The following is a 61,319-nucleotide window of genomic DNA, read 5'->3' on the forward strand; positions in this document are numbered from 1 at the left end:
TTCGCCTCCCCAGTATGGAATAACGATTTGTTATTTTATCAGTAAAATCTTGCTTATAAATATAAATACTGGGTTAATGTGCTTGATGGTGCGCCTCACTTGTTTGACAAGTTTTTTTTTTTTGGCTTATTTAGGACTCAATTCTTGAGGCGCTGGCAAAGGATGATATGCTGAACGCAACAGAGCTAGTCCAATGGGAGAATGGCATGACAGTGAACGACATAGCGGCTAGCCAGGGGATTCGCATCCGCAGGCACTGCCGCCCCACTGCCTCCTTGAAGGAGATAGAGGATGGGCTGGGAGCCCCTCGTAACATCCTAGAGACGATCATTTGGGACAAGGAGATTGAAGTAGCTGAGGTATGCAGTTGCAACTCTGTGCATGTGTAGGACATTTGTGGTTCTGGTAGCAAAGTTGAATGGCCAAAGGTAGAGAGTGATGTTGCGCAGATACAGATAATAAAGCAGTGTGAGCATTAGGTATTATGGACAGTAGGTCCTTTGAGATAACTACTAATTGCTACTAATTATTTGTTCACATGGCTGCAAGAACTGGACGGTGTGCATGTAGAGTCTTAGCCTCTTAGGTTAGTACATAGTATTGGCGTAAGTAATCTGCAAATTAGAACTTGCAGTAGCATTTGGCATACATTCTATTGTCCATAATAGAGAAGATACATACACATGCTGGTAACTTCCCACCTGACCTACCACACCCGAGACCCGAGCACCTGAAAAGAGCTGACGGGCCGAGGAGATGGCCTAGCAAGAGTTGAAAAGCTTGGTATGCCAAACACCATTGCCTAGCTTTTTTTTAGGAATCGTCTTTTGTGAGAAGTGGTGAAAAACTGACTTACCAAAAAAGCTCCTGAAAACTAAGTGCTTCCAAACAGGGTCAATGTCAAAACAAGTACAAAAGAAATAAAACTAACCATGGAAGGGAATCATAGATTTGACATATCAAATGTCAATAGTTTGGCAGGTCTAGATTTGCACATGGGAAATACTTTTGGATAGAAACACCAAGACTTGGCATGAGCTTGACAAAAGAAAAGTTTCAGCAGTCATAATCAATCTGTAGACATAGGCTATGTTTTTTCTTCTCACCGCATATAATTACAATAAGTTAGCAAAGCACGCTTACATTCACGGCAACAGAATTATAAAAACAAGCATTCAGTGGAATAGGCATTCTTAGTTATCATTTAGCTAACCTTGGGAAGCACTTACATTACTAAATCCCAAATGTCCACTGCCCAGGGCCTCAAAATATAACAACCAGAAAATGTGTAGCACTGCTGAACACAACCTGCAGTAGCTATAATGAAGTGAGGTATGGCAAAAAAAAAAAAGGTATGAAATATTAAATCATGAGACAGTTGCCTGAAAGTAAATTCACTTCTACAAGAGGAAACCTGCCATTAACCGTAAATCCAAAATTACCAAATTATCAAATTGGAATAAATTCCTCATATTCACAATGAGGAAGTTGGTTTGGCCATTAACATTTCAGAAGTAGTCTATTTACTTCAGATATGCTGCTGTGATAACTTTTGAGCAAGAAATATAATGTTATCAATAACTATTAATTAAGACATGGTGATTCTAGGGACAAGCACCATCGCCAACTCTTGTTATTGTATCTTTTGTAAGTACAACCCTTGCAAGTGGTTCCTATTCTTCGGCAAGATATACCTGAATACAGTTCAATAGAAAGTACAAAACACACACAAAGACTTCAGTCATACTAGCATACATGTATTTTCAGAACCTCCTATGAGCAGACTGTGTTTAACCTGTAACAAAATTGTTTGATAATGTGGTATAAGTATATCTTCAAGAACCATGACAAAAATTGAGATTGAATGCAAGTGCAATAAATCACATGTCCTAGCAAATCACACATCCACCTTGCTGAGATCTAACTCACTGTCATCCTAAAAACAAGAACTGATACAATTTTCTAATTCATGGCCAGAGGTGTGTGTATGTGTTTGACTCTCTTGTATTAATTCAATGATACGTTTCGGTCAAAAAAAATCTGTTTTCGTTCAAAAGATTAATTCAATGATACACAACTCTCATGCGTGTCCGAGAAAAAAAATTGGACTTCGCAAATTGAGAGAGTAACTGGCCTTCCAATTCTAGTAATTTAGTGTTGTGTTTCACTCAACTTGAGTGCCCTGTTTCACCGTTACTTGTCCTTCCTGGATTACGGCGGTGGAGGGAGATGCAGCTAGGGCAGGGCAGGGTGGGAGTGGAGATGGTGGCAATGGCATGAGGAGGAGGCTTTTCAATTGTTCGGAGACGGGTGAGTTGTGGAGTTGAGGGCTTTTATATATATATATATATATATATATATATATATATATATATATATATTAACCAAGGAAAGACCATTTCCATTACGGAAACAGAAATACAAGAATTTGAAGTGACACAAACAGGGTGAACAGAAGGGGAGCACTAGAGGAGAAGCAACCCCTATCACTTTATCTTAGAGCTGGAGAGCCTGCATCAGATACCTGACTCCAGACTAAGGGATAGGACAGCAGAAAACAGACTCCAGGTCTCTACAACTCAATGTTTTCAAGTCGTCCAGTCGAACCTAGTCGCCATGGGACCGACTAGGACGATTAATCATGATTAATCGCGATTAATCGGACGACTTGTACAAGTCGACGGCACCCCTAATCAGTCAGCAGGGACCGATTAGGACGATTAATCGTGATTAATCGGACGACTTGAAAACATTGCTACAACTACCAAAACTACAGACCCCAATCACAGAACTTATTACATCATCCAAAAAGAAGACAGCAACATTTAGAACACCAACAGGGAACTCTGCTGCGCACCATCATCTTAGCAGCCATCAGTTATCTCACCTTCTTTGCCCTCCTAAGCTTCAGGATTGTTGGAGTAGCTAGGGGGCCTTCAGCAACAAGTCTAGTAGCCACCTGCAGCATGACCATCATCTCATGCATATCATTTGGGTATAGACCTGTCCAATATCGCATAAGAAAACAAGCATAACATATATTTTCTGCAGGGCTTTCCACTAACTTCCCTTCAAAGCAAGTTTTGTTTCTAGTTGTCCAGTTCGCGAAGTATGGAATTTATTTCCATTCAGAAGCCATTTCTTAGTCCACTTCCAGATTGAGCGAGGCATTTTGGCCTGTCACTAGCACCAATGCTCGACCAAACCACTTTGGCTACACGGTGAGGTGGGAGATATTTTCATCCTGCTCACAGAAGTAGTAGCTAGGATTTCCAATCTAATTCCTTCTTTAGTGAGAACATCGTTATTTTCCATCAACCACATAAAGATTCTAATTTTGGGATGGATTTTCCTTTCCAAATGTGTTTGCATAATGGCCCTGCATCATTGATAGTCAGGGCATTGTAGAGAGATTTAACAGAGAATTTCTTGTTCTTTTCCAGTTTCCAATAGTAAATCATCCTCATCTCGGAAGTGGAAACTTTGATGTCTCAAAACAGCATAGAGCTATCTCCTAATTGAAAGCTGTAAATTGAGTTCCATGCATTTGGCAACCGTTATATCTTGTTGCTCACATAGTTGAAACAGAGTATGGAATTTGCCACATAAAGGCTCTTCATAGAGCCAAGGATCTTTCCAGAATCTAGTTTTCTTCCCATTTCCAGAATCCTTGAAGGTCGATGTTTTTTATCTTGAGCAAGTCTGCTCAAATGGATGAATTATCATGTTTATGACTCACAGTGTGTATTGATTGTTCCTTAATCTACATGGCTTTAACAATTCCCTGCCAAATTCCATCCTGTTGTTCAAGTTTCCACCATCACTTTCTCCGGTCTTTAATACCTAATCCACCAGTCTTGCTTTTATAGATTCTAGTCCACTTTATCAGGTGGTATTTTCTCTTTGTACTTCCCCCTTGCCAGAAGAAAGTTCTCACTTTGTCCATATTGTTGACTACAGTTCTGTGCCACAAATAGATGCTTGATCCCTTGCGAGGGCTGTTATATAATCTTTGTAATTTAAATCAAAGGTGCTTGATCCCATGCTTCTACTGTTTTTTCCTGTGTTAGGTGATTCCTTTCTGTATACTTCCTCTCACTAAAGATAGGTTATTGATTTTGCTCATGTTCTGCAGTCTAAATTTTTTACTGTCTTTATAAAAATGTACCATCAATACATGAAACTTAGCAGTGTTAAAGTATATTTCGTGAAAGAGCTAATTAAGCTATTTTCATATGGTTGACCTGCATACTCTTACATAATGGTCACTATTTCATATGCTTTCACACAGCTCTTTATGATGGTTAACAGATTTTTTTAAAGGGATGGTTGACAGGTTGTACTGGTCTTGTGCAGGGGCATGCTAAGAAGCCTCTGGAGGAGGTGATTCAGGCTGCACAGAAGGCCCCTCCTTCAAGAGACTTCTATGGTGCTTTAGAAGCTGCCTATAAGCGTAATGGGGTGCCTGCATTGATTGCTGAGGTCAAGAAAGCATCCCCGAGTAGGGGCGTGCTCAGGGAGAACTTTAATCCTGTATGTTCTGGGCTCATTAGCTGTGAAACCTAGAGTCAGTTTCAGTGGTTGGTTATGTAACTAAAAAGTAATTTTCTATTGCAGGTTGAAATTGCTCAAGCTTATGAAAAGAATGGTGCTGCATGTTTGAGCATTTTGACAGATGAGAAGTACTTTCAGGTATATTTCAATTGATTTTAATTGATTGTGTCTGCGGGGATCATAGATGTTATGCTTACCTGGTTTCCCTTAATTTGCTTCGATTGTACAGGGAAGCTTTGAGAATCTTGAGAAGGTGCGCACCTCAGGAGTGAAGGTACTGATGCATTTAAGTGTTATTTTTTTTTTATGAGAATGATTATGAGTTACCAATAGCTCTCAAGATGTAAAAATTTCTCTTGTGAATGCAGTGCCCCCTTCTCTGCAAAGAGTTTGTCATTGATAAGTGGCAAATCTATAATGCTCGCTCTAAGGGTGCTGATGCAATTCTATTAATTGCTGCTGTGCTACCAGATGTTGACATAACGTACTTTGTTAAGATTTGCGCAGAGTTGGGAATGACAGCTCTTATTGAGGTTCGACATGTTATGCATTTCATTTTGTTGTACCCACCCATTAATTAGAAACTGGTGATTTTTCCATTGTTGGATGGCAGAATGAACCATAGTAATTTACTTTGCATGATGAAAAAGTTTAACGTTCTCCTTTTTAGTAAAAATGCATAGTTTACTTCACATGATAGAATGAACCATAGTAGTTTGCTTATGCTTCTATATCATGCTAAAGACTTGTTCCCTAACCATCATTCTGTGTGTGTTTTATTCAAATACTCAACAAGTAATTTGATAAAAGAAATGTTATGAATTTTTTCATTTGTGTCTTCATATGGAAATAGTGTGGAGTAAATTGTAATTTCTTGCTGATCTGTATGCTGGTCTCATAATATTTTTCTGAATAGAAGACAAGTGTGATAAACTCAAATTGTCCCCAATAAGCTAAGCTTGATTTTGGTATTCTGGTGGGATTTATATTTTAGGTTCACGATGAAAGAGAGATGGAGCGTGTGCTGAAGATAAATGGAGTTAAGCTTATTGGTATCAATAACCGAAGCCTTGGTATGGGATTCCTCTTGTGCTCGTTTTTCTTTTTTCTATCGAAGACATCTTGTCATCTTTAAGTTTGAACTTTTCTATTTCATCGAGTACTAATGCTTCCCACTTGTTTTTTCTCTAAACCTTTTTTCTGATGAATGCTTATATTATTTTATTTTCTGAAAATTACTTTCACTGCAGAGACATTTGTTGTTGATACTTCAAACACCAAGATGTTGCTCGAGAAGCATGGCGATAGCATCAGGGAGAAGGGAATTTTGGTAATATCATTGTCTTGGGTGTATATTTGATTCATTCAAATAACCTTGTCAGGTTCTACTTCCATATTTGATTCGTTAGAATAACCTAGTGTGTACACTCTGTGGGCTCAGACACAGAACACAAATAGGAACTTCCATATTTCAATGCCAAATATGTGTGGTATTCTCTAAACACAAATGGAAGCCATGATAAATATCCAGTTTTAACCTGTATGTCTTACGAGCTACATGCATGCATTGAATGAATCCTGGTGTTGGCCTTTGGGGGCGTTTGAAGCATACTGAATGTATTTGTGTTCTACACGTTATCTTATTTTTGAGGGAGGGGGTTTATTGGAGAACTTATTCAGAAATGTGAAAAGGCACTGGAAGAGCCTGTTTTCCAATTTGTTGATCGTATTACTCCAATTACTGTATGAACATATGTGAAAATAAGTTTCTTTACAGCCAAAGGGAAATAGGGAAGAGATTATGAAGCTGAAACTGACAATTTACTTTAAGCAGATATGTCAACTTATATTCGATATTGCAGTTGTAGTGTATTGCATATTGCTAGGGCATTTTTCTAGCTTGCTATTAATTCCCTTGTTTCTGGAGTAGGACTATTAGGTGTCATAATCGGGTCCTTCCTAATTGTTTCTCTTTTCCCTTTATATACTTTTCAGGTTGTTGGTGAATCAGGTCTGTTCACGCCAGATGATGTTGCTTATGTGCAGAATGCTGGTGTTTCTGCTGTAAGTTCCCCCTGGTTCCTTGTCAATTTAGATTCTGCCCCACATGATTTGAGAAACCTTTTTGGCAACATCTCTTGAACCACTTATTACTTTATATTGGTTCGCCTTATTTTCTCTTTCTGTACTGATTACACATTTGTCAGTTTATCTTTAATTCACTTCAGTTTTTGTTCCAAAATGTAGACTATTGGAATACACACAACCTGCTTGAATTCGATCAGGCCACAAATACTTATAACTATATAAAATATAAATTAATACAGTACATTCCTTGTACTGAAGGCTGACATGCCTTGTTCATGATGTTTTCTCCATTTACGGGTCCTCCGTTCTTTGAACTGAAGCTAATTGAAGTGCGCCTGTTGCTATAGGTTTTGGTGGGGGAATCCCTGGTGAAGCAAGAGTGCCCTGGACGAGCCATTGTTGGGTTGTTTGGCAAAGAACTGCTGCACTGAATGAAACGACAAAGATTGTAGGTACTTGGTTTGGTGGTGATGAGGTATTAGTAGCTGTTAGCCATAGCCTGGTTTGCAGTAATAACATGTGAGCATTAGTTTTATTAATAAATGCCGTATGTCACATGCAGAATAAAAATAATGTTCACTTGTAAGAGCCATTCAGTGTTTTTTTAGTTCAGTGATGACACAAATGTGATCTGTTCATGACAAAGGGGATTTCCCAAGTAAGTTAGCACTATGTTTTTTTTTAATCTGACCAACTGGATATTACAGATCTAAATAGCACGAAACAACAAAATCCATTGTTCGTTGATGTAATCTGTTTTTTTTTCAAACAAGCATGAGAACTGTGTATCTTTATATTAATTAGAAAAGGGGGGCAATAACTCTTACAACATAAACAATACGCACACAGTTTCTAACAATACACACAGTTTCTAAGAATACCTGTTAGTTACTGGCGGGCTCTACGGCAAGTAGGAAAGCCCCAAGCCCCCGCCAAACTCCAGTAACAAGAAGGCTTCCAGCCAGGTTGGGAGACATGGCATTGAACACTAGAATTTTCATCAGTGAAAATTCATTAGTCCCTAGTACTTCCTCTGTTCTAAATTGTAAATTATTCTATTTTTTAGATACATAACTATTCCTATGTGTCTATGTATCTATCTAGACATAATGTGTATCTTATGCATAGCAAAAGCTATGTATTTATAAACGCCAGAACGACTTATAATTTGGAACGAAGGGAGTAAATTTTTGTTGTTCTTGTACTGTTTCTTGTGTATTTTTGGATTATTCTGTGAGTGAAAATTTGCTATTCTATGGTATATTTTGATGTGCAGTAGGGGAACTCCATTATTTCGTGATATATTCTGTATTCTTCATTCAAGGTAAATTCATTAAGCAGTGGTATATGTTTATTGTTCCGGTATGAAAAATGCATTGTTTGGTGGTATGTTTATATTATTCCAGTAGGGAAAATTAATTGTTCTTCGGTATGGTTTGGATTGTTCCGCTAGTGAAAAACTGTTTTGCTAGCATAATTTAACCTCAATTCTTAGGTATATGTTTAGTTTCTCCCCTGTATTACTTGGATTTGTTATTTAAAGTTTCACTGGCCTCCCGTGAAGACCGCACCAGGTGGTGCTTTCCAAAAAAAAAAAAAAATGAATCGATGAACGCAATGCAGCCGTATAGGCACTAGCACTATGCCGAGGCATTATATCTCTGCTTGACTGCTTCTGTTTGATGTGGACGCTGCGAGCTGCATGCCGCCGATAATCTGAGATGGACTGAACAGGTGGACGACGACGAGGAGGCTGATCGTCGGCGGTGTACCTGTGTGCTGCTTGACGTTATGCCCTGACCATTCACCTCTGCCGTGCGCTGCTGAGACGCAGTAGCCGACGAACGCAACGGTGATGGGATGCAGAAGTGGAACATGGTGTCTTCGTCGTCGGTCTTGCCGGTGCCGGTGTAGCTGGCAACGAAAGAGTTGGTGTTGACCAGATCGATGACCATCACTTGTCCGCGCGGGTACCAGAACTGCCTCGGCTTGCTGTAGGGGTACGTACTCGGATCCTCGTTAGGGAGCATTTGGAGCCCGGACGCTGAGGCCACCAACACGCAAACGAGGATGAACACCGGCAGAGTTTCTGCTGGGGCGGCGATCGCCAGCAGCCATTGCGACAAGAGAATCTCTAGGACTCTTCAGTTTCGTTCCCAGCCCTTAATTTTTGCCTCGGTTATTAACATCCGGGTTAGGCCGTCGCCGAGTGCAACAAAGCTAGTTTTTCTTCCTTTTTTGATCAAATCACGCCGAGTCTATTTATTCATAAACATGAGGTTCAACAGAATCGCGAACCAAAATATGAGATACAAAGCTAGGGAGGGGATCAATCCAAACATGAGGTTGATCTGGGTCCCAACACTCAAACGAGGAGCACTCCTATTACATGATCTAGGAATATGAGACACTTGTACTGAATCGAAACATAAAGACATGAGCTCCTTCGCTTCTTTGTATAGGACAGCTGCAGGGCTAAGATCCCGCACACTCGATTGATAACACAAGATCGTGTGGCCCTCGGTCAGATCGGATATGGTCTGTTACATATAATACTCCCATACGTAGACGACTCTGACCACCTAGCGTAAAATCGTGAAGTCAAAATCTTATACATCTTACTAATGATGGAAGGCTGAGGTAAGACTGCGTATCGAACGGGTATTATATAATGATGGAAGGCTGAGGTAAGACTGCGTATCGAACGGGTATTATAGATGGAATGCCCCTTAAAAAACTCGCTCTTTTATAGTGATGATAGATAAATAAATATTCATACCACCAAATTGTTGGTGTAGTTTAATTTCCTCCGCGTCCTTGTGTGATCAAATCAGTGTCATGATTTGTCGCTATTGGTGGAACCAACAGGAAGGCAAACACAAGATTCATTGGTTGAGTTGGGAGATGATGATCAAACCGAAGGAGGGGGGCTTGGGTTCAGAGACATCCATGCTTTTAACATGGCAATGCTCAGCAAGCAAGCCTGGCGACTACTGCAAACACTAGTTTCCTTGTGTGCTCGGGTGCTGCAGGCGAAGTACTACCCTGGACAGTTGTGTTTACAGTCTCGGCCGGGGAGGGGCATCTCATATTCTTCATGGAGGAGTATCGTGAGGGGCATTGAGCTGATGAAGAAGGGTCTCACTTGGAGGGTAGGAGATGGTGAGAATTTAAATGTATGGCAGGACGACGCTTGGCTCCCTCGAGACATGTCGAGAAGACCGATCACCCCAAGAGGAGCTGACCTCATTCTTGACGTGGCTGAGCTAATAGATCCGGTTAACCGGGAGCTGGGATACACAGTTAGTTCATGACATTTTTTTGGGAGAAGGACGCGAGAATTATTTTGGCAATTCCGGTTCATGGGGGAATGGAGAACTTGGCTGCATGGCACTTTGAAAAAAAAAAGAGAGGAGTTTTCTCAATCAAAAGCGCATACAAGTTATATAGGAACGATCAGCTAAGCAGGAGCAGGGGCTCGGCCTCAAACCCAGACGCAAGCTATGTATCCTTGTGGAGCAAGTTATGGAGACTGGATTGTGCAAGCAAGGTCAAGCACTTCCTTTGGAGATTTTGCTACAATAGCCATCCTATCCATATGAATCTGAGAAGGCATTGTATGGATATTGATACACGATGCGTGTTCTGCCAAAGTTCAATGAAGACGGAGCTCATTTGTTTTTCAAGTGCAAACTCACGGAGAGGGTGTGGAACTTGCTCGGTCTGAATCGGGAGAGGGAGCAGCTAGCTCTTAAGTCGTCAGCCAACGATGTGATCGAAACCGTGCTGACTATGAATGAAGAGCAAAAACTGAAATGTTGCTATGCGCTATGGTTCTGCTGGTCAGAGAGAAATAGAGTCAGGGATGGTGAAATGGTAATGCTACCATTAAGAAGGCCGGAAGGCCGGACGCCTCGCTCTACTCACTGCCGTATGCGCCGCTCGTCTAATAAAAAAAAACAAATCCCCACGGAAGCTCGTTTCTCCCACTCCGTGCTCGTGCGTCGCGGCGCCGTGCGGCCGTCCAACCATCCCAATCCGTTGCGCCGCTGCCCACTCTGGCACACCGCTCCCCATGGCACCTCCGTCTCCCGCGGAGAGGCGGAATCCTCCGCGTGAGGTACGCTGCCAGCCGCCACACCGACTGCAACTGCCGCCGGACCCGGTCACCGGCGCCTCGCCCTCCGCCTCCAAGCTCCATGCGCGTGCTCGGCGAGTGCAGCAACGCCTCCATCCCCCGCCGTGCTCCGTCCTTCGCCGCGCCCAGGCCAGGCGACCAGGAGAGGAGGCGTCGCTGGCCAGGCCCAGGCCAGGCGTAGGCGCAACTGGCCGCTATCAGGCCGCGACACCGTCCTCGACTACCGACTGGCCAGAACCGACTATCCCCTGCTCTGCGTTGTGTCGTACGGAAAAAAGGTGAAAAACACATGTTACAAGCGTCTGTTTCAAGTGTTTCAAATGTCTTAGAGTTATGTTGCAAATGTTTCATACAGATGTTGCAAAAGTAGATCGGGATGTTGCACATGTCGCAATGGTTGTAAACGTATGTTGCAAGCTCTTGTTCTCAATGTTTCATATGTTTTTTTTCGACGTATGTTGCAAGCGTGTTTATCTTGATGTTGCATATATTTTTACACACATGATGCAAGTGTTTTATCTGGATGTTGTGTATGGGAGAAAGGGGATGCCCTATGCCCGTATCTCATGTTCATGATTGAGAGGGTCACCAGTTACAGGTCTGATAAAGATGGTCTCCACACCGTCTAGAAGATTGAGAAGACCCAAGCCTCAGGTGCTAGCAGGCAGTGAGACGCTCTCCATCAGTTGAGGACATGCCTGAGTCCTCTCGCTCTAGGCCTTGCAAGAACAGGAAGATGGAGAAGTTTGGGAGATGAATTAAGGCCATTTTCACTACTTACACCTATGCAGCGTGGACAGCATATGAGGACCGGTCGAAAAACTGTGAAGCCAACCGAGAGGCTAGAGAGCGTGCAGGGCTGCCACCTCTTTCTCCGGTACAGTCATCGCCGAGGTTTGACAACCTCCCTAGCCTCTCCGACACAGATTCAGAGGCTGATGAGGAGGAGGAGCAGGAGCAGCCAGAGCTTGACCCTCACACGAGGTTGAGCTCCACCTTGCAGTCCATGAGAAGGAGAACTAGGCATGAGCACCACACTTCGACCACCCATCGCCAAGGGAGGGCAGTGGTGTCCTCTTCCTCCTCCGACGACGATGATGATGGTGGTGAGGCGGATGTTGCAGGTGCTAGTGGAGCTACCAGTGGGAATGATGTCGATTGGGACACCATCCAAGAAGATGAGGAGTGAGTGTTGATCTTTCTTCTTTTCTTCTCTTTTTGGTGCTTTATGCCAAAGCGGGAGAAATTAAAGAGGGGTCAACTTTTTCGACGCCATGGAGAGGAGATTGTTGCAGCTAGAGCTTTATATTCTTATCCGTTTAGAGTAGACTTTGTTAGGTTGAGAGTTTAAGAGACAATTCAAAACTCTATTTATGTAATAATGCTACCTAAGTACTTTATATGTGTGGGATATGAAGATAAATTAATTTGTGATGTAGCTTGTGATAATATTGTGCTAGAATGTATATCTTTATATGTGTTACATGCTGTGTGGTGCTTGTTCTTATCTATGTTGTTACAACAAGTGTGGCAGTGCCGCACCCAGCTGTTATAGTAAAACTTGTTGTACATGAACTGTCATTCGCATCACGTCTATATACCTGACACAGTATACAGCACCCCACATGAGCATGGATGTAGGGGGAGCCCCATCACTTTCACTAAAATGTGAATCTTGTCTTTTTATGCCAATTTGATAATTTAATTCTCTATTCACATTTAAGAGGAGGCTCTACACCCATGGCTTGAAAATCTCAGTATTCATTCATATCTTTTGTAAGCTCTAATTGGGTTGTCATCAATCACCAAAAAGGAAAGATTGAAAGTGCAATCAAAGCCCTAGTTATGGGTTTTGGTGATAATGACCACGCAATTAGAGAACTAATAAAATGTATCAAGATGATAAGCAGGAAATCGATATTCGAGGATGTTATACGAAACAGAGGAGCCCACAATTACAAATCATAAAATCATGCACAACATTGTCGATATCGTACTGCTATCAGCATACACAAATCATAAAACTTAGTGACCAAGGAGGTCAAATTGTGACTATCTCATATTTCTCAGCATTCTAGTCTTGTGCTTAAAGCTATGAGTCCATCATAGCATTGTGTAAAAAAAGTAGACAACATGTATTTTTAGACATATTAGTATAGAGTATAGGACTAAGTATGACACACATGATAGTTCTCAATTAATTCGTTTTATACTGGGCTACTCATCCCTAGATTAAAATTATAATGAGCTGCTCTGGCAAATGCAGATAAGATATTGTAATAATTTAATAAGAAACACTGGTGGACAGCAGGTCCATACATAGAAGTTGTTTATTTTCCTAGTGAAGTTGTTTACTATTGTAAGGAAAATGGACCCTAGGCTCATTTACTTTGGATTTTGGTGTTTGATGACCAACACAACCAAATTAGACTAATGAATTTGCAAGTGTTTGTTTTGTAGTCCAATAGGGTGCAAGACATGACTTGAACGGAGGCGACGTGATGATCCGATGATCAACACCTTAAGCAAGACCTTAGGAGCACAAGAAAAGACCCAAGATATCAAGCAAAGTCCAAGCATGAAGATAGGAACCAAGCCGTACGCAAGATCGTGAAGAAACGAGCTCGCAGAGGCAACTGGACGCTGGACCGGACGCTGGAAGCGCGACCGGACGCTGGACTGGTGGCTCGGTAGACAGGTGACCGGACGCAAGGACCGGACGCTGGCGACAACTGACCGAACGCAGGAACGCGGCGTCCGATCGAGTACAGAAAGGTTCCAGAGCGGCATATCTACGACCGGACGCTGGCCAGCGTCCAATCAGTGTATTGCCGGCTCAACGGTCGGGACGACCGGACACGTCCGGTCCGAACGATTCAGCGTCCGGTTAGTAGCATAATTCCGGGAGTTCGACCCCAACGGCTGCTTTCTCAGTGGTGCTTATAAATACAACCCCAACCGGCCATTTGAGAGGTGTGGAGCTGAGGAAACATATCAAGGGTGTTGATACACCATTTTAGTGATCTCCACATGCATAGTGCTTAGTGTTTTATTAGGTGATTAGCATAAGTGCTTTGCGAAGTGCTTAGGTTGATTAGACCACGCTTATGTGCTTGCTCTAGGTTTATGCCTAGTGTGTAGTGAGGTTTGCATACCTCTTGCCACCCCGTGCTTGAGAGCACAAGTGTTGTACATCGGAGGGGCTTGAAGTCTTGCAAGATCACACCAACCGCGTTTGTGGTGTGGCCGCCACCGTGTACCGGAGGGAACAAGGCCCACGACGTTTCGGCCGGAAGCTTGATAGTGAAGACGGCGGGGAGCATCCGAGAGAGGCTTGCCGAGATGCACATCAGAGACCCACTTGCGCGTGGGGAAGGCCCGAGGCTATCTACGGAGTTACCCGACCGGGAGCTTGGCCCTTGCGAGGGATTCCTTGCGAGGGGCTCCAACGAGGACTAGGGGGAAGCTTGCGCGCTTCTCGATACCTCGGTAAAAATACCAGAGTCGTCGATGGGAGTTTGCATATCTCTACCTTGCTCTTTAGCTTCCGCATTTACATTGATTACCTTACTACGTTTACGGTAGAGATAGCAACACACTAGCAAAACCATAGTTGCACATCTAAATAGTTTATCTATTACATAGGTTTTGCTAGGGTTAGAAAAAGAGGCCATAGTTTAGAGTTAGAATTTTTAAGTTGCCTAATTCACCCCCCCTCTTAGGCGTCACGGTCCCTTCAATTGGTATCAGAGCCGGTTGGCTCATTTTCGGATCCTTGGCTTAAACGCTGTTGAGCCGACACTATTGTAGAGTGGTTGGGATGGATACCGCTAGGCCTCCACAATTTAATGGCACTAACTTCATCTACTATAAGGCTAGAATGGCTTGCCACCTTGAGGCAGTTGATTTAGGTGTATGGAGAGTCACTCGTGACGGGATGAAACCCATTAAGAATCCCAAAAAGCCCATAAAGAGTGACGAAAAAGAAATGCATTTTAATACTAGAGCTAAGAATTGCTTGTTTGAATCATTTAGCATGGATGTGTTTAACCAAGTGTTCACCTTAAATACTACACATGAAATTTGGTTAAAACTCCAAGAGCTCCATGACGGCACAAGTAATGTTCGTGAGCAAAAACATTGTCTAGCTAAGCAAAATTATGATTCCTTTGCTATGAATGATGATGAGCTTGTTCGTGATATGTATTCTCGATTGAATCTAATTATCAATGAGCTCTATTCAATAGGATTATTAAAGCTAGATGATGCGGACATCACGAGGAAGATCATCTCTGTTCTACCACAAAGGAAATATACAAGCATCATCACCATCCTTCATAACATGGAGAACTTGAGCACCATGACCCCGGGCATTGTCATTGGCAAGCTAGTGGCATTTGAAATGTCACGTAAGATGGGTCAAGGAGAAGCATCTTCATCAAGCAAAGGCAAAGCTCTCGCTTGTAGCGAGAAGAAAAAGATGAAGGGCAAGAAAGTTGAGTCAAGCTCAAGCTCAAGCTCCTCAAGTGAAGAAGAAGAAGATGAGGATGATGATGATGATAAACAAGAATCAAGTGATGATGATCAATATTCCTCCTCCACCTCCGACTTTGATGAAGAATCAATCAAACTTATCAAAAAGGTGGAGAAGATGATTGTAAGGCTCAATGTCAAGGGTGTGCCCATCCAAATTCAAGACCTCGTTTTCACTAATCAAAGAAATGAGCAAAGAAAGAGAGGATGCTATGGATGCGGCGAGTTGGGGCACTTTGTGGAAGTTTATCCAAATAAGCCCACACCCAAGGCAAAGAAGAAGGCGTGCAAGAACAAAGCCCTCACATCAATAAGGTCATGGGATGATTCTTCAAGTGAAGAAGATCATCACAAGAGGCAAGGGCGCAAGCACTCATCATCAAGCTCTTCTCGTGTGTGCCTTATGGCATGAGGTAATGAAAGCTCATCCTCTAGTGAGAGCGATAGTGATGATGATTTGCCTTCTTATAATACAATTGTGCAACGAAATCTTAAATATGCTAAAGTTTGCATTAGTCAACAAAAGAAGCTCAAAAATTTAAAAGAAGAGCTAGGTAGTTCACAAGAAGCATACAAAAATTTTCTTGAACAATATGAAAACTTTGCAAATCTCAATGTTGAACTATCCACTAAAATTGAGCAACTTGAGGCTAGTGCAACAACAAATGCATGCACAATCAATGATGAACAACTTTTAAAGAAAAATGAAAAATTAAAAGAAAAGTTAGCTAGCTCACAAGAAGCATATAATAGTGTGCTTGCTAAAATGGAAACCATGTGCAAACATTGTGATGAGCTAACTAATAAAGTTGCTAATCTTGAAGCCGTTAGCACAAACCCTAACAAGGCATCTAAAAAGAAAAGTTCTATCTTTAACATGTCAAAAAGGGATGCCTCTACTTCTTGTAATGATTTATGTTTAGACTCACCTTTGTGCAACCAAGTTTGTGTTGAGAAAGTTATTGTAGATACATGCACACAAGAGGTTGCAAAGGAGAATGAGCAACTCAAGCAAGAAGTAGCTCGCCTCACCAAGGACTTGACTCAAGTAAAAGGCAAGGCGAAGCAAACCCAACTTCATCAAGATAACACCGTCAAGGGAGTGAAGAAGCTTGATGAAGGACAAATCGTGGTTTGTTACGTGTGCCACAAGGAAGGTCACAAGTCCTATGAGTGCAAGGTGAAGAATGGGGGAGGAGCAAAGAAGAAGGAGAAAAAGCAAACAAGCAAGCTCTCCAACACCTACACCAACAAGGTGGACAAGAAGGCCTCCACACCTTATCTCTTGAAGAAGAAGAAAAAAGACAAGGTGGTGGCCATAAAGGTGAACAAGCAAGCTAACAATGGGGTCAAACGCTTTTGGGTGCCAAAGGAAATCATTTCCAACATGAAGAGCACCAAGAAGGTTTGGATCCCGAAAGGGAAGTGAGAAGTTCGTCGGACGTCGGGGAATTTGGAGACTTGGCAAAGTGTGGGTGCATTTCATGGGGTGCATCATGATGGACAAAATCATTGTCAAGTGGGTGAGTGAATACTATGGACCCAAATTCCCCTTCCCATGTTAGGTAACTAGATGTCATTACTTTCAATTAGTATTCATTTCAATTGGTATTGTTTTTCAATTGATATACTCTTAAAGCATCTAGTTATCTTTCATACCTATGTTTGCATTTACATATTTAAATCTTTTGCCATACATTCAATAGGTATATCATATGGTAGGCTTGCTCGGTTTGTTTATCAACCCTTGGAGCAAACCTACATGGTTTAAAATTGTTTAGGAGCACGGCACATATCTTGTTTTACAATTTTTTATCTAATATGTGCCAAAGTCCAAATTGTAGATAATCTCTCCCAAATACCATCTTTCAAGTGGTATTTTGATACTTTAAATCAATGTGCACAAATTCTACAAGTATTCAACACCTGTGTGCACAAATTTAGGGGGAGCTTATTCTACAACTTGGATGCTTTGAGACTAACACTTTTTTAAATGGTATCAATTTTTCAAACCTATCACATGTGTAGCAGTCTCATTGTAAGGAAATTGGAGTCCCCGGAGTTAAGCATCATTCTTCAATTGGCATCATCATGTTGATTTCATTTCATATTTATATGCTTTCTCCATGCATTATATAGATTAAACTCTCGTGTACAATAAATTGCTAATTATGCATTCGCTTTGCTTTCTACCATATGTATGCATATTTTTAGGGGGAGCTTAGTCTATATAATGTGAGAGTCAAATTTTGTGATCCATTTCACTCTATACACAAAGGATCATGAAATTTGACCCTCCCTTGTGCTACTAATGTCTTCTTTTTTGGTGTTTGATGCCAAAGGGGGAGAATTTGAAGGACCAAAGGCAAGCATCAAGTTGATGTCTACAAGTGGTAATGGTCTGAGAAAGGGAGGAAAATGGATTATGGATTAGTCTAAGTAATGGTAAAATTTGTAGGAATCTATAATGCCACATGGGGACATTTGCAAGGGCAAGCTGGTCTTCAATTGATATCTAAGTAGAATTTTTTTAGCATCATATAACCTTGCCCCTTGCATTGCATCCTAGCAAGTAGGTAATTTTTATCTTTCAAATTCTTATCATTTGCTTGCTTTGGTCGTGTTGTCATCAATCACCAAAAAGGGGGAGATTGTAAGGAAAATGGACCCTAGGCCCATTTACTTTGGATTTTGGTGTTTGATGACCAACACAACCAAATTGGACTAATGAATTTGCAAGTGTTTGTTTTGTAGTCCAATAGGGTGCAAGACATGACTTGGACGAAGGCGACATGATGATCCGATGATCAACACCTTAAGCCAGACCTTAGGAGCACAAGAAAAGACCCAAGATATCAAGCAAAGTCAAAGCATGAAGATAGGAACCAAGCCGTACGCAAGATCGTGAAGAAATGAGCTCGCAGAGGCAACCGGACGCTGGAAGCGCGACCGGACGCTAGACTGGTGGCTCGGTAGATAGGCGACTGGACACAAGGACCGGATGCTGGCGGCAACCGACCGGACGTAGGAATGCGGCGTCCGATCGAGTACAGAAAGGTTCTAGAGTGGCATATCTACGACCGGACGCGTCCGGTGGCAGGCGACCGGACGCTGGCCAACGTCTGATCAGTGTATTGCCGGCTCAACGGTTGGGATGACCGGACGCGTCCAGTTAGGACGATTCAGCGTCCGGTCAGTAGCATAATTCCGAGAGTTCGACCCCAATGGCTACTTTCTCAGTGGTGCTTATAAATACAACCCCCAACCGGCCATTTGAGAGGTGTGGAGCTGAGGAAACATATCAAGGGTGTTGATACACCATTTTAGTGATCTCCACATGCATAGTGCTTAGTGTTTTATTAGGTGATTAGCATAAGTGCTTTGCAAAGTGCTTAGGTTGATTAGACCACGCTTATACGCTTGCTCTAGATTTATGCCTAGTGTGTAGTGAGGTTTGCATACCTCTTGCCACCCCATGCTTGAGAGCACAAGTGTTGTACATCGGAGGGGCTTGAAGTCTTGCGAGATCACACCAACCGCGTTTGTGGTGTGGCCGCCACTGTGTACCGGAGGGAACAAGGCCCATGGCGTTTCGGCCGAAAGCTTGATAGTGAAGACGGCAGGGAGCATCTAGGAGAGGCTTGCTGAGACGCACATCGAAGACCCACTTGCACGTGGGGAAGGCCCGAGGCTATCCACGGAGTTACCCGACCAGGAGCTTGGCCCTTGCGAGGGATTCCTCACGAGGGGCTCCAACGAGGATTAGGGGGAAGCTTGCACGCTTCTCGATACCTCGGTAAAAATACCGGAGTCATCGATGGGAGTTTGCATATCTCTACCTTGCTCTTTAGCTTTTGCATTTACATTGATTACCTTACTACGTTTGCGGTAGAGATAGCAACACACTAGCAAAACCATAGTTGCATATCTAGATAGTTTATCTGTTGCATAGGTTTTGCTAGGGTTAGAAAAAGAGGCCATAGTTTAGAGTTAGAATTTTTAAGTTGCCTAATTCCCCCCCTCTTAGGCATCATGGTCCCTTCAACTATATCTGTTAATGTTACTTTGAATATATACATGTGCTTTCATATTGTGTTCCTATTGCATAACAAGTAGTTCAAATTTGCAATGCTACATAATGTTAATTTGAATATTGTTAATTTGAATACTCTAACCCTTTGTTTATCAATTTATAACAGGATGGCCCCTCCCATACAGCACCCTTTGTACCCTCTTCTTGAGGTGGAGTACGACGAGCCGCAGCGAGCACACATCTTGAGTGACACTGATGCAGAAGGTGGCCTTGCCTCCTTTGAGGCCCCGCACGCACACCCGAGCACACCAGTGGGACGAGCGTTACGTGCCATACATACGGCATGCCGGCTTCCTCGAGCTTGTCTGTGATGTCAACTATGGTCTTCCGCCCCTTGACCTAGCACTACTTACTGTAGCTGTAGACATATGCGAGTGCCTTCATTATACATAAACATTCTTATAACAAATTTGAGGCAATTAACAGTTGTTCTATTCTTATAACAGGTGGAGGCCTGAGACCCACATGTTCCACATACCTTATGGCGAGATGACCTTGACCATGCAGGACGTGAAGGCTATCTTTGGCCTTCGGTTGGGGGACTTCCAGTGACAGGTATAGTTGATAATGATCCCTCGAGGGAGCTGGTGGCTCAGTTCACTGGCTTTCTTCCACCAGATGATGAGGTTGCCAAGAAAAATAAGTGAGCAATTCAAGCCTATTTAATACTTGCATTGCTTTCCTACAGCCACCGGGTCTCATTTTCTTTGGTGAATTTTAGGAAAAGTTCTGGTGTTTCGTCGTCATGGATCACAAAGCGCTTTGATTACTTGGATCCACATGCTGATGAGGTTCAGATCAACAGGTTCACTAGAGTGTGGCTCTAGCACTTCCTTGATACTTTCCTCTTCCCAGACGCCTCGGGCAACACCATCAGTTGGATCTTCCTTGACATACTACGCCAGTCGTGGGAAAATATAGTGACGTACAGCTGGGGCAGCATAGTGTGACATGGACGTATCGATAGCTATGCGTTGGATGCCGTCGCACCTTAGGGTATGTGAACCTTGGGGATTGCTCCTACCTACTCCAGGTTTGGTATTGGGAATGATGACCCGTTGGGAGGCCCCTTGCTATTGGTTTACCGGTAAGTACTTCGGTTCACTATATTCTTCGATGCAGTTACATATGATTAAATTATTAATGGCTAATTCATTATCGTGTTCAATGCAGCATTGGAACGGCATGGATACACTCCCTACAACTCTATATATCTAGACACAAGCAGAGTTAGTTAGAGGGAATGCGAGGCGCAAGTACAGGGAGTACACGGATGGTCTCGATATCCTGACACAACACCAGGTTACGCTCTCTTTACTATCATACATGTGTCTTGTTCAATGTACACTATATCACAACTTAACTCAATTACAAAATGTTCAAGTGCATTGATGTCTTTAGGATGCTCCGGAGCTCGAGTACTATATGAGTCCTGTCACTAGGGATGAGTCAGATGAGTATCGCTGCAACATCCCTCTTATTTTCTTCCACGTGGTCGAGATTCACTTGCCCATTAGGGTTTGCAGGCAGTTTGGAAGAATGACAGGCTACCCACCACCGCTTTACTCCACCAACCAAGAATTGCATGGGTGCGTTATCGATTAATAACAAAGCTACAATTCAGAGGTGTGTATGGTACAACTAACAATCATTTTGTTGCAGGGGTTCGAATCCCTCTCTTTCCGCCCCCTCGGATCATTTGGGACTTTCGAATTGTAAGGAATTCTGACCCCCGGATTTTCTCATAAATAAATGTACGAAATAAATCCAATTTTAATTTATAAGAAAAAATTCCAAAAAATTTTGGCAGTCGGTCGATGTGGGTCCCCACATGATTAGCACACCTTCAATGAGTAACTGCGGTGGCTTCACAGGTCTATGAGGACACATATTAAGCCCACGTACACTGAGGAGGTGATTGACGAGGACAACGAGGAAGATGTGATCGAAGATGTGTACGACGTTGCCACTAGAGCCAACACACAACTACAGAGAGCCCCACTTTAAAGATACGTGGTAAGATACTCGAATGGTACAATTTGTTATCCATTTGGTATTAAGTATGTTTACTAAAACTGTCCAACCGCATTTCTGTACCCAGGCGACACAATTGTCAAGGATGTCCAACGAAGCAGCGTTTCGGCTTCACGAGTCTAGAGGGCAGGGTCCAGACATTCTCGAGGCTTTTATAGAGGTAAACATAAACTTATCTGTTCCAAAAATGTTTCTTTAGTGTATATGCGTTTGGGAAATGCACTAACTTTAACGTCTATTTATGCAGAAGGTGAAGCAGAGCTGTAGGAAGCTAGCTCAGAAGCGGAGCTGCATGGACACTCCTTGGGTGGAACCGGCAGTCCCGACACAGTCGGGTGGCACGTCTTCTGGCTCTTTGAGGACACCAGCCAGCTCTTCTCAGCCGGTGATAGGTGCCACTTCCGTAGTGCGTACACCACCACATCATAGCGCTAGGAAGGACCCTGCAACCGAGGACGATGAGGACGATGATGACGACGACGACGATAACCCCTCGGGCTTCCGCAGACAGCACCACCAGTGGGACGATTGGTCGTAGGACGAGATCAGCATGCCTCAGCTAGGTGGTGCCCCGCTTGGTACCCAAGGAGTCTCACATGTACTAACAAATGTAGTTTCTTTAAATACATTGGCTCTATGAACTAACGATCATAAAGATTATAAGTAATCCTGCATATCATATAATTGTAGGGTACGAGCCGTACGCACCGGCAATGTGACCACACCGACGTTGGCTACACTCCCAATGTGTTGCCTACAAATCTAAAGAGACAGAGGCATCCGAGGGATCCTTACACTCCTGGGACTTAGTTGGTTATGTCGAACTTATGTCGAACAAATATTGTCATCCAAAACTTATGTTGAACAAATGTTATGTCCGAAACTTATGTCGTCCGAAACTTAGTTGGTTATGTCGAACAAATGTCGAACTTATGTCCGAAACTTGTCAACTTGCGCACGGACTCTATTTATTTGCTTCATATTCGTTTGAATGCGTCGCGGCAGCACTGCCGGCGAGATTAACTAGCAACTAGTTCGGGAACCGGAAGTCCCGGCGTATCTCGTCGCCGGTGGCCGGTGTGTTGACCCCGAATCTCCCGAGCTTGGTCATCGCCGCCACGAAATCGTCGAAGACGGCACCCTGGTTGGACGCATAGTAGTCGACCGTGCTGTGCGACCTCATGTCGGAGTAGAGCACATGGTAGAAGGCATTGTGGAAGCCCACCGACAAGGGGTCGAGGAAGGCAAAGGCGTTGGGGTCGGAGCTACAGGTGCCGTTTAGCTACGACACGAAGCTAGGGTCCATGGTCGCGTCGTTGTCGATCCTCATCGACAACAGCTCCCGTGGCTGGTCTTCTGTCTGCGTCCAGGTTTTGCCGCGCCATGCGCCATGGCACGTCAGTGCCGCACCAAGATCGATGGCGCGACAGACCCTGTCACATCACCGGTCAGCGGCCCGGTCGTCGTCACGCAACCCCTCTCGCGCGCGCCACCATGCATGGCGCAGCACAGGCTTTTCGCCGCGCCATGGCAATAGGCGCGGCCAAAAGTGTTAGTTTGGAAAAAAAATTAAACAGTGTTAGATTTTAAATTAGTTTACAAAAAATGTTAAAAATAAAAAAATCCCAATGGAAGAAGGGGTGAAACCTATATAAAATCTATGCATGGTCGTTATTCACATGTACTCCCTCCGTTCTCAATTATAAGTCGCTTTTAATTTTTTTTCATCCATTTTGCTATATATCTAAATATAATATTATATCTAGATGTATAGCAAAATTGATGTATAAAAAAAGCCAAGGCAACTTATAGTTTAGAACGAAGAGAGTAGTAATGTAAAGTATTATTATCGTCCTGTAACCGTATCAGGTTCTAAGGATTTGTACGTTAGCTAATATGCAGAATTTTCCATATTAAAAAATACATACTTGTATTGGCCCATAAGTACATAAAAACAAAATATTTTTATATTATCTATTTTTACTAGAAACATGAGACATCTAATAAAACATATAAAGTGATTATGCAATAAAATGTAAACAAACAGACAATTGGGTGAGGTTTGTCTATCGAGGTCTACCAAATACAAAGGCACTGTACACGTTAATGCTTCCTTAGATTATACCGTATAAGGTCTAATGTAGGCTAAGTCTAATATAAGCAACCAATCAGACCCAAGTTATTTATGACCATGTATTCCTTCCTTTACCGTGTGTTTGGATTGAGGGTTGAGGTGGGATATCCCGAGTTGGACCCAGATGGCCTACTGTTTGGTTTGAGGGTCGGGTTGAACTAGATCGGACCCAGATGGAATATTGTCCTCAAGATGTGGGTTCATCTGATTCCTCCGAATCGAGGGGAGCATGCGGGTTCTACTGGGTTGGACGAATCGAGCTCGGACGGGGAGCCGCGGTAGTGCGTGGCCGTGATGGCGCACGGACGCTCGAGATGCAGAGGAGCGGTCGCTGGTGCAGGGCGAGCGCGCAGCCATGGCGGCGCAGAGCAGCATGGCGGGGTGAGCTCCACTGCCTTGTGCCCGCCTATGGCGGCCCATGCGGTTGCCGGCGCGGGGAGGACTCGCCGGTGCGGGGCAAGCGCACAACCATGGTGGCGCGGGGCGAGCTCCACCCCCACGCGCCCAGCCATGGTGGCCCATGCGCTCACCGGCGTGGGGGAGGACTCATGGGCGCGGCGGCCGGTGCTAGGCGCAGTCGCCGGATGCGAGAGCAACGAGAGGAGAGAGAACATGACAAGGAAGAAGAAAACCTAGACAATGACATGTGTTAGTGGCTCAATAATGGAAATGGGGATCCCGATCTTCCGTCAGGTAGAGGTAACTATCGTTGTGGCGGAGAATGACACACCGATCCGGCTTCAGATTGAAAGATCAAATCCTGCAATCTTAGCACCACAACTCCTCTGGTTATCAACCGAGACACGGATCCGGTTGACCTCACCAAGAAGGCTAATCCCTACCTGCGCAACGAAGAACACAAGCAAAAACAAGAAAGAAAACAACCAAATTACAGATGATTGATTAATCTCACGAAGTTGGGGTCTCACAAACCGATGAACGGCGAAACTGTTCTTGACAGATTAATCTAAGCAAAACCCAAGACCTAATGACGGCGGTGGCATATAATTATAAAGGTCTTAGAGTCATCGTCTACCCTAGACACGCCCCCTAAGGGCATGTACAACGCGTCTCTTCCCCTCGTCTCCGTGTTGCTATTTTTGCGAAAAACACCCTCATTTGGCTTGGAGACGGTCGCGCCATCGCCTCACGAGGCGACGATGAGGGCCCGTGCTCCGAGGCTCAGTCACCGGCTGGAGCAGCGTTGTACGAGTCGTCTTCTTGACTCGACGATGCACATGGATCCCACGCGGGTGCACGCGTAGCTTGGTATTGGCGCGCACGGGAGCACGTTGCGCGCCCTGGCTGCCGCGAGCTGCACAGTGGAGCTCTGCCGCACTGTGGGCTGCGCACGGGTGAGGTAGAAGTTGCACGCCAGATTCGATCCCCGTCTTGCCGTCGTCGGAACCTAGGCCGCCAGGCTCGGAGGTCTCGTCAACGAGGGAGGTGGAGGATGCAGCTGCAGATCTCGCCTGTCCGTGCCGCGTGCTGCTGGCGGCGATAATCCAAGCTAAGCCACGGAAGGGATCACCGGCACCCCACGCCGAAGGGGATGACGGCCACAACATCCCAGCCATTTACACCACCATTTACAGCCTCGGCAGCACCCATCACCACCACCTCCAATATCAGACTCGACGCCAACGTCCATAGCGCACAGGAGGTGTTTGCCAGAATGTCCATGAGGTAAACAACGCATCCTTTGGACTCCATGTGTATGCCATGAATCGCTAGTGATTTGCGCATGGAATCTGAATCCTGTGAATGGCCTTGCCTGCATAGAATGTGGCTCTATATACATGGGAGCAGGTACAATTCTGCACACAAATATGGTCAGTCTATACGTGCTTAACTATGCTTGATTCCATAAGCTCAGTATGGAGTTCAAATGCTAGCACAGTTGTAAAATCCAAAAATGGCCTGTCCCGGTGACACGAAATTTTACCATGTATAATTTTAGCATACAGATTTATGTTTCAGTATGGAGCTTCAGCAAAAGTGCATTGTGCTGAAATTCTGTCTTTTGTTAGTTTGCCTGTCCTGCTGTTTTTCATCATAAGGATAACTTTTGACACCATGATGTATGGTGATTGCTGTTCTGTTTTAGTTCTGAAAATAGATGTTTCAGTTCTGGAAAGAGATTATTTTTTGTTCTGAAAATAGCTTATTTCTGTTTAAGCTTGTTACCAACTTACCATGCTGTATGGTGATTGCACTTATGTTTGAGTTCAGAAATTATCTGCTGTGAAGATCACAGCGATGTTTAAGTTTCTGAATTTTTAGTTAGTGTGACCTGGACATTTTGATGGCAATTGTATGAACCTTGAGCAGTTTAGCATGTGAACTCATATATGTTAAGTTTCTGAATTTTCAAGTATATGTGAATTTTCAGTTAAGTGGAAAGAGCTATCTATTAAGTTTCTGTACTGTTAAGTGGAAACGGCAATACAATGGTATACAAATTGATATTCATAATTGATCTTGCCTACATGAAAAAAAATTAAACTGCTTGGAGATGACCATCCGTCTGTGGGTTGTACGACCTGTCTTTTTAATTGTCTGTATATTAGATTCCAGTCTCTTAGAGACGACCCCCTGTCTGTGGGTTGTACATGCCCTAATGGGCCCAAACACGATATACGTTCCAACAGACCAAAAGACGGTGTCGCAGCACCCTGGCAGATTCTGGACGCTGACTTGTTTCGACGATTCCCGTTGATTATGAAAGCCTTTTGATGTGAGACCACTTGGATTGGCTTCGATATCAAATTAGCTTTCCAACCATATATGGATCGTCGAAAACGGAGTCCGGATGTGTTCTGGGTGACCAGTTTAAGACAGACTGGTCCTGGAGGCCGAGGCAGACTCGAACTTGAGTTGCTTTGGGCCTCCACCTCGGGGACTCAAACCAAATTAGCCTCGGGCCTCCTTCTTGACTTGGACACCCTTACTGGCCTCCTATCCCTCCATACCATATGCCAAACATGGTCATATGCATGGGTGTCATGTCCTCATCATCCTCCCCTTCTTGACGAAAAGCCGTCCTCAGCGTCGATTGTGCTTGAAACTGATCCTGCACAACATAAAAGAGAATGGGGTTGCGAAGACAAAGGGAACTGAAATAAGTATGAGAAGGAACATGACTATGTTTCCAAGAAATTTCAGCAAGCATGTAAACTCTATGATCCGAATGCACACGATGTATGTCAATACTATCCTGCAAAAGATTAGAACTAACCAAAGACAATGTAGGAATAGATGATCTAGCAGACATAGGTAGCAACCAACAATGCTCTCCTTCTTAGAAGTGAACTTGTTTCTTTGAGGAACATGAGAAAATGTTTGTATTATTATGGCTGCCCTCTAAACGATCATAATCTTATACAACAAAAGGAAAATTCATATTACTACAAATGTATACTCAATGTATCATATATTGTCCCTTGTTGTTATATTTGCCAATAACATGATATGTGTGTTTAGAAAACCAAGGCAAATCAGCATATTTGAAAAGGCTCTCCTCTAAACAATCTAGGTTACACAAAACATCAAATTCAATGTAACCTAAAGTATATAAAGAAGACAACAGTTTGAACTCATCATTTTTATTAGCAATATGAATAACATGTTTATTTTCAGCACAAGTGACTGGTTCCAAAACATGTAAAACTAAAGCATCATCAACCAATTCAGCTTTATCATAAGGAACTTCAAGCAGATTATCATGGGACAAAGATAAATCAAGAGCGGGTTCTACTAACAATTGCTCTATGATAGCATGGTTTGTGGAAAAATTTAGTACATTAAAACATTTCTCACCTTCTGTGAGTGTAGCATCAAGAGCATTACATGTGTTCTCAGTAGGAGTAATAGGTGCATTGTGAAGTGATGGTTCTAAATTTGCATATGAGGTTATGAGCTTCTCATTTTCTTTCATGTCATCCTCTCGCTTATGAACATTATCCTGTAGAAGGTTAGTCATAGCAAGAAGAATAACAATAGACTCTTCCTCTAAACGGTGCACCTCAGCATATGAAGTCAAAATAGGAGGTGGATTAATAAAGGTTTCTCGCATAAGGAGTTTCATATCATTCCAAGTTTGAGGTTTATCAGAAGGATCTAAAGACTCCCACCAAGATAAAGCAGAATGTCGCAAAACACTAGCTGTATTTTTTACCTTCCTCCTTAGACACATAAAGCAAGTAGCAAATACGTTATCTATGGCAATTTCCCACTCCATGTACTCATCAGCACCAATATCATCATAAGTCAGTGGATACGAACAACCTGTCATTGTTAGAAGACAACAAAAGACAACACAAAAGTATTATCCCTATCAAATGACTACATGGTTGCAGTGGTGTCACTTTTCACAGCAAGTGGAAGTGTCTTACCAAACTCTTACAAAGTTCTTACCAACACAAGCAGTGGGTGGTACAACCGGTGGCTGGTTCGTGATACCTGTGAGGCAGTGGTACCGAGATTACAAGACCCTTTTTCTATACTGATCTGAAGAGTTTGTGGAGCTTAGAAGACACATAAAGAATAATATGTATATCTAGCACATAAGTTAGTAACAGAAAGTAATGCTGAATTATAGTCCAAAGTACTTGTTCTCGTTGCTGGTCTAAAATGCTTTAAGTACCAGGTGTGTGACAAATAAGTATGGTGGATAGCAAGGTGACAGGTGTGTGAAAAACAAGTATGGTGGATAGCAATAGCAACACAAAAAGGAATAAGACAGCACACGCTAACACAGCTCACTTTGGCCTTCTCTATGTGCTCCTCTAGATATTGTTCCTCTTTTGTCCCTCTCTTTTTTTTCTATTTTTTGGGTTGTCGTTGTTTTTTTGGGAAATTTTGACTTTTTCTTTTTATTTTTTGATATTTTTCCTTCACTTAGGAGCACAAAAGAAGTAACCATAGAAAAATATGAGCTTAAACAAAGTGAAAAACATGGCCTGTGGAAATTTCAGAAGACGTGCTCAAAATCGACAAAAAGCTTGTGACTACGAAAAGAGGATCTTGTGACCAGTTTTTTATCAAAATAAAAATTTATAACCCCGGCAACGCCAGGGATTGATAGATCCAAAAAAAATTTCCGATCGATTTTGATATATGAAACGTCGAAATCGGAGTTCGTATGCGAAAACTAGACCATTTTTAAGAACAGACTCCGAATTAGAAGACAAAACGGGAATAATGCGTGCAAAATTGGTCATGGAAGCAAAGATTTGATAGAAACAATGGGGGAAAACACATGAACTAGACTCTAACATGACCTAACCAACAACAAGATCTCGACCAGGACACAAACTCAACACGACAGACTCTGGAACTGAAATATGCAAAGGCTATGGCGTGGAAGGTTCTAGGACAGGAAAAAAATATGGCACTGGACTATAGGAAGAATGCGAAACACTCCAAACTAGGGGATAAATATGAACCTGGTGGTATACCTTAGCTCTGATTACCACTTAATAGGAACAAGGATCCCGATATTCCGTCAGGCAGAGGTAACTATCGTTGTGGCGGAGAATGACACACCGATCCGGCTTCAGATCGAAAGATCGAACCCTACAATCTTAGCACCACAACTCCTCTGGTTATCAACCGAGACATGAATCTGGTTGACCTTGCCAAGAAGGCTAATCACTGCCTACGCAACAAAGAACACAAGCAAGAACAAGAAAGAAAGCAACCAAATTATAGATGATTGATTAATCTCACCAAGTTGGGGTCTCAGAAACCGATGAATGGTGAAACTGTTCTTGATAGATTAATCTAAGCAAAACCCAAGACCTAATAACAGTGGTGGTATATGATTATAAATGTCTTAGGGTCATCGCCTACCCTGGACACGCCCCCTAATGGGCTCAAACACGATACACGTTCCAACGGACCAAAAGACGCTGTCGCAGCACCCTGGCAGATTCTGAATGCTGACTTGTTTCAACGATTCCTGTTGATTCTGAAGGCCTTTTGATGTGATACCACTTGAATTGGCTTCATTATCAAATTAGCTTTCCAACCATATGTGGATCGTCGAAAACAGAGTCCGGATGCGTTCTGGGTGACCAGTTTAAGACAGACTGGTCCTAGAGGCCGAGACAGACTCGAACTTGAGTTGCTTTGGGCCTCCACCTCGGGGACTCAAACCGAATTAGCCTCGGGCCTCCTTCTTGACTTGAACACCCTTGATGGCCTCCTAGCCCTCCATACTATGTGCCAAACATGGTCATATGCATGGGTGTCATGTCCTCATCACTCAACCCTTCACAACCCAGCACTCTAACCAAACAAAAAACGGGTTCGACCCATCCCTAAAACGACCCCCCTAACCAAACAACAAATGGGTCCGACCTATCCCTAGAAAGTGGGTTGGGTCGGACCCATCCCTTCTCATCCCAAAACCAAACAAATGGTTATATTCCTTGAACCCACCACTACATGACTGGCGGTTGACAAGATCCTTTGTAGTTTTCTATGCCAACAATCTCATATCTAGGAGCTCATAATCAAGCTACTATTTCAAGGTCTAGAACTGAAGCAGAATACAAATAACTAGACAACGTAACTTATAGAATAGTTTAATTTCATACATTACTCAAAGAAATCTCCTACAACTAAAAAGAACAAAGTGTGGACATTATTTTGGTGTGACAATTGCTTTGGTTCGTCCGTCTGCCACCCCATGCGATCGATCCCACCTCCGTGCGACAATCACGATAGTTGTTGATTTTCCTTGCATGAGACCCACGTACGGTGGCAATCATGGCAGTTTCCTTCCATGCAAAAGGAAGTGCTCCCTCGCGCGACCATCACGCCTGTTGTGATATAACTTTCTTGCATGCAAAAGGAAACTACTATCAATCAATCAAATCAAATCAAATAAGAAATTATTCTCATCAAGAGATTATGATTTTCCTTCATGCAAAACAACTGAACATGATTATCTACCACGTTGCGGTGGCGGTCGATCCCTAGGGTGGCGATCACGCCGCCGGCTAATGGGAGGTGGCTGTTCACTGGCCTTAGCTAGCAAGAGGACAATCTCGCGGGGTCGATTGTGCCTAGGCCAGGCACTTCACTGATCGCTGCTGATTCCTCCTACTTTTTGCAGGAACGGGCATACATAATGCTACTAGTGGTGAGTACATGACCTCGAGGCCTTTGCGTGCCCCTTGTAGGACACCGAGGAGCTCAACGTTGCCGACAGGGCTGATGGCGCTCATTGAAATCGGTGATTGTGAGTGTACAGATCAGTGTCAAAATTCAGTCAACCTTGATAATCGTTTTTTCCTATTTTTGTATGGTGCTTAATCTATCGCTGTATCATGGAACAGGATGATGCTAGGGACGATGATGAGGAAGAAGATGATGGGGTTCATACACCGTTGATATTTTCTATCTAATCTTTGCATGACTCGATTGTCACGTGTAATTTTGTACCTTTGGATAGTTTCATAAAAAATAATAAGATTATTGCTGGTAATAATACAAATAGGAACTGTTTAAGGTAGTGAAATATCTTACCACATTATTTCTCTGAGCTCTAGAATTAATAAGGTGGTAGTATGTACTACTAAATCATAATCTTGAGCTGGTAGCCATAATTGGCTTCTTGCTAGAAAGAGATAGAATGCTAATCGAATTTACATAATCTTGTGATGATGTTCCCACCTCTATGAACAAGCAGGCATGAACAAGCAAGCATGACAGTTTGGAAGAAACTAGCAGTGACTTGATATTTATCTTCTGTTGGTGAAGTGAAAGTAGCAGCAACTGTTGGATTATTCAGATAAGCAAGGGAAATGGTTGTTTTTGTCTCCCTGTTTTCTTTAGCTCAACAGACTTAATTTATGACTATGGTGCTGGTTATTTATGCATTCCATTAGACATCAATGATTCATTCGTGATTTGTAGCCTGTAGATGTAAAATAACAATCATACTAATATCCATTGCTTTAATATTTGTCTGATCTTTTCATGTTTAAATGGTGTAAGTTTTGTTCCTTTTTTTCTTTGAGATGAATTTTTTTTACTAATAATCCACAGATGATAAAGCAGTTGAGGGCAAAATCAAGGATGATAGCATTGTTGAAGGCAGAGCCACCGATGACAAAGTTGTTGAGACAGAGCAAAGAATGATGAGGACATTGAGGACGGAATAAAGGATGATAAGGCCGTTGAATGTCAAGTCACTAATGATAAACCTATTTAGAGCAAAGTAACTAATGGTAATGCCATTGAGGACAGAGAGATTGAAGGTAAAGCCACTGAAGAGGCAAAGGAGATAGATATTTAGATGAAACTATGTGATTAGATTTGGGGCACTGACTATGGAATTGCTAATACTGAAGAAAACCTAGCTGATAATGGCAACTAAGTTTCGTATGAAAATAATGAGGCTGCTCTTGAGGTTTCTCTCTACTCTATGGTGCTAGAGCATGGTTGTTCATCACATAAGTTTCATATGCTAGCTCCCCATTTATCTAGGATTTACATTCATGTATCAAAATTTTAGTCCTCAGATAGGAAAGCTTCAGTTGCAAAAAATTCAGTTTCTAGGCTTCTGCTTGTTTCAAAATCTCATGGCAATGATGTTTCAAGGTAAATTATGACTACGCTCTACCGCTTGTTTCCCTTATTGTTGTTAGCATCAATTCTTCCAGATCAAAATTTAAGAAGTAAGAACCTAATTTTGATGTAGGCTAACATTTTGGCTATCGAACACATTTGTCCTAAGAGATCGTTGCACAAACATTTGGTACTTCACGACAATCAAGTCCATTTAAGATTTTCAGCACAAATGGTGCAAAGAAGCCTGAGGGGAGTTTCACTGCAACACGATGGAAAAGTAACTACAATGGCAAGTATACCTAATATCATGAAGCAGCTAGATGATTGCCACGAAACCAGCACATTGTAGATGCATTGGAGAAGATGTGGTGGCATATAAAGGTTAACCCTATTACTGTCTTGGCACTTTCCAAAAAGCTGAGTATGGCTCCTATAAAACAGTGATGAGTAAAACCTACTGCAAACTAATTCATTTTTTAGTTTTCTGAAGGATTTTCATTTCACATGCAATGACACCCCAGATGCAAACCCCTATAGAAGATTTGTCAACTCCAAAGATTGGGAGGTTGTTAGGGCTTTCTAGGTGATCAGCAACATATGAGTTTTTCTATTGATCTTTGGAAAACTGCATTTGATGATGCATTCAGCAGAAGTTGTCCTCTTCGTGCTGGTGGACATGAGTGTGGATGTTTACCAGTGTTAGCAAAATTGGTATGCTTTCAGATGCTGATTTTTGTTTCTTTGGTAATGGTATCTTTTATGTGAAGTCATGGATTTTTTTATGTTTCTATCAGGTGATGGAGCATTGCGTAGCTCATTTAGATATTGCTATGTTTTATGCCATCCTTCGTGAATCAGAGATTGAGATACCCACGGATGCTATATCTGACCCAATTATGGACTCAAGAGTTCTGCCGATTCTAGCTGACGACTTAAGCTTTGGATCAGGCACACAACTTAAGAACTCTATATGTGCTTAAATTATGAAATGCTTACAATTGCATGATGAACAAACAAACAACCTAGAATAGGGACTATACATGATACCTCCCTTGCACTATTGATTGTTAACACATGATATATACTTCTGTGGGTTGGGAATTGGTCCAGATAGTTGTCTAATACGTTTATAGTTACCTGTCCAAATCTAATTATCTTATTCTGAAAGATATTATCTTTGTCTTTTTTCATGCATGCTAGGGCCCTTAAACTGATGGTTTATAGTCAAGTAGAAGGTAAAATACTAATGATTTCTTGAACTTTATAATGGTCTATACAACATGAAGACTTATGTAATATTGGTATTTTGTACATCATACTTATAGGTAATAGTACAACACATATCCATACATATGTTATCGTAACATTGTTTTTTCCCGTTGCATTGTACGAGCAGTTACCTATATTTACACATATACTCGAACCTATGTACATGAAGGTATGGAGATGCGGTGGAACTTATTCGTGGATCTATTGGCGCACGAAAGAAATGAATATCAGAGATTTTCTCCTACCAATATAAAACATTATCTTAGCCGCATCACGGAAAAATCTATATAGTAGAGCCTTTGAGCCTACGACGTCATGCTCTCTGGGACTGTGTTAAATTTATAAACTTTATTTTTTAGATTAAATATCACTTTAACGTTGGTATTTAATTTTTATAGTATTATTATCTTATCGTACGATCCATATATTTTTTTTTTATAAAATATTAACTATCCTGTATCAACGCACGACACACTGCCATAACTGAAAGTAGGATCACGTGTGTTTCACACTCGCACTAAATATATATGACCTTTTTGTTTGGGCCACCCAGCCAGGCACCAGCCAGGCTTGGCTATGCCAGTCTCAAGACCGCCCGGAATCGGCTCCTCATCCGACGCTCGCCCCACCCCGCAGCTAGGTTCGCCGGCGCGTTGGCTCCTCCTCTGGCGCTCCTCCCACCGCATATGGTCCTCCTCCGGCGGCAGTGAGCTCGCGCATCGCGTGGCGCGGCGGATGACCCTGTGACTCGCGCCGGGGAGCTCGCGGATCCTGGATGCTGGGTCGCTGGGGAGCTCGCGGATGGAGCTCGGCCGCGCCGCTCGGCCACTGCGCCATGGCTTGGATGCGCCGCTGAGATCTGTTTGAGCATCGACGGCGGTGGCGGCGATGCGCGGGTCCACCAGGTCCTCCACGCGCCGGCTTCCGACCATGCCCCTGAAGCTCGAAGCTCCTACCGCCGGCGCCGCCACTCCATTGTGCGCTCCAGGTCTCGGGTCCCAGACGTTGCCGTGGGGCAGCTGGGTCACCCTGCAAGAGCGCCGCGCATCAGGCCGAAGAGACCTACCAGCTGCAGCTCGCGCTCGCGCTCCGCCTCTGCGCCATCACTGCGTGTGCCACCGACCTGGCCTTCCTCAACCCAGGCGATTCAGGAGCAGCAGGTGCAACAGCAACGGGAGGGCCTTCCCTCTCGCGCAGCCCGCGCCCTCTGCAACCTTGCTGCCGATGTGGTGGTCCGACTCGCTGGCTTCCCACGATCGACGTCCTCTCCTCAGCTCGAAGCTCCACTCCACACCGCCCTGCTCTGCTGTAGCCTGCGTCGTCGCGGGCTCGCGGCCGCGCCCGGCCCGTCACGTCGCGCCCTCGCCTGGAAGCAGCAGGCGAGCCGCATGCAGCATTGCAGTGCAGGTGCAGCCCCTCTCTCTCTCTCTCTCTCTCTTTGGTGTTGCCGTGCGGCGGCGGCCAGCTCCTTACTCGAGCAGCGGCGGCCTGCTGTTGCCATGCGCGACCTGGTGTTGCCAAGGTGCTCGTCGATGTGCTCGCTGAGGTGCTTGCCAAGGTGCTCGCCGGCGAGGTGCTCGCTAGTGCCTCCTTCGCACCCACCACCTGTTCGACGAAATCCCTCGAAAAGGGGTAAACTTACCACGTTGAAGAAGGGGTGACTCTATGCAAAGTAAATTAGGCAACCAAACACATCATTTGCTAGTTAGGCTCAGATAACGCAAATAACTAACCAACTAGTGATTAGCTTGGTGGGAGCAAGCTAAGGCTGCTCAGACCAAGATTATAGCCAAGCTAGAAATAGACCAGGAAACCAAACACACCCGTAGTTAATTATTACTTTGTTTGAGAACAAGCAGTTAACAAGCTGTTGAATATAAGACATTTATCTTAATTATTGAAATAAAATGGAAGATGGTTTTACGAAGATCTATTAATTAGCAGTTCAACACATTCTAACAAATTCAAGAACGATCTTAACTTAGAGAGTTTAGATCAATAGCGAGCGTTAGGATGTTGCTAATGTTTGGATGTATAGTACGGTTGACATGGAAACCCTATTTTTAACTGAGTCAAATTCTTGTTAAAAAAACATGCAAAGGCATAAAATTGTACATGAGCTACCAGTACAATGAAAGGTGCGCGGTAGCCTTAGGGGCTTAACGTCCCACAAGTTCTCGTGGTTACTTTACTGATAACATACTGTCGGATCTAGCAATGAAGCCAGTTTAGAACTGACATTGAAGCAGGGTTAGAACAGGATGATCTTTCATCATCTCACTCTTCAAACTAAACAACCTATAATGACATGGCAAACCATATATATGGGTGGATGATGTACACACATATCTATATCTATATAACCTATATGGATAGAGGCAACTAGCAATCATTGATTTTGCTATAAAGCTGCAACCATGTTAAGCCATGTCACTTAGATTTCTATTACCGTCAAATCATACGTATCCTCTCAAATCTATCGTCCATGTATTATCCCCTCATCTTCCACTGGCCCACCCCGTCGGCTTCCTATTCCATATAACGGCCTGTTCCCAGCCATCGTGGCCGCCTACACAAACTGAAAGTTGCTCATCCACCAGACCACCACGGCTCATTCATGAATGTGAAACTGATGACGCAACCAACGGACTCTCCTCCACCGATATAAAATGGAACACATGCTTTCTTGAGGAATGGCCATCGTCACGTGGCAACCAGAGAGACCTTTTTTTTTTTGAATCAGGCAACCAGCGAGAGCTTAGTATATCTGAAAGTATCCTTTCATTTTTATGTATTTTTTTAAAAAAAATCTTCATAGAGAGTTGTTGACACTAAAAAAATGTCCTAAGGTGATTTTGGGCATCATGAATAAATTATAAACATCTTAGGCATGTTGGAGGTGCCTGGCGAAGATGGATCACCTCCGCCGCGCCTAGCCCTGCACGGTGATCAGCTGCTCCTGGACGACTGAAAAGGAGACAAGAAAACGATACAATTGAAGACACGACGTCACACGAAGTGAAAGAGCAAGATCATATCCAAATGCCTTACCAGCGAGGCGCGCCTGGGCCTCGGTGGCGGCAAGCTCTGCCGTTTCCGTTTCCCGCTTCGCAGCGGCAACGGAGAGGCGCAGCAGCAGGACCCTGCGGAACTGATGAACTAGCAGCAGCAGGGCTGCGCAGGGCAGAAAGGTGGCGACTGTACATACAAACATAACCTTCCTAGCAGCCCTGTGCTCATCGGAGCCATCATAGGGGCCATCACCGGCATCCCAGCAGCCCCAATGACGAAGCCCAGCAATGCCAAACCATGGATACCAAAGTGCATTCAGTACCCTGGCTTGCCCAAATAAGCAACCCTCCATAATCGCAACACTTCCACTAGCACCTAGATCGAGCAGCCCCGCTGTGCCTTGATGCAAGTTGTACCCAATCTTGAAGGCCTTCTTCCAATGCCGCCGTTGCCGCCGGAGGAATTGGACAAGGAGCGCCATGGCGATGAAGAAAAAAAGATGGTTGGCTCAAGAGCTTTATCGATTTGTATCTATTCCAAAAGAGATTGAAGGAGGAAGAGTATGTGGAATGAGGCCAAGAGGTGCACCCAGACCCAGCTTAAATAGGCCAACCTTCAAGATGGAGAAGCAAAAAGAAGCAATTAAGATGCGTGATCTAGGCATACGCATCAGGGAAGACGAGGTATATGATGGTTCCCGGCGGAAGTGCTGAGATGGTGTTGGAAGTTGGGACATTCAACACTCACACTGAATTTACCGTCGGTAGATCAAACGGTCGTGGAGAGCCGGCAGTCAAAACGCGTATCTCAGTCGGCTCAGCCTTCTAAACGATGGTGAAATTCAACCCCACTAGCACCGCCGCATCTATCGTTAACCCATCGGTGGTAGAAGTTTTAACTGCCAGTTTGATTCCTTACGAGACCTTGAAATCGATCCATCCAATGGTGTAAGTATCACACTATTGCTTATGTCTTCTACGACAGTGAAAGTGGCGACAGTGATAACTCAATTTGTAGTAGTGATTGTTTTGCATGGAATTGCACTAAGATGCTTGGATTGAGCCGAGAGCTTGTTGAGCATCAGCTCCCCATTAAGAATGGATTCAGACCTTTCAAGCAACACCCCCTCTGCTTTAACTCTATAATATATGACCCGATTAAAGAGGAGATTAATCGGTTGTTGCAAGCGGAAGTTTATTCAGCCATGCAGGTATGCGGAGTGGGTCTCTAATATTGTGCCTATTGAGAAGAAAGATTCTGGGAAAATCAGAGTTTGTATTGATTTTAGAGATATGAATAGAGCTACTCTGAAAGATGAATATCCTATGCCTATAGCCGTATATGCTTATCAATGATGCTTTAGGACATCGGGTTATTAGCTTTCTTGATGATAATGCCCGGTTATAATCAGATTTTTATGGCCGAAGAAGATATGTCCATTACGGCCTTCATATGTCCTAGGTTTGTTGGTCTCTTTGAGTGGGTTGTGTTGACATTTGGATTAAAGAACGTAGGTGCTACTTATCAAAGAACAATGAATTTGATCTTCCATGATCTAATTGGGGTGATCATGGAAGTGTATATTGATGATATTGTGATTAAACGGCCGCCCATGCATCTCATTTGACTGATTTATGTCTTGCTTTTGAGAGGATGCGCCGCTATGGTTTGAAGATGAACCCACTCAAATGTGCTTTTGGAGTATTGGCTTGGAAGTTCTTGGACTTCATTATTCATGATAAATGCACAGAGATTGATCCTAAGAGGATAAAGAAGATCAAGGGAGTTCAGGCACCTACATGCAAGAATGGCATGCAAAAGTTCATGGGGAAAGTGAACTACTTGAGGAGATTTATTGCTAACTTGTCCGGGAAAATTATTCCTTTCACCCCATATGAAAGTTGAAGGATGAATCTGAATTCACTTGGGGGGCAAAGCAGTAAGAAGCCTTTGAGAAGATAAAGGAATATTTGTCAACACCGCCAGTTCTTCGTGCACCTAGAAGGGGAGTTCCTTTCAAATTATATATTGTTGACGAAGAGAAAGTTATTGGGGCTGTTTTGACTCAAGAAGACGAAGCTAAAGAATATGTGATTGCTTATCTCGATCACCGTCTTCTTGATCCTGAGACAAGGTATGCCCATATTGAAAAATTATGCTTATCACTGTGCTATACTTGTGCTAAGATGAGACATTATCATTTGTCTAGTACATGTGTTGTTGCTTGCCAAGCCGATGTGATAAAGCACATGTTATATCGGCAAATCCTCAGTGGAAGGATAGGCAAATCGGCATACACACTAATTGGATATGATTTGACTTTTGAACATTTGAAAACATTAAAAGGTCAAGTTCTTGCTGATTTTATTGTTGAGCATGGTATTGATTTACATGATGACATCAATTACCTTACTTTTCCTCCATGAAAACTTTACTTTGATGGATCGGTTTGTAAAGATGGCCAAGGTGTTGGCATTGTTATTATTTCTCCCAATGGTGCTGAAATTGGGATGTCAAGCCGATTAAATTTCTATTGCACCAACAATCAAACCAAATATGAAGCTCTTTTATTCAGATTGACTATGCTGCGTTATATGGAGGTCAAACATGTTGAAGCCTATGGTGATTCTTTGCTAGTGGTATAGCAAGTTATTGGTGAATTCCAATGTTTAGAAGGATCACTAAGAATTTTCTTGATGCTTGTATTGATATCATTGATTCTTTTGCCAAATTCTGAATTCGGCATATCCAAGGCATGAAAATCAAAAGACCAACATATTAGCTCAACAAGTATCTGGCTATGACGTTGGTGGGCGTAATTTTCATATTCGAGAACAGTCGATGCATGAAAATCTGAGTTTTTTTTCCGTGCAGGTACAGACCAGTCAGCTCAGCCGACTCCCTTGTGACCAGCCCAGTCACCTCGCCTGAGTAGCTCCCAAATCAGCCTGGTATGACCTCCAATGATGTTGGGGCCGATTTAGAAGATTGGAGGACTCCCTTGTTGAGATATTTACGTGATCCAAGTGCTAAAGTTGATAAAAGCGTTCCGCGGAGTGCATTTAAATATACGTTGCATAATGATGAGCTTTACCGAAGAACCGTCGAAGATTTGTTGCTTAAGTGCCTGGGATTTGATCAAGCAAGAGTGGCTACGGGAGAAGTGCATGAAGGTATTTGTGGTACGCATCAATCGACCCCTAAGATGAAGTGGTTATTGCGTAGAGCCAGTTTTTATTGGCCTACTATGATGGATGATTGTTTTCGTTACTACAATGGTTGTGAAGAGTGCCAAAGGTTTGGAAATATTTTAGCTTGTGCCTGCTACTATACTTCATCCTATCATCAAACCATGACCTTTTCATGGGGGTGGGGGGCTAGACTTCATTGGCCAAATTCATCCCCTATCTTCAAAGGGACACTGTTTTGTCTTGGTTGCTACGGATTGTTTCACAAAGTAGACATAAGCAGTTCCTTTGAAGAATATGACACACAAGTAGGTAATTGAGTTCATCACAGATCATATTATTCATAGATTCGGCATCCCTCAAATATTAACTACAGATCAAGGGACATTGTTTGTGTCCAAGGAGATGAGGGAATTTGCCGAATCATTTAAAATCAAGTTGCTCAATTCATCTCCATACTATGCTTAAGCTAATGGCTAGGCTGAGTGTAGTAACAAGACTTTGATCAATCTTATCAAGAAGAAAATTGAGGAAAACCCAAGAAGGTGACATGAAGTTTTGTCTAAAGCTATGTGGGCACATTGCATATCAAGGCATGGTGCTACAAAAGTTACTCCTTTTGAGATAGTATATGGTCAAGAGGCTGTGTTACCTGTCAAAGTGAATTTGGATGGATATAGGCTTGCTAAACAAAATGATCTATCTACTATTATGTATCATGATATGATGATGGACAATGTCGATGAGGTGACCAATAAAAGATTAAAGGGGAGATGGAGAAAGACAAAGCTTGAGTTGCCAAAGCATATAACAAGAAAGTCAAGAGCAAATCGTTCCAAGTGGAAGATTTAGTGTGGAAAACCATACTACCAATTGGATCGAAAAGCAACAAGTTTGGCAAGTGGTCACCAAATTGGGAGGGTCCTTATAAAGTGATCAAAGTGATATTCAGTAATTCATATATGCTAGAGACATTGCAAGGTGAACGTTTCACAAAAGCAATAAATGGGAGTACATGAAAAGTATTTTCCAAGTGTTTGGCAAGAAGCCTAAGTGCTCTACCAAGCAATGGCCGATACATGTACCACCCTTAGAACAAAAATGGCTAATCTATACATCGCCCTTAGTCACTAAGCAGCCGATGAGATGGGTATCGCCGCTGTTTGGTTTTGTTTGATTAAGTGTTTCAGGTTCATTCATCATTCGCCTGAAAACAGGGGGCATATGTTGACACTCAAAAATGTCCTAAGATGATTTCAGGCACCATGAATAAGTTATAAACATCTTAGGCATGTTGGAGGTTGAATGGCGCATCAAAAAATTAAAGAATCACGTGGAGAAAGTCGGCTTAGCTGACTCCTGTAGTCGGCTTAGCTAATTTAGCTGGTCCAGTCGGCTAACCGACTCCCCCCTGATGGCTGGCCAAGCCAACACCTGAGCCCACAAAAGTCGGCTAAGCCAACTCGTCCTGGAAACCGAGTTGGAGACTTCCTAAAATTGGTTTTTGTTACATTTTTTACATTAGAAACTTGGAGAACACATTTTGAAGATGTTTCCTACTGGGATAAGACAACCCCCTCTATATATATGAGATGATCATGGCTGATTGAGTTCCCATCTATCCAGGTGAACCAAAACACATCTATCATGTAATTTTGCCCCGTTGCTCCTCTCTCGACCCCTCCTGGTATTCGGCACATCTCTCAGTGATATTTATCGGCATCCTACAAGGCCTTGCTGGTTCTAGGAGATCCTCCATGTGCTCCTCCCTAATAGGTCTCCCTAGGAGAAGTTCGGGAGCGTTTTCGGCCAAGAACGGGCTCTACATCGTTCTTACCGGTCTCTAGGTCAGTTTGATCGATTACGCTATGTTCTTGCTACATTGTAGGTTGTGTGCAACCTCTTTGGGTGTCCAAGGCCCTACTGGTGTGTCGACTTGAGGTCATCTTCAATGTCAACAAGAGTATATCTGAAAGTATTCTTTAAATCTCTACAACAATGCGGGGGAATCACCTAGTATATAAATATGGTACTGACCTGTTCCCTTGTATCCATCTAGGGAAGGGGTCCCTTAAGGTGTTTTTGATGACACTCGGCCAGATAATGACCACCGGTATCTCTCCTCGCATGTTGTTGATGACCATCTCCCCCATGGCCTTGGTGAACACATAAGTACCATGCCAGCCATGCAGTTTTGCCCTACAAATTAATGAAATGACAAACAACACAGACCAAACATACTTCATGTAATGCAATCCTACATTATTCGTGCATGCATATGTGTTCGGTACCATGCCACTGCATTTTGAGGTGAATCGACAACTCAATATATAAGCGCATGAGTAAATTGCACGGCTGGTCCTTAAAGTATTAGGTTGATTTCGTCTGGGTCCCCAAACTATGAAATCACACTCTTGGCTCCCCAATCTACTTAATTCGGTTCATCTAGGTCCTAAACAGCCCAGGCGGTGTCAAGCAGTCGACATGGAGCACGTGAGGAACATGTGACCCTCGGCAGCTATTGGCTTTTTAGCCAAAAAGCCCTCGCACGATTTCACCTTCTCCACCTCACTCCTTTCCAGAACTCTCAGACCTTGACGAAGGGGACAAGGGGCAGAGGGTGGCGATGCCGTTGACTAGAGCTATTCGTGGAGGCGGCGTAGGCATAGAGCATGGACGACTCAATGGCCGCGCCTAGAGGGCCCGCTAGGCGCAGGCATTGGGGGAGATGGCCGCCAGATTGCATCAGAAAGGAGAGCTAGTGGCTAAATACGGTGAGTTGAAGAAACCCTATCTTGATCTAGACTCTCTATTGAGTTTTTGCTATGGATTTGCAGACATTACTATAGATTTAGGCCATTTTCATTTGAAAGTAGTTGATTTGTAGACATGAATGGCGGTGTTCTAGGGTTCTTGGTACAGATGAGAAAATTTTTGAACTGAATGTTGAAAATTGGTTGAAATATAGGTCCAGGGTCTAACCAGTTCAGTCTAAAGGTGCATCATGGTGTTTTTTTGTTGGTGTTCGGGAGAGCCATGCTTACCTCGGTGGTAAAATTGACTAGTTTGATCGATGTGATGCTGATACTTGGTCACCCCTATGGATAAAGGACTTTGTGGAAGAGTTAGGTTATGATAAGGAATCACGTACACTGAAGGTGCATTGGTTATTGCCAGGGAAGACAATAACAGATGGTTTGAGACTTATAGAGACTGATAGTGACATAATGGTCATGATGTTTGTGATTGATAGGGTGAGGAACCTAGTCATTTATCTTGATCATTATGATATGATTTGTTCTAGTATCAACTGGGATGACATTGTAGCAAATCATGTCTGTAGTTTGCCCAAGGTCTTTAGTCCTATTAAGGTTGTGACAGCTGAAAGGAAGGAAGGGGAGAAATTGCCAGTGTTTTACACAAACCTAAGGAAGGCCATTGAGTGGAACCAAGATCCAGTACATGATGGCATTGAGGCAGATGACAGTAATTCAGATGACTCAGACTTTAATTATAGTGATTATGAGATTAGATTTTCTGATGATGACCTATTTGCTGACAATGTCGATGCTGGTGTGTTTGATGAAGGGGCAACTAAGGGTTGTAAAATGTTCAAATGGAAGAAGGCTACGGGCAGCAAACTCAAGAGGAAGCAATCTATGACTATGTCAGTTGGAGATGAGGATGAATCAATAGAAGAGGAAGAGATTGACTTGGTAGATTCTGATGAAGGTAGCAATAGGAACATGTTCAGGGAATTTCGGCATGGAGATTTGTTGAATCCATCATTTAGGGTAGGGCAAGTATTTGGTACAGTTGAGCTTGTGAGGAAGGCCATCACAGAGTGCAACCTTAGGAATAGGGTAGAGATCAAAATGCCTAGAAATGATAGGAAGAGAGTCAAGGCTCATTATGCTGAAGGGTGTCCATGGAACTTCTATGCATCCATGGATAGTAGGGCAAATTGTTTTCAAGTGAAGACAAACAATGGCCATCACATCTGCTAGAAAAAGTGAATGATCAAGACTTGTACCTCCAAATGGCTTGCAGAGAAGTACATGGAAACATTTAGGGCAGACAACAAGATGACCCTCCTAACTTTGCAAGAACTGTTTAAAAGGAATGGAACCTTACTCCATCTAGAACCAAGCTATGGAGAGCAAGAAAATTTGCATTGTAGACTATATATGGTGATGAGTTGAAGCAGTACTCTCAGTTGTGGGATTATTGGCAAGAGTTGAAAAGGTCCAATCCTAGTAGCAGCTTCTACCTTAATCTAACAGAAGGGGCATTTAGTAGTTGTTACTTATCACTTGATGCTTGCAAAAGAGGTTTCTTAAGGGGATGTAGACCAATCATCTTTTTGGATGGATGCCACCTGAAGACAAAGTTTGGAGGGCAGTTGCTTACTGCTATAGGGATGGATCCAAATGACTGCATCTTCCCAATTGCTTTTGAAGTGGTGGAAGTTGAATCTCTCTTGTCCTGGAAATGGTTTCTACAAAGCTTGAAAGATGACCTCCGCATTGACAACACATTCCCATGGACTATCATGGCAGACAAGCAAAAGGTATAATAACATTTGCACAAAGTTTTCTGCATAATCATTGACTAATAACATTTGCATGTTTGTTCACTAATAAATTACCACTGTATTTTTGTAGGGCCTTATCCCAGTTGTTCCTTGAGGCTGAGCACAGATTTTGTGTGAGGCATCTGTACCAAAATTTCCAAGTCCATTTCAAAGGTGACAACCTCAAAAACCAGCTGCGGACATGTGCTAGGTCCACCTGTGTGAGGCATTGGGAGAAGAACATGCAGAAAATGAAGGAAATAGATGCAGCTGCCCACCAATGGTTGGAGCAAATGACACCAAATACCTGGGTCAGAGCCTTTTTTAGCAGTTCCCAAAATATGATATGTTGCTCAATAACATCTGTGAGGTCTTTAACAAGTACATCTTAGAGGCTAGGGAGCTACCCATCCTAAGTATGTTGGAGAGGATCAAAAACCAAATAATGATTAGACACTACAACAAACAATAGGAAGCAGAAAACTTTGTTGGAACTGTTTGCCCAAAGATAAGGAAAAAATTGCTAAGAATGCTGAATTTACTAATATTTGTTATGCCATGCCTGCTGGCCAGAGAATATTCCAAGTGCAGTCCAAGGAAAACACATACATTATTGATATTATCAACAAGCAATGTGAGTGTAGGAGGTGGGATCTCACAGGTATTCCATGTTCCCATGCCATTTCCTGCTTGAGACATGAGAGGATACCTCCAAAGATAGTGATCCCTACCTATTACTCTATTGAAGCTTTTGCAACTGCATATGCCAACAACATTTGGCCATGTAAGGACATGGCTGACTGGGAGAAGACTACTGGACCTCCAGGTGCTCCACCAGTTTATGAGAAAAAGGATTGGGAGGCCACCAAAGGCAAGGAAGAAACAAGCATATGAGGTTCAAGGCAGAAATAGACCTAAGCTAACAAAGCATGGGTCCAAAATGCACTGTAGTTGGTGCAAATCACCGGATCACAATGTGAGGACATGTGAATTGAAGAAGGCAGGCATCAGTCCAAGTGGCATTGAAGAAATACCTCCAATAGTTACTGATGACCATGGTGTATGTACTATGTTATGTTTTGTTACACTAGACAGTCATCCCTTCAGTTGTTAACATTACTATTCTTGTAGGATGACATAGAGGCCGAGGCACCACCACCTTTTGATTACCCAAGCAAGAAGAGATGACACAGGAAACAATGCTTTCACAGATGCTTTCTTAGGTTTGTGTGATTTCAATTCTACTCTACTATTTGCATGACCAATTTTACTCTACTAATCTCAATCTTCATTTTTCTTGCCGCCTGTAGCTCACTCAATGCAGCAGCCTAAATCAGCAGTTGGGACCCTTGCTAGACTCTACCTTCATTCAGTCCAATCAGCCAACTACAAGACCAGTAGTTATCACTTTTGCAACTAAAGTAGGCAGGGCAAGAGTGAACAAGAAGAAAGTAACTACTACTAGCAAGAGCAAAGAAGCTGGACAAGGTGGAGGGAAGAAGGGCAAGAAGACTGGAGAAGTTCAAGGGAGGAAGACCATAGCTGAAAATGCTGCATGAAACTGTGGACATGCCAACCTGACTTTTGTGACTAGAATAGGAAAGCGATATAGTTGCCTTTTGTTGATAGCAACATGGAATAGGGTAGCAGTATAGTTGCTTTTGTGGATAGCAACATCTTTTGTAATGCATAAACACTAGTATGCATGCTAAAAGTCTAGACATCTTGTATAGGGATGCCTACACTGAATTGCAGCTATCCAAGTTTAGATGGTTGTATGCATGTGATGCAATGCCATTGTCTTAGTCTACAAACTTCATGACTGGATGTACAACTTTGGTTGCTAAGCATCACAATGCAGTTTGCATAAGTGAAATGTGTTCTTCTGAAATTGCAGTCACAAATACCACAAATTGCAGTCAGATGACATACATGATCAATACCATAAAGCATTACCAGTTCTTACATGGAAATATTACAAGTTCACACATAAACAAAAGCATTCCTACTCCCCAAACCTACTTCACATTCACCATTCACTTCTTCATCTGAACAAACACCAGTAGCAGTTGCACAACTACAATTACCAAGCACATACAGGGAATACATTTCAAGAGCCCTGCAATATCATATCCTATATTGATCAAAGTTCTAAGCTCTACTTCAACAACTGTGGCATGCTCTACTTCAATAGCTGTGGCATCTTCATTTCCTAGGTCGACATTCTTCTCCAAAAGGCTCTCAGTAACTTCATCAGATTGCATCCCAGCTGCCTTTTCTTTTGCTGCTTCTATCTCCAAGTGGTTGATGTATCCTGCCTCCCAAAGGAAAAATGGGCAACTAGTTCCATCCTTCTGCAGATTCATCAAACAAACAAAGCACACATACTGAAAACTTGGACTCTAATACTCAGATTTGGAATGAACTCAAAATGGCAAACCTAACTTACACTGTGATCTGGGCAGGTGTAGAAGATCTGATCCAACGACCACAGATGCTTCGAACGGCACTTTACTACCATATGATGATGGCACTTTGGGCATGTAATCAGTCGCGGCTCATCACCGCGCCTCCTGGTCGCCGCCACCGAGCTCGATTTGGCGGCCATCTCCCCCACTGCCCGCACCTAGAGGGCCCTCAAGGGGCGGCCATCGTGTCGTACTCGCTCTCTGCCAACGCCGCCTCTGTGAACGGCACCAATCGTTGTTGAGGTCCGAGAGAAAGGAAAGGAGTGAGTGGAAGGAGATGAGATCATCCGGGGGGCTTCTTGCTAAAAAGCTAGCAGCTGCCGAGGGTCACGTGTGCCTCACGTGCCTCCCCTACGTATGTGGACAGCCACGTGGGCTGCTTAATGCCGCCTGGGCTATTTAGGACCTAGATGGACCGAATTAAAGAGATTGGGGAGCAAGAGTGCGATTTCATAGTTTGGGTACCCAGACAAAATCAGCCCAATACTTTAAGGACCAGCCATGTAATTTACTCTAAGTGCACTGTGCACTATAGCAGTACGTACCTTTTTAGGCCTAAATCTTTCATTTCTTGAGTACAAGAAGCTGAATCATCTAATTTTCTTCTGTGGTCAAATGCCAGCTTGATCTCTACCTCAGTATCCAGAGCGGCACCCTTCGTCGTAGCTTGCTCTAACGAAGAGCATTCTGCGGAGCTTAATAATAATAGCCACTGCTGCCCACGCTTCGCTGCGGGTGATGTGCTTGGTATAGGTGGCTCATATGTTTAATATGCTCCTCATCGCGTTGGTACGAAATGTTGATCTATTTGGTACATTAAACGGGTAAATATGGGAAGGAAATGTAACATAGCTTCTTTCATTACAATGTTGTAAACGAATATAGAGGTTGATTCTCACTACATGGTGCCTATTGTAGGCCAGCAAATCAATGACATGTTAGTGGGAAAAAGTATTTGATGGAGTTGGGCTCAAGCAACTAAGACACTTAGATTCAAAGCACAACCTTGGCTAGGATTTCATTATAGGTGGAAAGAGCAAAAACTACAACACAAGTATGCCTCTTAACGTGAGGATTTGCCAGCAATGCGGCACTATAATGCACAAACAACATATGCATGAATGCACGTCCTATACGTCCTTTCACTGTTGCCAACATATAGGAAAACCGTTCTCAACTAAAAGCACAAATATTTCCCCTAACGGGAGGGTTTACAAAAAGTGAATTAGGATTCACTCTTCTTAGGTGAATCTACAACACGCATCCAATAACTACGGATGACAACAACGACAAGAGGAGCATCCCAAGGCAACTAATCCATCATGAAATCACGCAGCTTGATTCCTGTGCTCGGTGGAGTTGGAGACTTAAGGAGGCATGGGCGCCTCTGCCACCACTGAGTGCAAGGAGCTCATTAATGGCAATGGGGCCCAACCTAAGCAACCTGCACGCATGGATGCATGTGAGAGTACAAATGACCATGCATGTTCCTCGAAGTGGGAGCTATTTTTCATCTAGGAGAGACACTAAATGCGTCCACCTACTTTTGCCCTACGCGGCGCATGTGAAGTTTTTTAATCGAGTTCTTGTCTAAAGCAACACTTTGGAAGTTTTTTATGTGCAAGTACAAATGTCCACCGTCCATGCATGGTCCTGGAAGTGGCGAATTGTTTTTGGATAGAGAAATGTGCACCGTCCATACATGGAGAGAGTAGTAAGGACGAGAGGCATTAAATGTGCTCACTTGCTCAACTTGTTTTGATGTGATGATAGTAAGGAGGAGAGGCATTAAATGTGCTCACCTGCTTTCGAGCTAGCAGGTTTCAAATTTACTGAGTGAATTTTTGCATGTAAATACCTTTTGTTCATTTATCTGTCCACTTGCTTACTGATAGTAAACTCTTGTATATAAAGAGAATAAGGCATTACATGTGTTGCTAATACTATGGTTCTGCATGTGGCGTCATGTCTCCAAATTTACTGGTAGTGAATTTCTGTATGTAAATACCTGTTGTCCATTGATCTATCCACATGTGTTGTTAATACTATGGTCCTAGACGTGGCGATATGTTTTCAAATTTACTGAGTGAAGTTCTGGATGTGAATACCTTCTGTTCATTTATGTATGCACTTATTTACTGATAGTAAATTCTTGTATGTAAAGAGAAAAGGCTGATAGTCAATTCTTGTATGTAATGGGAAAAGGGCATTGCATGTTCTGGACGTGGCGGCCTATTTTCAAATTTACTGGTAGTAAATTTCTGCATGTAAATACCTATTGTTCATTTGTCTATCCACTTGCTCCATTCAATGTCAGTGGCCCGTGGATGGTGGACGGTGGGGGTAGAAATTAGTGACATGACTGCTTACAGCCTAGTAGATGGCTTCAGTACACAAATCGACAAGTGATGCATGCATGCAAAGCGAGGACGGACCAGCAGCATGCATGTACGCGTTAGGCACCGGCCATGCATGTCACCTGCTAACGCACCAAATAAAAAAGACTTACGTGGACACAGAGTCAAATAACCATCACAGTGCTGCTGGACATTCATCAATCGAGTGCCGTTCTACACCAGTTCAGTACCAACTCTGTCACATCCGGTGTTGCTGCATCATCGACACAATCAACACAAACAGCTCAATGTTTTACAGTTCTCCGAGATTCAGAAACTAAGAGGAGGAAGCCCTCCATCATGTCTATTGTTGGTAGTTCAGGCTAAGCAAGAGCCTTCTAAGTACTAATTAAGTTCTTGGCTAATATCAGTTTACTGCTCACTTGGTTGCCAGAAATTACAATATCTCACCATGGCAATACTGTTGTATGCACTTACAGTCAGAGAACAACCGCTGAGCAGTAGCATGTCTTGCCAATCGACTTCAACCCCATAGTCACCTAACCACACCCTTCCTTGTAGCGTTCTACCTGACAAAGCGCCATCACAACAATGCTTAACTGTTAGCCATGGCGCGTACTTGACAAGTATTGTATGTAGGAAAAACGACAACGACCAAAACAACGTACTTAAGGAAACCAAAGAATTCATGTTCACTTGTTCAGATAAAATGCACTAGACAGTGACATGACAACAAAATGGTATATGCAGTAGGGACAGAAAAGCAAAATAATAAAAACAAGTGCCTAAGGACCCTAGAATATGTGCTCATCTCAAATGCAGTACACTTTCATGCCGAGACTGGTATGATAACAAACAACATATGCAGTTGATGTAGGCCGACCCTTGACAAATACCAGTTCAGTGACTGCCTCACTATCAAGCCCTGGCAACTAAACGCAAGATTTTGGATGTATGATTTTTGGTTCCAGCTCAGATGAATTATTAACAGCCAAATGAACACGATAAGAAATCTGTCATTTGGTGTTGCTACTTACCACATCCAAGATTGTATCTGCTTCACCTTTCACCCCACCAAAGGTGAATATTGAGCCACCGAGCACAGCTGAAGAATGATATCCTCTGGTGTAGTTCATGGGTTCAACCATCATCCATGACGGCATCCTTGGCTCGCACACCTCAACAGTAGCCACCATTGCTTTAGGCCAGTGTCGTATCCACCAATCGAGAATCTGGAAGAAAATACAAAGGCAAACTATGTCAACAAAGGAAAGTATACACCCTGATGCCCCCCTCCCCTCATTTGCTGGGCACGCATTATATATATAGCATTTTTTCAGAAGGCACATCCTACATATCTTCAGTTCATTGTTTCAACATAAAAAGAAAGAGTTACATGACTTACATCTTCTCATCAAGCACTGTAAGTGTATGACAGCCCCTTCCTGCACTCATCCTTGGTAGCATTTTCCAGTTAGGCTCCCGAGGATCAAGTCTTTCAGCAGTGCTGCCAATACACATCACAAAGTTAGCAGAATAGTTTTCTTGTTGTTCCTCTCACTTCAAATACCACTGCCATTATAGCAACAGAGAATATGCTAATGAACATTTACGAAATAATTCAGTTTATTTAGGTTTGCACTAAACCATAGGCCAGCGCATGAGGTTTAACTAACTGTTTTGAGATGTCTGGAGGTTTTATGAGCTGTTGTATTTCCACCAGATCAAAACTAAACCAATCAAGTACTAAGTACAGGCAGGAAAGTACATCACCTCAGATATTCAACACCATTGAAGCCACCAACAGCATAAATCACACCATTTAGTGCTACACCAGCTAGAGCTAAGCGCTGAAGAACAGTGTGACAAAGACAGTCAAGCTAGAGAGTTTATCATATTATGTGGAGATCTGTGTCAGAAGCAAATATTTTCCCAAAAAGGACAGTACATCAAATTGAAATGGAACCAAGAACTGTTTTTCTTCACTACAGAATTACACAGTTTTTATGAGTAAATGGTTATTATTTCCCAAGCTGTTTGTGTCTTAGGAAGATTTATGCATGTTCCACCAAGTCTAAGGGCTTCGGTAATGTATGAGAAAAAAAGTTTTCACATTCTAGAACAAATGAACGGTAGAAACTGGTACCTTTTCTAGCATAGGTTGATTTTTTATCCACTTGCCATGAGTAGGATCAAACATCTCAACATCAGAGAAACACTCAGTTCCATCTCCACCACCAAGTGCATAGATTCTCCCATTGACACTAACCCCAGCAAGGCTCCACTTGTCACGAGCCAACGATGGGCATGTGGACCAATCACCACGGCTTCGGTCATAACAGTCAACTTCATCCAAAAGATAAATGCAGAATCAGGACAGAGATTGAAATACGAGAGCTCAAGAGGGAACTAAACTTAGAAGCCAAGTAGTAACCTGTATCAAACCAGCAAACACCACCACCACCACCGAGAACAAATATCTTGCCCTCCAGTGCAACAGTTGAGGTATATGACTTGCCAACAGCCATTGGTTTGAGGGGTGTTACTACGTCCAATGAAGGGGAAAAAGAGTCTAGTGATGGCACAAATGAGAAGCCATCAAAACCACCAACTAGATAAATGACATCTTCTGAACCCAAGCATTGTTCTACAAATTGGTTAAGCGAATCGTCTAGGGTCAAAGGATCTATTTTAGAATTCAATGTTTTAACTGTTCCCTTTAGTACAACAATTCTTTTCAGTAATCTCTCATTCACCCCTTGTAAATGTTTGACTTCTTTGTTGGACCAAGCCTGCATTTTGAACATAAATTAGGTTTAACCACCAAAACTTTTTGCCAACAAATGAGATGTTTTTCCTATACTTTGGGCTTGCATCCTTTTTCTCTACTTCCATATTGAAAGAGTGAGGTTGAACAATCGATCATAGAGGATCCTAGCTGAAAGATTGATTAGAAACTAAGCAGATGCGAGACTGATTTAGAAGCATAATGGGAAAATCTTTTCATTTCATCCTGCCTTGCTTCTTCCATGTCTTTAGGTAGCCATGAACCAAAGACACTACAAGCATCTTATGGATTCTCCCTGTTAGTGCCGCATAACAAATTTAGCCACTCTAGAGTGCAAAATTTAGCTATTCCAATCCTACACGCATGCAGTCTACTATCATCAGTATAATAATATACAAAAAATTACTCAACATAATGTCGCCTGCTTTATTCTCCTGGTTCCTACATTGCCATGCTAAGTTATCAACACATCTATTCAAAGTGCAATTTCTGGTTTATTTTTTTGCATATAACATTCCCACAAATTTAAGATTGCATGGTTTGGTATAACAGATGCAAGGCTTCTCATGAGGTTATAGCATAAAGAAGAGACCTGCTTCTTCTCCATCACCTCTATTCGTCCAGATAACTACAACAATCATCTGCAACCAGAATTAGTGTGAGAAACAACGAGGACACAAATTGACCAACATAGGAAAAAAACACAAAACAAGGCTCATAGATCCGCTGCCACAAACAGAAGGTCCATCGACGCACACACAGCTAGCATCGAGGATACGGAGGACCCCAAATCAGATGGAAAAACAAATCAATACTCCACCTGATCTAGAACCAAGAGGAGAGAAAAAGAACATTCCCGTCAGGAGAGGAGAAAAGTGAAAGGGTCCAGACCTTCTCGGAGCTTGCGGCTCCTCAGCACTGACCCTCGGATCTAGCCCACTCTGCCTTGCCCTGGTAGGAGGCAAGGCTGTGCGAGGCGGCGCCACAACAGTGGAGGACGGCATCGAGTAGGTGCGGCCAGCCGACGCGGATAGCTCGGTGGAAAGCCTCGACAGCTCGGAGCGGACAAGAGCTGCAGCTGCGGCGACGCAACGCAGTGCTGCGTCGGGCACTGGTGGTGGTGGTGGTGGTGGTGGAACGCCTCCCCCTGCAGCGCACAGACAGCTGGGGGCGTGGTCTGGCTCTCCACGCCATGCTCGACCTCCATGGATGTGCCGGTGCCGTAATGGTTAATAGGGTAGCAAGGAATCAAACAATTAAAAAAATTTCCCCACCTTCTAGAATAGATCCTCCACCTCCCTCTCCCGGATGTCGCCGGGGAGGTTGCCGACGTAGATCGTGCGGCTCCAACGCCTGCTCATCCTTCACCGCTGACCTACCAACAAAGCAAGAAGGGAAGAATTAATCAGCAAATCAGCCCCCGACGCGTCCGCGTCCGCATCGCATCTACGCAACACGACACGACCCCCCACAAGAAAACAAATCTAGAAGGCAGCGGGGCACGAACCACCCGAGGAACGATGAGGAAAGGAGATTCCTACCTGAACAGCTATGGCCAGAGGGAGATAGAGGTCGAGGCTAGGGTTCCGCTGTTGCGACTCTCGGCCCTTCCACTGCAGAACGCGAGGCCGTCGCTGCCAGCCAGCCTGCCGCAGTCACATCAAAGAAAACCAAATCACTGAAGCACAGGTATTGTGAAGATGCAGAGAAGAACAAGGACGGTGGTGTGATACCTGACCTGGGCGAGTTCAAACCTAGCTGCCAGCGATGACCTCACCGGCACCGGCACCGGATCTGGTGGGTAGATCGACGGATACGGGCACGGAGTCACCGGAGCAGCGCCGGGGGAGAGCAGGGGCTCGGACGACGCCGCGGCCACTGGCGTTGGACGGCGCACCATGGCGCCGTGCCGGGGGACGCCGCTGCGCCGCGCACAGGGTGCGGGGAGCCTCGGCGGTCGCGACGAGGAGCGAGGGAGAGGCGGAGCAGGCGCTGGAGAGGGCGCACCGCCGGTGCAGGCGATGGGGAGGGGCGGCGCTGTGAGAGGCGGAGCAGCGGTGCAGGGGAAGGAAGAGGGCAGGGCGACAGCCACGGAGGAGACGACGGGACATCGATTGGAGGGGACGAAATATTTTTTCTGCGGACAGCTGGTTATCCCGTGAAGAAGCAAGTGAAGTAAGCAAGCGAGTGTCGGCAGCTTCTGCATGCATGCAAGGAAGGGGCCAGCGACATGCGAGGATGCGTGCCGACCACCCGCACCGATGTGGAGAATCTCTCGTCCTCTGCTATCGTCCATCCTCATCTATCTCATCTGAGCCGTGGAATTTTGATCTAACGCATCAAATAAAGAGAACTGACGTGGACAGCATAGAAGGCCGCCGATTCGGCGTGCCTTCATATCTTAAATATCTCATTTTCTATGGAATCTCCAGCGCCACGCCTTGCCTCTTCCCATTCACATATGCTGATCAACAAACATGTCAACCGATCGAGAGGATTGTAATAACTCATATATATAATGTACATACAAAGTTTCACCATAACAAATTAAAGTACATGCGCGCAATTCAGTTTATTTCGCACTCGCTCTGACCTCACCTGTTGACACACGCAAGAAGAGCTTCAATCTTTGGAACCTCCGTGCGAAACTCATGATCCGGAGTGGCCCTAGGGTGTTGATGTCCATGGCAACGTCATACCTGGTATATGATATATCAGTGGCCCTAATCCAGCTGATCGAAATATATATCCTTAGGGCTCGTTCGCTTAGCCTGGAATGAGCCTAGGAACCATTCTAGCTTTCAAACTTATACAAATTAGCTAACCATTCTGGCTAAGAATCTTTTCAAGAAATGGTTCTTAGGGAAAACGAGGCCTTAATAAATATCGGTGTGTGATATATATATATATATATATATATATATATATATATATATATATATATATATATATATATATTCCATAGCTAGCTACAGAATAAACTATATTGTAGTCAGACCCAACATGCACGTCGCGACCTGACCGGGGCACCCACCAGATCCACCCGACACATGCAGCTCCTGTATTTACAGCACCGTATTTATAGCCGAAGTCAATTGATAGACTCGACCGAGCAAACATCGCACTACCATTCGAAATCTTCAATTACTTCTTTTTTTTCGTGCAGAAGAAACATCGCAACCGGACCCGGCCTCCTGATTCTGCCGCCGCCGACGGGCATGCCTCGAGCGATGCTGCGTAGCCGGCTACCCAGCACGTTCATAGCGACTCATGAGTTTCAACAGTGCACACACATGGTTGATTGGATCGAGTCGCATTGTTGCGCGGCCGCCGGCCACCATCGCGAACGAGGATGCGCGCCTGGTTTCCTGTGAATTCCGAAGGTATGCATGTGTATATCTATTGCTATTCATCAATCTCGATTAAAAGATTAGTTTCTAATTGGCCATCCGGCGATTCGAGGCTTCCAAGCCATGTGAATGTTCCTGATGCAGACTCCTCTCCTTGCGTCCTCATGCGAACATCCGATGCTCATGATGCCACGTGATCTGGCTGCGAACAGCGGCGTCGATCGATGATCAATTGGATTCAGAATCTTTCTCTCCGTGCACGGGCACATTTGTTAGATCGGCTATGCGAGAACGGCTCCAAATTGGCAATGATAATCCCCATGTGTTTTATTTTTTCTCCCGATCCAGAATTCTTGTCTCCGATCCAAATATTCATAGTATTCTTGTAAATACTTACTTCATAGTACACATTTCTCGTAAATATAAATGTACCTATGTTGAGGTAACATGATAGAAAATTCTCGTAAATATTCTTAGTGCAAATTCTCGTAAATATTCTTATCTTAGTATAAAATATTTGGAGTATTATTGTAAATGCTTATATTCATAGTACATGTTTCTAGTAAATATCAGTGTAAGTTATGTCGGAATAATAGAATACAAAATTCTCGTAAATATTCTTAGTGCAAAATATTCATGGTATTCTAGTAAATATCTACATTCATAGTACACATAAGTTATGTCTGAGCAATATAATAAAAAAATTCTCGTAAATATCGATCTTTTTCTAAGGCTTATTTATTTATCTGATTAGCCATGATGCCATGATGCATTGGGGTTTCATCTTCATGTTGTTGCTTTATCTACTCAATGATGGTCGTTGGGCCTTTGAACAATGTGAAACCAAATATGTCGATATGATATCAAACTAAGTAACCTATATTAACATTGGTTAATTTTGGCAACCTAGAATTATGTTTGTCAGGGGATTTTTTAGTGCACTCAGCTGATGCAGGTTCAAAATTGATTTCTTGCTTTTGCAGCTTCGGGTCTCCAACTGCACAAATACAAAGTGTTCTCCAGCGACTTCAATTTCATTATTTATATCCAACATGTTGGCTTAGTTCGTGTCTGATCCGAAGCCATGGGAGATGTTCTAATGATTTAGAGCACCGTTTTTCTCACTCAATTTCTGGATGTAAATACATAATATAGTTGATGTTCCTATCAGTGTGCCATGTTAGATTGTGAACTTCTAGCTCGATTATTTTGTTGTATGTATATTTGCCTTGGTTCTCTGCTGCCTATATATGTATAACTTGTCAAACCTAACTATAGACTGCAATACATTTACATATTTGCATGGAGTATACATTCTAGTTAATAAGTCTGCAAAAAAATCTAGTAAATATATTATCGTAACTACACTTGGGGCAGAATGGCATAGATTCTAGTAAATAATTATGTAAAAATCTAGTAAATATTACTGTAAAAATCTAGTAAAGATTACTGTAACTAGTAAGGGCAGAAAGGCATAGGTTCTAGTACACAATTTGCAAATCTAGTAAACAGATTATCGTAAAAGAGGCAGCACAGATTCCAGTAAATCATTTAAAAATTATCATAAAACGTACATGGCAATTAGGCATGCAGCTCCATCACAGAACGTACATGCATGTACATGGTCCAGTTACTATAATCACGGAACGTGGAAATTGCCTCTCCTGGATAGTGATTACAGCAATACTATAATCACGGAACGTGAAAATTGCCTCTCCGAGATAGTGATTACAGTAATTAATCTGCAGTATTTAATGCTCATGTGCATGCAGGCATGCAGCTCCATCCGCCAGCTTCAAAACTGAACGTCCTGCTGGGTGCATGGACCGACCTGGTTACAAAATAAGCTATTTTGTAGCTAGCTACAGATTATACATACATACATACATACATACATACATACATACATACATACATATATATATATATATATATATATATATATATATATATGTATGTATGTATGTATGTATGTATGTATGTATTCGATCACGAACCGAACCTCTCGTTGGAAAGTGGTATTCCCTGCCGAGTTTACGATGATATCTACTTCGTCCTGGATTTTGTGGGCCAACTCCTGGGCAATGCCGAGGTTGTTCTCCCTGATATCGCCGACGACAGGAACTAACTTTCTTGCTATAAAGCTGTGGAAGGCTTTCCCGTGGATTTCCTGCAAACATTTGAATAGTTCTGCGTCTACAACCTGCACATGACATGCACAGCACAGTGCCACTTGAGCATTATATTATTGTGGGGTTATTGACAGCAAACAGCTAGCACAAAATATTCCACTGGCTACTTAACCCTTCACTAATAATATATCTTTTGAAAAATATTATTTCTAGCTATAAGATATATTTCTTGGGACATCCATGCATGTGACGCGCGTGTGGGGGATCCCCTATTGTTTCCTAGAAAAAGGTGAAAAAATCATGGGCAGCATCCGCGTATCTCCTATCTCCTACAACTAAAAAGAATAAAGCATCGATATTTTTTTGTGCGACATTTGTTTTGGTTCGTCCGTCTGCCCATGCCTGCAATCCCGCGCCCGTCGCTCCCTCGGTCTGCCTTCCCTGCCCTCTCCCCTAGCCGCGCCGTCTTCCTCTCCCCTAGCCGCGACGCACGCGCCTCTGGTTCTCCGTCTTCTCCCGTGCTCGATTTGCTTTCCTTCGATTCTCCATCGTCTCCTGCACCTCACCCTCTCCGCTCCCGGCTGCTGCCCAGCCGTCATCTTCGCCGACCAGCCCGCTTGCTCCTCCCCTTCACAGATATTGTGGCAGCCCCGCCAATACCGGATCTGCCTAACACGAAGGGGAGTGGGGCAGCGGTGGACAACGTTCTCTGGTGGTAACGACTCGGCCGCCGCCGCCGCCTCCTCCTCCCTACGCTAGGTGCCCAGCCCTCCATCTTCGGCACTTTCGCCGGTGACAAGCACCAAACAGGTACACATGCACTTCTCTTCCGTTCCTGCTGTGCGAAATCGACCACCCAGACCCTAGCTATCTGTTGCTATGATTTCTTCGGTTTGGGTGTTTCGAGGTTGTCACGTGCATTTGCTAATTGGAATCGAATTATTGTTGGAACCCTACAAGATAAGAACAACGCCGATGAGGAGGATCCACTGTCCTCACAAAGGGACAATGACGATATGGTTCAAGAATGGCGATGACAATGACCATGGTGTCAGTCTGATTTTTTTGTCGCAATTTCTTCATGCTGCCGACTGTGACTCGCGCTGGTTGTGGGATGTGTGCTTTTTCCACCCGTCAGGAAGTTGTTTTGCTTCCTTATTATTCGAATTATTCAGTCTTTTATGGTTTCAAAAAAAATCCCCAATCCATCGTCCATACAAAGCAATTTGGTCGGTGCTTGCAGTAGTGATGATTATTATGATATAGGCTCAATGTTTTTCTAATTTGTTATGGTTTGCTACCCTTAATCCTAGGTGTGCTGATTTTCACACCCAAGAAATACGAATATAGCTTATGCTTCCTTCTCTTTCTGGTGCTCAACATCAACTTTTTTGCTCTCGCAATTACCTTCTGAGCATACCTATACTTCTTTTAGTTACTTACGTCTTAGTTTTTTGTCTATTTTCATCGTGTTTCTAGTTTTTTGTCTATTTTCATCGTGTTTCCTTTATACAGCAGGCAGCTCTGTTCATGGTGTCTAAGATGCTTTTTTCCCTTATTATTGAAGAACTAAAGTTATTTATTTTATTGCTGCTTAACCATTATAGCTGATCCTGATAGCTAATCTTTCGTGTAGCCCTGCCGACTACACTGTCCGTGCCACAGAGCCCGTTAAAGAAATCTGAAAGAGATCTCTCATCTCCCTCATAAACGAAAAGCTTCAATTCAGAGTCATCGGTGTTCGGGTCAGCTCAATGTTACCTTCCCATCTTTGTTCCTCTCCTAGGAAACCATGAAGGCATACATTTAATTTGTTAGAATTCACATATTATAGACATTATTAATTTTTGTTACCCCTTGCTATAGAATGCCATGCCACCAAGCGGATGACCCGGGATGCATCGAGTTCTTTATCATATTATGGAGAATGAACATCAGGATCCCAAATGACCCACTATGAAGCACTGAGGCGTCATCGTGCAATGCATCGTGATAGTACACCTATCTGTATTAATTTTTCACTGTCATGTTCTTGTTTTTACTTGTGCAACCAACAGCCTATGCAAGCTTGTCAAAATGGCAGATCATGACTAGCTATGCGGACACACTGGTGGTGTCGTCCCAATAGGCAGTGATTGTTGAGATGGTAATTTTTTTGTTCAAGCACAACATTATGAACAACTGTGGCTAGAGTTGGTGACCCCGTCATGCCATCCGCCCTCCCCGTGAACCCGAGCACCGTGTCCAGTCCTAGGTGTTCAGAAGGATTGCAATTGTAATCATGAATCACATGTTTTAATCTGCTTCAAGGCAATGCAAGTTATTTCTAGATTTATGCCAGCCTGCAAATTCCACAGTGAGGTATGTGGTTATGGCATTCAAATTCCAACTATGATTTGGTTTACACGATTGATTTATTAACTAACAGTGCTTCTGGGATATTTGGGGTTAAATTTATTTTTGATTAATTCATGTATATGAAGACTAACTGATGTGTTGCTAAGGTACCAGGCTGCTGGGAAATTTGGGTTTAAACTTATTCTTATTTAATTCATGTATATGATGACTAACTGATGTGCCGCTAAGGTATCAGGCTAAGAGAAAGAGAAGATCAGTAAACCAGCAAACTCCATTAATAAAACATGTGGCAATGACCTTACTTGTCAAATTAAAATGATACTATGAAACCACTTATATTTTGACAGAAAGACAATTTTGGAAGAGAGAAATAGTAGTGCACCGCTTTCACCCTTTACCAGGGTTGGCTCTAGAAAATCATCCAATGATCCACTATACGGTTTTAACCACGTTTATAAACCCTGCTCGATATATGTTTGAGTTGAGAATTAGTTTTTTAATGCCTAATTTGGTAATGGAGTCGCTATATAATGGACTTGCATATTGTGACATGTACCCATTGTAAATGTTTTTGCTTGCTACCCATATGGGTATGTTGGAATAAAATCATGCATGGGGCTATTTCTCGTAATGTCGTAATGTTAGAAAGGTAACAATACAAGTTTCTAAACTAACAAGAACATATGTGATGTTCCTTCTCTAACGCATTTTTTGCCTTCATCTTAAGTAGGTCCAGGTTGCAATCGTGCAATGGCAAGGCGGCGGCAACACTAAGACACGAGTACACAAGCGTGGTGAGGGTGGAGCTCTGTTAGAGATGCAAACATGTGGATCTAGGGTTAAGAAGAGCGGTGTTGGTATGGAATTTGTCTTATATGAGAACAAATTAAAATCTCAGTGTATCACTTTATTACGAGGGAATTTAGACATTTGGTATCATCTACCTAGGAGCTTTTTTTTGAGAATGACATACCCGTTCAAACTTGAATCATCATTGTATTATTTTGTTGGACAACATTATCATGTGAAAAAAATCCCTCGGGTCGTCTGCCGAACCCTGCGACCCCTTCCCTCCAAATGCCACTCCCTGCCGACCCCACCTCAGTGATTCTTAGAAAATGCCACCTGACAATTAGCGTCCAATCACGCTCCCTCCCCGTCCCCACGATCCCTCTCCCTCGCGCCTCCACGCTCGCCCACGCCACCGCCTGCACTCCCTCCCAGCCACGAAGCCGCGCCGCCATTGCAAGCCCGTGCCGAGAAGGAGAAGGCCTGCCGACGGAGCGCCGAGAAGGCCCTCGCTCGACGTTGTCGTTCACACCCGCGCCATCATCCTTGCCCCGCCCCGATCAGCTAAATATCCTAAAAGCCACACATATTTATATGATGAGTATAACATACTTTGTTATTAGGTTTTGTGATAGATTTTTCAAGACACGTAGTATTACCCATGTGACAGGCATTAATATTTACATATATACTCGAACCTGTGTACAGGATGGTATGGAGATGTGGCGGAACTTATTCGTGGATTTATTGGCGTGCGAAAGAAATGGATATCGGAGATTTCTTCCTACCGATATAAAACATTATCTTAGCCACATCACGAAAAGGACTATACAGTAGAGTTGGTGAGCCTGCGATGCCGCGCTCTCCGTGACTGTGTT

At 43.2% G+C, this 61,319-nt stretch overlaps 3 protein-coding genes, 1 long non-coding RNA gene and 2 pseudogenes across 4 annotated transcripts in view; 3 read left to right on the forward strand and 3 right to left on the reverse strand.

The window, feature by feature from the left end:
- Nucleotides 1–7,394, forward strand: part of LOC136473613 (indole-3-glycerol phosphate synthase, chloroplastic-like) — a 7,899-nt gene extending 505 nt beyond the window's left edge. The window contains exons 2-10 of the mRNA XM_066471264.1: nt 135–359; nt 4,357–4,533; nt 4,618–4,692; nt 4,784–4,828; nt 4,923–5,087; nt 5,549–5,627; nt 5,805–5,884; nt 6,550–6,618; nt 6,990–7,394. Of these exons, the coding sequence (XP_066327361.1) occupies nt 135–359; nt 4,357–4,533; nt 4,618–4,692; nt 4,784–4,828; nt 4,923–5,087; nt 5,549–5,627; nt 5,805–5,884; nt 6,550–6,618; nt 6,990–7,073 (999 nt within the window). The 3' untranslated portion in view covers nt 7,074–7,394. The remainder of the gene's footprint in view (nt 1–134; nt 360–4,356; nt 4,534–4,617; nt 4,693–4,783; nt 4,829–4,922; nt 5,088–5,548; nt 5,628–5,804; nt 5,885–6,549; nt 6,619–6,989) is intronic.
- Nucleotides 7,395–22,470: 15,076 nt separating this feature from the next.
- Nucleotides 22,471–25,287, reverse strand: LOC136469960 (peroxidase 45-like). The gene is made up of 2 exons (XM_066467963.1): nt 25,106–25,287; nt 22,471–22,705 (listed from the first exon to the last, which is right to left on the reverse strand). Exons 1-2 carry the CDS (start codon nt 25,285–25,287, stop codon nt 22,471–22,473), a joined length of 417 nt encoding a protein of 138 aa, XP_066324060.1.
- Nucleotides 25,288–30,798: 5,511 nt separating this feature from the next.
- On the forward strand, nt 30,799–33,322 carry LOC136469961 (uncharacterized; annotated as a pseudogene).
- Nucleotides 33,323–42,354: 9,032 nt separating this feature from the next.
- On the forward strand, nt 42,355–43,633 carry LOC136469962 (uncharacterized). The gene is made up of 3 exons (XM_066467964.1): nt 42,355–42,400; nt 42,595–42,623; nt 42,737–43,633. The coding sequence occupies exons 1-3, from the start codon at nt 42,355–42,357 to the stop codon at nt 43,631–43,633; spliced, it is 972 nt and encodes a 323-aa protein (XP_066324061.1).
- A 5,697-nt stretch (nt 43,634–49,330) lies between these two features.
- Nucleotides 49,331–52,816, reverse strand: LOC136469963 (uncharacterized; annotated as a pseudogene).
- Nucleotides 52,817–52,892: 76 nt separating this feature from the next.
- On the reverse strand, nt 52,893–53,956 carry LOC136473614 (uncharacterized). The gene is made up of 3 exons (XR_010762697.1): nt 53,546–53,956; nt 53,354–53,458; nt 52,893–53,187 (listed from the first exon to the last, which is right to left on the reverse strand). It is a non-coding gene; the product is annotated as an uncharacterized lncRNA (long non-coding RNA).
- Between the last annotated feature and the right edge of the window lie 7,363 nt (nt 53,957–61,319).

The sequence above is a fragment of the Miscanthus floridulus genome, chromosome 8, assembly GCF_019320115.1.
Source record: "Miscanthus floridulus cultivar M001 chromosome 8, ASM1932011v1, whole genome shotgun sequence".
NCBI classification, from domain to species: domain Eukaryota; kingdom Viridiplantae; phylum Streptophyta; class Magnoliopsida; order Poales; family Poaceae; genus Miscanthus; species Miscanthus floridulus.

Bases quoted from the DNA above. Each gene is read 5' to 3' on its own strand.
- LOC136469960 (XM_066467963.1), bottom strand. From the start codon at position 25,287: ATGGAGTCCAAAGGATGCGTTGTTTACCTCATGGACATTCTGGCAAAC. The intron at 22,706-25,105 runs GTGATCCCTTCC...CGGCACCTGTAG, and splicing joins CCCTTCGGCGTGGGGTGCCG to CTCCGACCCCAACGCCTTTG.
- LOC136469962 (XM_066467964.1), top strand. From the start codon at position 42,355: ATGGCCGCCAGATTGCATCAGAAAGGAGAGCTAGTGGCTAAATACG. The intron at 42,401-42,594 runs GTGAGTTGAAGA...GTTGAAATATAG, and splicing joins AGAGCTAGTGGCTAAATACG to GTCCAGGGTCTAACCAGTTC. The intron at 42,624-42,736 runs GTGCATCATGGT...CTATGGATAAAG, and splicing joins CTAACCAGTTCAGTCTAAAG to GACTTTGTGGAAGAGTTAGG.